The 72,089-nt window shown below is 43.6% G+C and overlaps 1 protein-coding gene across 2 annotated transcripts; it reads right to left on the bottom strand.

Annotated features, from left to right (window-relative positions):
* Positions 1-9,022: 9,022 nt before the first annotated feature.
* KCTD7 (potassium channel tetramerization domain containing 7) lies at positions 9,023-24,684 on the bottom strand. Of its 2 annotated transcripts, none has more exons than XM_066576263.1 (4): positions 24,332-24,684; positions 17,312-17,481; positions 11,203-11,381; positions 9,023-9,954 (listed from the first exon to the last, which is right to left on the bottom strand). In XM_066576263.1, the coding sequence occupies exons 1-4, from the start codon at positions 24,479-24,481 to the stop codon at positions 9,578-9,580; spliced, it is 876 nt and encodes a 291-aa protein (XP_066432360.1). In that variant the 5' UTR covers positions 24,482-24,684; the 3' UTR covers positions 9,023-9,577. The 2 variants fall into 2 exon arrangements, with proteins under 2 accessions (XP_066432360.1, XP_066432368.1); XM_066576271.1 differs by having other exon boundaries at positions 17,312-17,577; positions 24,332-24,460.
* Positions 24,685-72,089: the final 47,405 nt, after the last annotated feature.

Below are 72,089 nucleotides of genomic sequence, written 5' to 3' on the forward strand. Positions count from 1 at the left end.
CATATTCTTCCGACTAAGGATTCCAGTTGCTACCTTCCTCTCTCACTAGCCCTAACCAGAGTAACGTCTTTGGCACAACTAAGACTGGTCTCCCGGATCTGAAGCTTTCTTACAGTATGAAGCGTGGATCCATGTAAGTCTTTCGGCTAGTTTCACAGCTGTGGCAGTAGTCAGAAGCACCTGGTAGGGGCCATCAAATCGGGGCTCAGGAGGGTGCTTCCTGAGGAACTTCTTGACGCACACCCAATCCCCAGGCTGCAAGATATGTGTCCCAGTGTCTGCCTCTGAGTCTGGAAGAGAACACCTGTGCATAGGCTTTGGTTAGTTCTTTAACAACGGAAATCACATACTCAGTCAACACATCAGATTGTAATTGTAACCACTGAGGATAGTAACAACCTAGCCCTGGGGCTAGCCCAAACAATCTCATAGGGAGATAATGTATAATCCCCCCTAGGTTCATATCTAACACTGTATAAGGCTATTGGATGACAGTCTTTCCAAAGTGGCGTCATTTTTAAGTATCTTACTTTTTAGCGTGCCACTAAGTCTCTCCACCTTTCCACTACACTAAAGGTGGTACAGTATGTAAAAGGCCTGGGATACACCCAGAGCAGACATGACATGTTACATTCACCTGTGAAGTTTATACCTCTGTCTGACTCTGAATCACTTCTGGTACCCCATATTCACAGTTTACCTCGTTCATGAGCTTCTTTGCGGTTACCTACTTGTTTGCCTTGGTAACAGGGTCGGCCTCCAACCTGCAAAGACATCAACAACAACAAGCACGTAGTCATACTTCCCAACAAGTGGGAGCTGAACGTAGTCAATTTGCAATCCCTGAAATGGGTAGAGTGGTCCCGGCAAGTGTGGTGTGGCAAATTTACTTCTGCCCTGACTTACCCATGGCATAGATCATGCTAAACCGGACAAATGATGCAGCACCTACAGAGAACCCAGAAGTCGCCCAACCTCTTTCAAGCGTCGTCGTCATTACTGCTTTACTAGGTGGGTCTTTGCGTCCATCAGCTGGGCCATCATGGGATACAGGAACTGTGGTGGGCAAGTGCTGTTGACCGTTCACCACACGCTGTCCTGTTTCTGCTGCTCCCATATTAGTCCATTTATTGTTTTCCTCCTTGCTGGCTTGTAACTGTAAAAGTCTTTTAGCATATCAAAGTCCAAATTTTTGTCAATGTCCAAAGTTTTTTACCACTGACTCATGCTGTCAGTATCTTTCTTCTTTCTTCCACGGCTTGAGGGCCGCTGCCTTTGCTGCGCTGTCAGCGAGGGTGTCGTCTCTCGCCTCTCCAGTGTAGGAATCGGTGCGAACTCTCAACTTTGTCAGGTAGAAGCAGGGCCTCCATGCGACTCTGTACCGTTGCACCATTCTCAATTGGTTGTCCTGCTAAGGTAAAAAACTGTCTGGCCTTCCATATTGGGCCGTAATCATGAGCTATGCCAAATGCATACCAGGAGTCAGTGTAAAGGGTTGCCGGTCTTACCTCTCGCCACTCTACTCGCCTCAGTGAGGGCCTTCAATTCCGCTTATTGTACTGTGACATGCGGAGGCAGAGCTTCTGCTTCTAGGACATCTTGTTGTGTGACCACTGCATATCCAATGTGGAGTCATCAATCCTCACCCTGGTACCATCTGCAAAAAGCTCAACATATGCATTATCAACAGGGGTTCTGGTAACTGTTTGCATATCTGCAGTTTCTTACTGTATTAGTACTAAATAATCGTGCTGATGTTCTATTTCACATGGCTCGGAATCTTGTAGCACAAAATCATTTATTTTTTTTTTTTTCAAACCCAATAGCTGATCTACAACACCTAGATCATCTATGACCCAGATCACCTATGCCTCCCCCCTTTTGAACCGCAATACTCAATGGAAAAAGAGTCATTGCGTTCAAACTAGTAAACCAAGAGGCACAAAAACAAGCACTTTGTAGGTCAAGGTGACATTGTATGCAGCGAAGTCTGAGCGAAAATCTCCTTAAAAAAAAAAATTTTTTTTTTCCTTTCAGGTCGCAGTTAGCATTTTTTAACACAAGGGGGCGCCACACGATTCAAATTTTACGTCACCCAGTGTAATAGTATTTCAGGGTATGGCCAGCGTTTAGCTTTTACTCTCCTGTCGGAATATAATTATAGCTTCAGTGTAAACTGACACTAGAATATACAAAAGACTTAAAGAAAAAACTAAAGAATACGGATGAATTAACATCCTACTCTGGGCAATTCAGTCCCTCTTTCTTCACATAAAAAGTAAAATTACTTCACCAAATTGCATGAAAAAGTTTGCTGGGTGACTATAGTGAAATTATTCCATCTGTAGGAGCCTTCCATAACATCATCTGTCTGAGTATCCATTGGAGAAGCGGGCAGTGGAAAACAGAGCCCCTGGGAACATGAGAGAGCGTCCCCTGTCATGTATTCCCGGCCTCTGCCCCCCATGCATCAACTCCAATCTTCCATACACTATAAACCAGCTTAGTCATCTACTATGTCCCAAGCTGCATCTTCATGAAGGTTTGTTTCCCTGAACTTATCACACATCCAAAGTGGCCACATCTTGGAGCGTAACAAAGTCTGGTCAAACAAAACCTTACTTCAGACAATCATGATGTTAGCACTGGATACAGTGGCATTGGGAAATATAGGCTTCCCAAATGCAGCAAAATGGCCGCCAGAGGCAGAAAGGGGCGGGGCTACAAATCTCCCAAGTGAGGCAAAATGGCTGCCGGAGGAACGGGCGGGGCCAGGGGCAGCAGCACTCCCAGGTGAGGCAAAATGGCTGCTGAGTAGCAGCACTTCCAGGTGAGGCAAGATGGCCGCTGGAGGAGGAAGGGGCGGGGCCTGGTCCTGTCCCGGATGGGGAGGGACCGGAAGTAACATCACACACCCTGAAAGTGAGCACATGGGGGGGGAAGTAACTTCAGGGTGGGGGCAGGCCTCACTACATTTTCTGCAGAGTCACACTATGTTGGATTGTAAACATTGCAAGCGCGGCCGCCATTACAGGGAGGGGCTGTAGTCAACACAAAGACATTACATTGTTCATAAGCAATACACATACCCCCCCTACATGCTTTCCCCTCTTCAATCTCTTAACTACATTATACCTCCTCCTAGCAATCTAAAAACACATTTCTTTCTGCTAGGCTTCCTGCTCATCTTCTGAAAACTTTCTACAATCTATCTTATCTGTCTATAACCTGGCATTTCTTTCTGCAACTTTTCCTGGTCCTTTCCCATTGTTCAGTAACCAAATCACAAGCTCTATGACCTTTGTCCTTGCTCACTTTGCTCAACTCTATTCTATTCGAAGTTTCTGGACACAATAGTGTTTCTCTTGTAAAATCTGCTTTCTTCAAATCCTTCCCATATAACCTCTCTTTCCCACTCAGAAAAGACAAAGGAAACAGAAAGGGTTAATTGAAAAAGCTTTCAGTTCACTCTCTTACCAGCACCCCTCCCCCAATAATAAACACTGCACATTCTTTCTATAATACCAGACAGACGGGATTACTGGAGAATACCCACAACGGCTCAAGGTATATATCTCATCTACCTTTATAACAGCCCACCGTATACTAGTAATCCCCAAGAGCACTCCTTGTACACGATCTAGACAGGACATTTAGCTATACACAGAGACTGACGATTATTTTCAATGACCAAAACCTCAATAATATTCTGGAGAAATCAGCCGTCACAAAGCACGACTATACTTCATACGTATATACCTTTCCACATATGAGAACATAACACGCTCAATCATAAAGTTAAGTATACGTATCATAAATCTTCCTAACCTCACACTAGTTTTACCTAGGAGCACGTGTCACTGGCGTGTTCCCTCAGACTTAAACAGCCGAGTCCGCCCTCCCGACACATTAACCCTCACAGAATTTATCTCTTGGTCTTGCATAAACAATTTTTAACCGTCTCAGACATAACAGACACAACAGCATACAAAATACCCCTAGACAGGTAACAAGGTGATTTTTCGAGTGGACAGACCTGTCTTTCAGTGAAGGTCCAGTCTGGATCAGGAACAGGCAGAAAAGCAGTCAGAACCCAGCTTTGACACAGGTAGATAAAGCAATCTTACCGTGTTCTGTAGATTTTCGGGCCCCTGAGTTCTGCGTGCCATCTGCCGATCTCTGTACGTTCCAGGCTGTGACCTCACAGATCCACTCGCTCACCCAGGGACTCCACTGATCTGGAGTATGGTTTCTCCAGCAGGCTTTTGGGGTATTTTGTCGCTTCCAAATTGAGTATCGTGTGCACACATCATCGAACCAGAATCAGACACCAATGTTGGTCTAAAACTGGGAGAGTCTCTACAATGTGTAGAGGCTCAAGCCTTTTATTATAACACATGACAACCGCCCTTCAATGGGCGTGCAACAGATTACATCAGTAACATATAAGATTCTCATTTGTCGGTTCATATAGAATCCCCCACCTCTCTGCCCACCCCCTCCAAGTGTTGAGGTGGTATGGACTTCGTCCTCTAGCTGAAGTCATCTCCGTGTAGTGATGAATCATTGTTTACCTAGCTTCAGGATGAGGAGTGGAAGGGGGCTAGACAAACACTCAGTATTAAACACAGGATATACACGACACTATGGCCTTTTAACTCTTAGAAACTGGTTGAGCAACTTCTATGTACTTAGAGCAAATACTATGATTAGATTGTGTGTGTGTCCTTTGAACTCCTCAGAGCTGAAAGTCATTACAATAGCAAAATACATTTGGGTTATATACAAATAGCGATAGACATTTTATACTAAATAATTATCATGTCTATCACACTACGTTATTTTTTTAAACGCTTAACCTGCACAATAAATATATGCAAGCGTGAATGGAACAATGAAAGTCAATGTACTTTCATTGAAGCTATTCGCTACGTATTGTGTGCGTACACTGCACGCGGAATATACAATTGAAATACGTTCATGTAAGCCCGGTCTTACACAGCTAGCAGTGGTTTCTTGCAAACTACAAAGTTAGCTGATGTTACATAAAGCTAAACCATAAAATGAACCAAAAATAAAAAGGAAGAAATCAAGGGGTAGGGGGTGTGTTGGTGGTAGAGGATGGGCCAAGTTAGCACTTCAAGTGGCCTCTACTGAAACAACTGCAGGAGGTGAGGCAAGCCCACTACCATTCCTAAGAATTGGTTCTGCCTGTGAATTACATCCTCAGCACACCGAATGGGTCCTAGAGTGGATGACACAGCATGCGTCAAGTACCAACACCTCCTCTTCCTCCGAGTCACACAGCAGTCAGTCAGCACCAGTCAGCCATGAACATCTTCCCCTCTACTTCACACCTTTTACACGGGCCGACAACAGGGTAAACGTCTGCAAAAGCGCTGACGTCCCCGCTAGGGTAGTAAGCACTTGTGTAGCGCGTGTAGACTGATAGACTTCACCACTGAATCACGGGGTTGTCACTCAGATTTTCACCTTCAGAGGATTACAAGTATTTCCCATTGGTTTAAATGGGAAACATCACGGGGGGGGGGGAGAAAAAATTAATAATGTGAATAAGTCCATTCATAACAATGAAGTTCATATTCATGCGTCTCACAGCGCACAAAACTTGCGCCTGTGTGAATAAGACCTGACTGTGTTCACCTGGTAGAATTTCTTCTTGTAAAATGTATGATATTGCTCTTAAGACAAGCACCACACCTGCTGTCTTCCTTGGTGCAATCTTTGATCTAGGAGACCTTTTGTGGGCCGTTGTTTGTTTTCAGCGACACCACTTGTCACGATTTTGACCAATTTCCGGGAGGAGCGCAGTGTTCCCCAGATGTGCAGCTGGATTACCATGCAATTTGAGAGGCTTTGGCCGCCTGCAGACGTCCGGGTCGGATCCGCTGCACTGTGGACCCTCCAAAAGGGCAAATTAGTGAACATGGTTTTTACTCCCATTGACTTGAATGCTTTGGGCAGCTGTTTCCTCATCTCGCCCCTGAATCAGTCTTAGGGTGAAGTCACACGAACGTATATCGGCTAAGTTCCGCGAATTAGCCCCGCCCCACCTCTCCCCATTGCAAATAGTGCAGAGGGGCGGAGAGGAGGCAGAGAGGGGGGCGGGAGCTCAGTTCCTGCACTTGGCTCTTCCATCCTCCCCCCCCCCCCTGCACACAAGGACAACGTATATCGGCTCGGCGTAAAAACCGAGCCGATATACGTTCGTGTGACTTCACCCTTACTTTACAAACCTGGGCAATACCACCAGAAGTAGTGGTGACAGCATAGTCTCAGAAAAAAGGGGTACTACAATTGTATTCAGACGTGCTTGGACAAAGCTCTTACAAGACTTGTTTTCAGGTGTTTTTCACAAAGTGGAATAATAACTTGTCCTTGTGTGTAACATCTATTTTAACTACTAAGTAGAAGGAGTTGATTACTGCCTGTAACTCTCCTGAGTTTACTCCTGTTATTGTAGGAGCTGGAATACATATACCGCTTTTAGAGTTGAGAACACCTTCTTAAACCATACAGCACACACTACTCATTTGTTCACGCATGTCTTCATGGGACATATAATATATTATAGATTTTAAATGTGGCTTATGTTATGGGATGAGAAGTCGGTAAGTTGTCTAAATACCATTTTTTATTTTTAATAACCAATATCATTACATTTTGGCCGCTTCCACACGAGTGGCAGCGATATCGCTGCTACAAAATCGCTGTGATATCGCTGCTATGGACACAAGATTTTGTAGTGTCTGTGATGCTTTTTTTCTTGGGAAAAATGTAGCATTGCCTCACTGCTCGTCCAGTTTTCTCGTGTGATACAATTGTGCGATTTTGTAGCAAGAAAGTTAATAGAATTTTCTAATGTGAAAAAGAAATCACAAATCACGGCTGCATAGGGCATGCCGCAATATCACAGGCTGCAAAACATCGCTTGTGTGGAAGAACCAGTAGGAAAGCATGGGCTCCACATATATCAGGTCAGAAAATCAGCCGATTTCCATCAGATTTTCTGCCTAGACCCATGTTCCGCGTGAAAAACACTCATAGCATGCCCTATTCCTGTTCATTTCACAGATAAAAAATAATGCATGCCAAAGCAGGTCAATGTGCTGTTAGTTGCACCTGAGTCTCGGATTCAACTCCCAGTCAAGCAAGTGTGGACCTAGCCCATGTAGGAAATAATCTTCTTAATAAACTCTGTCAAAGCACCTAGAAGTTGTTGTTTTGCTACAAAACTCGGTATGCAATTACACAGTGTTGCCACTCGAGGTCCTAAAAGTGGTTCCTTGGCCTATGAAAAAACTCAGACTACTTGTGTGGATCTCTTTTTTCACTTGTAGGGGTCTTGTTGACCACTACAGATGCCTCTACAATACAATCGAAGAGGTTTTGCCCAGCTAACAGAGTTTGGAGTGAGAGAGCATAATTGGAATATGAGAAGCTAGATAGTTGCATTCCGTGAATTCCCCACCACCTGGACCATTCTGACCAGACCGTTAGGAGGTGTTGGGACCAGTGGATGCATGAGGGCATGCACCCATTACAATTGGGCTCAGGACACCCTTAGCAGACCACCAGTAGAGAGGATCGTTCAATCATCCAACAAGCACAAGCAGCTCTAATTTTTTGGTTGCTTGCCATCCGGTGACAGGTGGCACCATCATTACCGGCCCCCTTGTCAGAACCATTTTCAGGAACTTGGTTGAAGGACATATTCTCTCTCAACAAAATATTTCTGAGTAAGCTTATGAGGCTCTGTTCACACTGCATGTATATGCCACAAGCTCCTAGTATATCCATCACACTTAAGGTCCTTTCACACTGGCGCCGGGGATTCTGCTTTCCTGATCCGTTCGGTGTGCAGGACAGTGAATATTAATGCTTTTTGCAATCCAGTTTGGAGCAGTTTGTAAAACAGAAATATAATGTGCCTGGAGTGGTCTATTAACCAGTTGATTTGATAAGAATGTATGAATATATTATCCTAATGCTTAAAAGTATGAGTATCGACACATCATAATACACATTCTTCAAAAATGTCGCTACTATGTGCAGCTGTATCAGACGCAAAGGAGAAACTAACAGTTTAGCCCTCTGCTCCATCCTCTGTGTGCAGCAGACAGAAGCTGCTGTGTGTAGGAAGAGATACATGAAAAGAACTGCTTACTCCTTTGTTAGGCTGGGTTCAAACAGAGCGGATTTGCCGCGGAGATTCCGTCCAGAATTTCACTGTGGCAAATCTGCCTGCAGACGCTAATCCCAGGATTAGCCAGCCAAGTGGACGAGAAATCTCGTCCACACGGGATGGTGAATCCATTGCGGCCAAGCCGGCACTGTGGCGTAGATGCAGCATGTCCATTCTTTCTTTTTTTTGTTGCGTCTGCGCTCTCCTTTATGCGAGCGACGGCCACAACTGAAAAGCATGTGCCCAAGCCGCTCCAAAACCCACGGCTAAGCGACACAGGTTTTGAAGCAGCGCTTTCCTGGTGGAAATCTCGCAGTTTTTCGTTGCGGCCAAAACGCAAGATTTCCGCTGGGAATACGCCCTGTGAGAACCCAGCCTTACTATTAACATTTTCAGCTGATCAGAGCAGCCAAAATTTAAAATAAGACGATATGACACTTTGTGAATGCAAGTTAAGAAGGATTTTTTTCATTTTTTATAATTTAAGCACATTGGCAAGATGCTGCGAAAACTCCACTCCCAAGCTAATCTTTATAACACGGATGCTGCACTATAACTTTCAGTCACTAGATGGCAGTAGAGTTCAGTTCTGTAGATTTGTTCAAAAAAGTGAGTGCCTTTTGAAATGCAAACTTGTGCTAATCGATTTTCACCAGTTTTGGAAGTTTGTATACGAAGCTTACCATATATAGAATCTGCCTCTCTTCAAGTGATTATTCTTTAGTTCCCTGACATGTAGTTTGATCCAATCAATCACACAAAAATAAAGAGCACATACCAAGATACAGTATATTTATATTTTACATAAATTACTGCAGACAAAAAAAAAAAATAGTCATAACATTAATATAATGCAATAAATAAATACAACACTATTAAAATGTTACATCATTACTTAAAAGAATTATAAACATAGTTATTAAGAGAGAACTATAAATACACAGCCATTAACTGGAAGAAAAGCAAATATTCTGGGCATTTTTCATATTCTACATTGTATCAGTGTAAATTACTACTTTCTAAAAATATTAAAATTTCCTGTATTACGCAACATAACTATGTGCTGCAATGGATATATAACTATCTTTGGGAGAGGACAATTCAATGCACCCCTTTACCCCATAGAAATGATGGCTCATTCAACGCTCTATCAAAGCAATATCCCAAAGTGTGGGATAGAAGTGCAATCAGCTTAAGGTTTGTCCCTCATAGTGCAGCTACAGAAATGTACTTTATATCTTGTTCCTATGCCATGGATAACAGATGGCAGTAACAGTCTGACCACATCGGCAGAGTTACTTGCTAGCTACTTGGTCGTGCAACCAGATTAGTAATATTTGGTCCTGCGCCTTGGCTGACAGAGTTAATCTCTCACCACCAAGTGATTTTGAATTCATATATAGGACGCTTGCAATAATAGTGGTTAACAAGATGTTTATCACACACTCCAATACATTGGTGCTCCACTGTAATGCCCCTGTCTGAGAGATCACTGACTATGCAATGGAGGAGGTCATACACATCCGCCACCGCTTCCCAGGGCCCGAAAGATACATCCACATCACAGTGATGCTCAAAGTGCTTTGATTCACTCTCACTCCTCTCAAAACGTAATGCGTTGAATTGTGGGCACTCGTAAGGAGTAATGGGCATTTCTTCCTTGAAGACGCACACCTTCAGTTTGGCAAACCTGGCCTTCCTTTGCATAGCTCGAAGTTTTCCAATCTCAATAATACGTTCCAGGTGATCTTTAAGAGAAACATGCTGTAATTACACAACTGTGACAGTATATGAAATAGACACTTCTGTCACATAGCTCAGTGTATGTCAAAAAAGTACACTCTGTTAGCCTGCACCAGTGCCCAGAGCTGTGAAAAGGGCAGTCTACCACACAGGGTGCCAACTCATAACCAGATATGGAGGGTGCAATTATATCTAGAAACATTACAGGGATTTGATGTACATGACAGATCATGGCAAAAACCGCAACAAAACTGTGATTTGCAAGGATCGCCTAAGGGTGCCTTCACACTGGGGAGAAAATCGTGCGAGAATTGAGTGTTGCGAGACGCACAAATCTCGCACAATTATGTGGGTTCCTTCACATTAGCCATGTTTATCTGCATAACACCGCGTTGCAATGCGATGCTGGAAAAAAATAAAATAAATCGCAGCATGTCCTATATTTCTGCAATATCACCCGTTGTTTTCCAAGGGAGGACTCCGCGATCCTCTGCTACAGCAGTAGCAGCCGCGGTGGGGATTCCCTTCATCACCGCAGTGATGCAAGGCTGTTTTCACAAGAAAACGCCTTGCATCCACAGGTTTTTACATGGATGGTAGGGACTATATCGGGCTGTGATTCACTGCCCGATATCACGCTTGCCAGTGTGAAGGAGCCCTAAAGGCACAAGTGTATGCAGGAATAGTAGAAGGATCTGCACAAATAAGGTCATATTGGTGCAGGTGCTGACGCTAGAGGGAGAGGTAGCTGGTTTCCACGAGTATATGGGGTCTGGTCTGGTCTCTATATTAATTTAGGGGCCTAGGTATAGGGCCTGTATGTATAGAGGTTTAGATATAGGGCCTGCATGTATAGATGTTTGGTGTCTCTACTAGTTTCATGATAATCGGGCTACCCTGCTGCCACTCAGACTCCAGAAGAAGCTGTCTGCAGTCACAAGCCGTTCATTTCTCGGCCAATCAAAGGATTCAGTGGTAATTCTTCCATGGCCACCGAAGCCTGTGATTGGCTGAGTGGTTACATTCACAATCAATAGCACGTGACTGCAGTCTGCTTCTTCAGGGTTCCAAGCAGTAAGCACTGGGGGCCGATGGAGTAGGTTAGCATACCTTTTATTTTATTTTTCTGTTTCTTTACACAATACTACGCCTGTCAATTTTTTTTGAAGTCCTGGAATACCGCTTTAAATAGCATATAATGGTTGTAATGGGAGCAGTAAAATGCAGTAGTAAGATCATAAATATTGACCTACCTTTATAATAAGGCATTAGGTCCAGAAATGCTTGCCTCACTTTCTCTCCAGTAAGTGGCTGCATCTTGTCCAAGAGGTCCAGCAGTGGCCCAATCGAGTAGTATTGAGCCTCTTTATATACCATTTTGACACGGTTCTGATGCGGCAGTTCACCACAACGTAGAAAGTTTAGTATGTCTCTAAGAACACAAACATTCAGTTACACCTATGATAGCAATAGCCTCAAAGGGTTAACAGGAGATGGATTTATTATCTGTTCAAAACTAAGTGGATGCAGGGCACGGACGCAGAGCGTCCCTTCTGAAGCATTACCTGCTGCAGCGCAGAGAGCGCCAGAGCAACCGAGACAGTAAATAACAGGGCTGCCACCAGCAAAGCTGCAGATGTGAGCTACTGCGGCAGGTGATACTTCAGGGGTAGGGAGGAGCACCATGAGTCCAGCCCAATCTCAATCAGATGTCATCAATGAGTATAAGTAGCATAAAGGTGGAATCTTCTGCAAAGCCAATGGTGAATTTTGGAATTCATGGTATAGGTAAAATAGCATTAATTCTATGAATCAGTAGGATTACAATACCAAATTTATGTAGTTAGGTTTTTAGTGTTTTTTTTTGTAATAAAACCTGAAACACTTTGTGTCACCACCTTCTGGCCTTCATAACTATTTTGCTGGCAATGGAACTGTATGAGCAGATGCTTTGTGTGTGGCGAGCTGTAGTTTATTCCATTATGGGGTACATACCACTTTTTGATAACTTTTTATTCCATTTTTTTGTGGCGTGGTTGCATAACAAGTAACGTGATAGTTTGATATTTTGAACTTTTACAGAGACTGCACATGGCATGTTTGATTCATCACAGAAATTATTTTAAATTGCGTGTGGACGATCGCAGATTTAAGAGTTTTTCCTGCACAGATGTACAGCGGATCATCCCCGCGGGGGGGTGGGGGGTGGGGAATCAAAAATGCAAGCCCAAATGGTGCCTTTCCCCACCTCCCTGACTGGCCTCCAAGCAAACTGAGACGTATCCGCCTACAAATTCACAATGTAATTGCGGATGCATTGTGGATCGAATGCTTCCATATAGATCAATGGAGCCCATCCGAACGGAATCCACGCTAAAATGGAGCACGCTTATTTTTCGCTTATGGAATCAGTAATTCAAATCCGCATGTGCTTGGAGCTGCGGAAGCTAATGTTTTCCTGTGAGGGACTTTAACAGCAGATCGTCCACACGGGTGTCAATTGTGGATTCTGCTATTCAAATCCGCTCATGTGCAGGGGGCCTTACAGAGACAGCAATATTAATTATCCTAATTATTATTTTTTTTAAATAGTTTTTAATCTTTTGCGTGAAAACTGGGAAAAAGGGGCTTTAATATTCTTTCAAATATTTACAAATCTTTTTATTAAATTACATTTTTTATTGCTTGTACAATAATCCACAATAATTTAGTACTGCAGTATATTGTAATTTTACCAGTAGTCTACGAAGCATCCATGCATGGCTGCCCTGGCGCCTTCACTAGGCTCTGGAGTGCCATGTCAACCCAATGGCACCTAGCAATCACTTTGCGCAGGGTGCAATGCCCCCCTTTCCCCAGGCTAGCGGTTTAGATACTGCCATCAGCATTAACCACGGTATTTCTGCTTTTAAATTGCAGCGATTGGGACTAGCTCCAGCCATGCCCGTTTCCAGCTGCAGCCAGATATGAATGGAGTTCAATCCTCTGACCCGCTTGATACCTCTCAATACGACCAAATATTGCCTGTAATCTGTCAACAGAGCTATGATACAGTGTGAGGGCTTATTCTGACGTGCGTTTATCGGTCAGGTTTTCACGCCCGGCTCATATACGCTGTCTCTCTCTGCAGGGGGAGGAGGCAGTCCGGGAGCAGTGCTCTGAGCTCCCGCCAACTCTCTGCCCCTTTCCACTATTTGCAATGGGAGAGGGTGGGACTCAGCTCCGTCCCGCCCCCTCCCATTGCAAATATTGGCGAGGGGCGGAGAGTGGGCAGGAGCTCAGAGCACTGCTCCCGGCCCGCCTCCTCCTCCTGCAGAGAGAGACAGCGTATATGAGCCGGGCGTGAAAACCTGACCGATATACGCACATTGGAATAATCCTTGAATACGCTACAGCCAGGGCTGTGAAAATGGAAAGCCAAACTGACTCCAGCTCCAACTCCCTCATAAAAGGAACCTATATAATAATTAGGAACTACTGTAACAGTAACATCATCCTTAGTAAATATATATTTATTTTATTTTTATTTATTTTAGGCAAAGTCCGCAGTCAGACCTATTATTACTGATCTTTCAGGCAATCAGGTAAGGGGTGCAGGTTGGGAAAAATGTGTTTTCACCGGAGGGGTTCATCAATTACACTCCAGCTTTCTGCAGTGTGCATAAATAGTATAAGATAACTGAAGAATGAGCTGTTTTCCCTTTCTGGCCATTTATTTATCTTTTGTCTGCTAAAAATGAGCAGGAAGTCTGTGCATAGAAAGTTCCTAAGTCCTGCTCTGTTATTGGAAGTAGCGGAGACAGGTGCTGTGTGCCTGTATAGAATACCCTTGACCCTCAGCAGCACTACATAATGACAGGCCTGCCCCATAGGCTCCGGAGATTAAGAGCAGCTGAACAAATGCCTCCAAGTCCCCACAGGCCTGCTTACTCCTGCAGCTATGTAATGGGTAATGAGCAAGCCAGTGATAGAGAGATGATAGACGGGTCTGGATATACTGCTATACACCTACGGTGGTAAAAGCAAGTAACATACACAGATCGAGCAAGGGTAAATTTGTAGGGCCTTGGCCAGAAAGTGGATTGCCATTAGTGATGTAGTTGTAAAATACTGGATAGCTCTTTGGCAGAAATTTTTTTAAAGAGCATGTCAAAAAAGTGAAACTTACTGGTTTGACATGTATTTTTGGCTGCATCATATATATTTAAATATGGTATACTGTAAAGATTCAGTAAAAGATTGGAGACTAGTCTGGAAAAAAATGCAAAAGATGAAGTGGCAAACAGACACGGCAGGAGAGCCCAACTGGTTTCTTTCACACACTATAGTGTCTAACTGAATTAAAGGGATTGTCCGCTTTTGTTAGATGGGTCACTAGTTTATTACCGGGTGTCCCACTGCTGCGCACCTTAGAAATCAGCTCTAGTCCGCAGGAGAACCAAGAAACAAATGTTCACTTTCACTGCAGCTCCACCAGAGGAGATAAGGAGCTGCACAGTCCCCAGTAAGATCATCTGGCCATCTGTGTAATATACCATGTCCTTCAGGACAAGAAAGCAATCTTGTTTGGAGATAAAGGTCCCAAAATGAGGTACTCTATTAGCTCAATTGTCTAATAAGGTACTCAGAGTTTTCTTTATTTTGACAACCCTAAAGGGGTTATCTAGGACTTAAATCGTCACTAACTTTTCAAACAACTAGATAACTAGCAAAATGCAACTCACATTAGTTACCCCAAATGATGCATTTGTGCTGAAAAATCTCTCTGAAGTACTGGCCACTTAAGGTCTCCCTTCTAATTTGCTGTCCACTGCCTGTTGTCAAGTGATACCTATCTCTACTGACAGTGATACCAAGACAAAACAGGAAGGGAAGGGGGGAAATACTCATGCTGCCAACAGAAGTCTCTAGAGAGCAGGGGGAGGGAGGAGGAGAAGAGAAACAGACGCTGTTAAGGCCCATTGACATGGAACGAATGTCGGGCGAACGATGCCCAGCACTCGTCCCTGCACATACTAGCTCAGGTGCTTGGTTCACAGCAGGGCAGCAGGAGGAGATTTCACCCCTCGCTCTCCCCTACCCCTCTCCATTGACTTAACATAGCGGCCGTTCAAAACTGAATGGCTGCTATTTACACTGTGCGATCAGCGATTAGCTCATCATCCATCGTTTATGCTGAATAAATACTGACAGATGAGCTGAATGATGAGCACTCAGTGTAAATAGCAGCTGTTCAGTACTGAATGGCCGCTATGTTAAGTGAATGAAGAGGGGTGGGGGAGAGCGAGAGGTCAAATTTCCTCCTGCCACCCCGCTGTGAGCCAGCTATACTAGCTCCTGTACAGCAGCACAAGAGCTAGTATGTGCGGGGACGAGTGTCATGCATCATTTGCCTGACATTCGTCCCGTGTAAAATGGGCCTTTAGAGCCACCGGTGAGTTATTTATTCATACTACACTACTCTGTACTTCGCTAGCGTCATATACAATAATTTATCTGTGTGTTGCAGACAGAAAGAACCTGCAGTTCTTTCTGTGTGTAGTGTGTAAAAAGCACAACTGCGGTCTCCTTCCACCAATTCAGAAAGAACTGGAAATCACAGACACAGCATGCAGATGGGAAAATAGTGGGGGGGAAAAGCAGGATACAAGTCATAACAGCCAAAAATAGTGTTATTCCTCACTGTGCACATGCAGCAGTTTATTCTTAAGAGTCATCTGAAAAGTTATATACACTTTAAATATTCATTAGGATAGGTCATCAATATTAGATCAGTGCAGATTGGACTCCAGGAACCCCCACCGATCAGATGTTTGAAGTGGCCGTGACACTTGGGCACTGCTGCAAGCTTTTTGTTGTATTCCAGGCCCAGCTCTGATCATTTTGGAGCAGCTGTGCTTAGTATTGCAGACCAATCCCATTTACTTGCGTGATAGTAAGCTGCAGAAATGTGACAGATAAAGGTGATGCCACAGGCTGAAGAGGCCACAGTGCTTGCCCAAGCACCATAGCCTTGTCAAACCGCTGATCAATAGCGGTGCCGGGAGTTACACTTCCACTGATCTGATATTGATGAACACTGCCGAGAACAGGTTAGCAGTGCTTAAGCCCTGAATAACCCCATTTATGTTACATGCCTACATACGTTTATGCATCTTCAGTTAAAATGTCTTAGGCTTGGTTCACACGGGGCGAAATTGTTGCAGAATTTCCGTGCAGAAAGTCTGCATGCAATTTTAATCCTGGGATTAAGCAGCAAAGTAGATGAGATTTGCAAAAATCTCATCCACACTCTGCAGCCAATCCATTGCGGCCAAGCCGCTTCGAAGCTGACATGCGGCGCGGTTTTAAAGCCACGGCACGTCAATTGTATCACCGTTTCTGCTGCAGGCTCTCTCCTCTCTATGGAGAGAGATGGCCGCAGCAGAATACAGGCAGTGAAGCAGGTTTTGAAGCTGCATCTCCGCTGCAGAAATCTCGCTGAATTTCTGCACGGTCCCGCTGCAGTCATTCAGCGCAAATTCCACCTTGTGTAAATCCAGACTAAGTTCTGAGTTTGTTATAATAGCAAATTCTGATTAAAGTTACAATAGCTTTCATTTTATTTTCTCAATAGGGTTAGAGGGGTTTCCAGAACTAGAATACAAACCATCAGTGTAAGATCAGTGGGGATTCAACTCACAACAATTAGCTAGTTGAAGGAGGACACATCCCTTTCACAGTGCCACAATTTTAGTAGTGGTTGTTCCTGGTATTGCAGCTCACTGCCTTACTGTAATATTAAAGGGCTTAGACCAGAATTAACTTATCACTTATTCTATAGATATATGATAAAAGTCTCACTACCCAGACCCCCACCGATCCTGAGAACAGGAGTTTCATGTCCCCTTCTCTTCCACACAACATCCCTCACAGTGAGATTGAATTGAAAGGCGGTCATGCATGCCTAATGCAACTCTATTAATTTTCGATGGGACTGACCGATTACAATGGCAAGACCAAGCTGGTGCCATGTGGATGATAAAAGGTATGTATGTAATGTCACAGTCACATCAAATAGTGTGCATACAGATGTGTCCTTCCTTACCTTTCCTCTTGGCTGAACTTATATCATAACATGTGCCGCAAGTTGACCAGATTTGAAAAAAATACATGATGTTACTATATAGGAGATGTATGCGTTACATTTTTGGTGCAAGTTGTAATCCATCAAGGATTCGGTTAAAGTATCAGAATATTGTATTGAAATTTGTATAGAAAGAAATTGGAACCCTTTAAAAAAATTTGCAAAAAGTTAAGGGTGGACACATCTGTATATACTGAGGTACTACCTCTCCAAACAGCAAGCTAGTTATTACTTACCCAAAGTATGTCCCATCTCTGTCAATAAAGTATCTGCCCTCGGCATCTGTTGGAATGTGATGGCGCCCACTAAACATGGCAGCCAACATGGTGTCTTCATAGCGCTGAAGTGTAGACAGCCTGGTGGTGAAGCACATCCCTCCCACGCTAATTGGAATGACTTCAGGAAGCTGCAGAAGCATAAAGAACAACGTACTTCTTCCAGCAGCAATGGAATGTGGACTGAGGGTTATATTAAAGCATTTTCAGGAGGACACGTTTTCAACCTAGATAACAATATAATTGTTGGATTGTTAGTTGTGGGTGGCACGGAGCGAGCGTACAGCGCTTGTAACCACTGGCTGCAATAGTCTTCATACTTCCAGAAACAAACAATACACAGAGGAATGTTCCTTTAAAAAAACATGCATACAAGAAGAATTCACAGAGCATGCAACAATACACTGCATTGTCCAACCTCTGCACAGGAGAGAGATGAAATTTGGGACTTTATGAAGGAGTGATGTAAGAATATGGATGGATTTGCAGATTTTAGCAGCAAATCTGTGGCAAGACCTAAGTCAAAAAGTGTGCCATTCATTTGAAATGCCTCAGAAGGCAAACATGGTGTGATATTATATTTGACTTAAAATAGTGAATGTCAAAACAAAGTCACAGATTGGCAGAGTTGGAAGGGACCTCCAAGGCCATCTGGTCCACCCCCCTGCTCAATGCAGGATCACCAAATCACCCCAGTCCAGCCTTTGTTTGAACACTTCCATTGAAGGAGAACTCCCCACCTCCCGTGGCAACCTGTTCCACTCATTGATCCCCCTCACTGTCTAATATCTAATTTGTGTCTCCTCCCTTTCAGTTTCATCCCATTGCTTCTAGTCTTTCCTTGTACAAATGAGAATAGGGCTTTCTTGAAAAAAAAAAAAGACAAAATATTAACACCCTAATAAGTGCAACTCTCCAAAACCCTCTTAGGATACAATTGCCAGAACCAAAGGAATGATGAAAAGGTGCAGCATGCAGATAAATAGCATGCATACCTAGATAAGGCCAGGTTCACATCCACATTACGGCTTATGTTTTTCCTGCTCCGCTATGGGAACAGCAAAACAGAATTCCCTGGTAGAGCTGATGGCACCTAATGGAACCCGTTGACTATAATGGGGTCCGCTTGGTTTCAGTCATGCTGTCCAGCATTTTTCAGACAAAATAGCACAGCATGGCCCACTATTTCATCTGGGAATTTAATGAAAATTAGCAACAGAGTCCCAAATACCGATAGAAACAAGAGTCTAGGAAGTCAGAATACTGGAAGAAATACTACGAGATCTGGTAGCGCAAAATATATGCTGAATCAAAAAATAATAACTGTTCAGATTCATGTCATGAGGTTTCCATCACACACAGGCTCCATCAGAAATGCCAACTAAACGTGCATACTGCGCCATTTCTTTCTAGTAATGTGACAGAAACCAGAGAGAACCCATTAGAGTCAGTGGGTTTCGGCAGGAGCTGCTGGTTTCCATCATTTGACGGAACTGGCAGGCTGGTTTATTTTCGTTCTTCTGTTCCATCATGGAACAGAAATGTAAAACAATATACCACTGGGCCAGATGTGGGAGAGAGCACGGGAACCACCGCACAGATCGCCACCGATTGTGGCTTCCTCTGACCTGCTCAGCCAGGTAAGTGCACATAGCTTTATGTTGTATTCTTTTTTAACCCCTTAAGTACTAGGCTGTTCTGTACCTTAAGGACCAGACACTTTTTAGGGGTTTTACCCATGTGGCGGTTTTACTGCCCTATTTTTTTTTCTTTAGCTATCAAAATTATTTTTGCTGCGTTTTCTTTCCGTGGCATATAGGGCGATTTTTTAAATATCTTTTTCACTTTTTTCCGTTTTTTAGTTTTATTGGGGGTAAAAACCTAAGAATTTTTTTTTTACATTTCTAGTTTGTTTTTTAAAGTAATATTTACGCTAACAAAGTATGGGATCGGGTTACCCATTTTGTTTTTGACATTTTGATATATAATATGTATGGTTTTGGATTACAGGGCGCTTATAGCGACGGTTTGGGGTTATTTTCTGTATATATTGTTTTGTTTTAGTCATGTATGTCATTATTTTTTTTTACTATCTATGTCCCCCATGATGTCATATAAGACCTCTGGGGGACATTCACATGTTTTTTTTATTTGACACTTTCCCACTGTAGCTGGGGCATCCATAGGAACCCCAGTTACAGGGGAAAACATCCCCTGTAGTGACAATAGTCACTGACAGAGTTGGTCACGGTCTAGTACGATCCTGCATTTCTGCAACATTTCCATTTTCACTTTTTAGTACATATCACTCATTGAGCGCTGTGTACTCTGAGAAGGAAAAGGCAGAAAGGGTTAAAAGCCTCTCCTGCCTTCTCCTCCATGTTATCAGCTGTTACTAACAGCTGACAATCGGTCCTCCTCTGATTGATTGCAGAGCCAGGAGGCTTAATATTACATATGGCTAGGCTTTAAACCCTAGGACCCTAAGGACCCTAAACGGGTTAAATGCACTGTGGGATTTCGTCTATGGGTGTCAAAAACGGCATTTGGGAGGGGTATTGTCTCTCCTTAAGGAGAACACCTAGAAAGTGAGTGAGGAGACTTATAAGGCCATGCATGCTCCTCTGGGTAATATGCAGATAAGGAAGATGTAACAATACCTCTGCAGCACCACATATTGGATGGCAGCATTCCTTCAAATCAATGTCCAACCCTTTATACAGGTCTTAACAAGGACAGACAATACCCCTCCCGACTCACGTCACAGGCCTCTCACTAGCCAAGCTAGGATCCTACTGCACACTGATGAGGGGCTAAAACAACGAAACAGCTGTCTGTGTATGGATTCTGGCTTGGATTTCAATTCCCAGTCATTGTTATAAAGACCGGTATAAAAGGTCTGACATTGATTTTAAGGAATGCTGCCATCCACTAGGTGGCGCTACAATAACGGGACTCCTGAATGTAATTCAATGTTATCAGTTAACCAGACCCACATTTTGGTGGCCAGATGACAAAGATTTAATTAGCGTAATCAAACACACTACTGTCTCCTCAAAGTTTAGCAGAGAACGAACCTCTTGTCAAACAGACACCAAGGTAGTGTTTAACTAATAACAGTAAATGGTTCCGTTAAGTTCTGTTCGGTTTCATTCGTGGGTCTGTAATATACTTGCATTAAAAATGCTGTTGCTTTATCACTGTGAAGTTATTACCACTAGGGGTCCCACTTCTGGCTTCTCTGCAATCCACTCTTTTAGGTTCTGTTCAGGTGGCTCCTGTGGACTCATAGGCTTCAGGCTGACAGATCTGCAGACACTGTAATAACGATCTCCACAGTCTCTGCCTCTCCTCTGTTGCAGCGCTGTGTTCACATTATAGTGGGTTTACTACCCATTTGAGAAGAATGTCTCTGAATGCCTGAAACATCCTGTAAAAGCAGAGGGGCAGGTAATCAGATACTGCCTCCCTGCTGATTGGACCAGAGTCAGTGCTAAGCAGCATTGAAGGTAAGGGTAAGGAAGTACAGAACAGTGAACTACTGGCAGCATCCCTGAAAGTAGATTGCAAATAGCAGCAAAATAGAAAAGGCCACCTGAAAATTCAGAACTTACAAACAAGAAGTGAGATGCAAAGAGCAGCAAGCGAGTGGATAAAGAGAACCTAAAGTATTATAGAAAACTTGTTAAAAACTCCGGTATGCTTTAACTCTGAAGACTATCATGTTCTCACAAGTAAGGAAACAGAGCTACAGTTCTAGAAGGTTTTACTATGTAACAAACCACTGAACAAAATCCCTTATCGTTTCCTTAAACATTTTTAGTCTGATTCTGCCCCCCCCCCCCCCCCCCCCTACTTTCTTTACTATGAATTGTATAAAGAAGAAAGTGCTGCAGCGGCATTCCCTACAGTTTCTCTCTAATGTCTCTATCAGAAAAGCAGTCATGAAAAAGTATGTGTCATCCAAGTCATCGGCGGGAGCGGTGGAGCCCAGCATGAGGCCATTGGTATACGGCCAGGGATATTGTTCCAAGCTGTTTTCATTGGAATCTATTCCACAGGCAGAACTTCCAGGACATCCTGAGCGCATGCATCTGGGGGAGCTGGAGGCGAGGGGATGGGGGCGGTGTGTACGCTCATACTAGGGAAGACTAGAACAGCCGAAATAAAGATCATTCACAATAATTGATTTCTAGGAAATTCTGTTCAGAGTATCAGAGTGCACAATAAAAGTGATATTTTTGATAATTAATACTCTCAAGCCTCAGACTGGCAACTATACAGATTTTTATGAAACCCAAATAAAAAGAGTAAAAACTTAGTAAATTAGACTTTCTAGCATTTTTTCTACAGCTAGTTAAAAAATAAAAATTTTTAAAAAAGGACAGTCATACTGCGCATGTTCATGAGATACGTGGTTATGGGCAGTGCACTCGCTGGTATACAAAGACTTTGTGACTTATGTAGATCAGTAAAATGCTGCAGCACTCCTGCAGCATTTTATGGATACGGTCGTGTGAATGAGCCCTAACACTCAATAATTAAGTCTCTGGTGGAACTCAAAAATTTGGTGGTTCTGCCTCCTGCTCATGTCAAGGAGCGAGAGAACTGGGGAGAGGAAGAGACTGCATGCCAGCATGCGAGGAAATACTAAGTAACTGGTAAGGGAGGTACAGTATATGGGCACGCTCACATAAGCATATGTGAAAACATTGCCTTTTACTGCCGGCAAAGCTGTGTTTTTATGCATTTTTGTGCGCGTATGCATGCGTGTTTTTTTTGCGCAGTAACAATGCAGGCAAGCAAGCTGGTGATGTCACCACTCCCCCAGCCACTGTGACAGTCCAACCAGAGGATCCCTGGGAACTGTTGTATTTTGTCTCCACCAGAGGAATAGGTGGAGACAAGCTGCACGCCCACAAGCAACTCCCACAACTTGATTGGCTGAGCCGGATAATTAGCTCTTCCACTCTCCCCTCCACTACATTCTCCCACTGTCAAACTTCCAGGGCGGCAAACCTCTGAAGGCGGCACCGCTGTGGGCTCATAGCTCCACAGTGCCAGGAGACCTTCTCCCCTGCCAGTGTCGACCCTATCATTCCCCACCCCTGCTGTCAGACCCCTGACGCTGTGGGCTTGTAGCTCCGCAGTGGCTGCAGAGCCTCCTCCCTGCTGGCGTTGGCGCCTTTTATTTCCCTTATGTAACCATACCCTGAGGTCGCTTGTACATGGCCAAGAAAAATCACGCAAGACTTGTGCTTAGTAAGATGCACAAATCTCACACAAAGACGAACCCCATTCTTTTGAAAGATCGCAGCATGTCCTATTTTTGGGTGCTCCCACGGAACACCTCGCCCATTGTTTTCAATGGGATCGGAAAAAACACTGTATGGTGTGCGAGGTGCATACGAGTATGAATTGAGTTTTCCCATTGAAAAGCGGCGCTGGAGGATCGCTACTTCCTTAAAGTGTTGTGAGGCGTTTTTGACACAAAGCACATTGCATCTCCGTGGACATCGCAGCTTCCTGAGCGCGATATCAGGCTGAGTTTCATCGCCTGATATCAAACTCGCCCATGAGAAATTAGCCTCAGGGCTCACACACACTTACGTTTTTTTACGAATGTCAATGGGACTAATAATAAAAACGCGTCGCAAGTTTGTGTGATGCATTTTTAACATTAGAAAGTCCCATTGACATTCGCAATAAAAAAAACGCAGCTTAAAAAAAAACAAAACGCAAGGGTGTGGGAGCCCTTAGGCCAATGTCACACGGGTGGATTTGAATATCGGAATCCACGGTCGGCATCTGCACGGAGGCTCCGCAGCAAATGGCATGCATTAAAAAGTATGTACTTTCGCTTTTCCTTTACATTCGCGGAAACGAATGGAGATTTCCACAAGTGGAGGGAGAAAAAAAATTAAAAATCGCAGCATGCTCTATTTTACTGCAGACTCCACTCGGACGGCTTCCATTGAAGTCAATGGAGGCCATCCAACCCGCAGCCCATACGCAATTTACACTGCGGATAGGCCGTGGGTACCTGTGTCATCGCCTAGCATCGGCACGGGAAAAATAAGTATTTAAAAGAAAATAAATCAGTACTGCGCATGATCACGGATTCTGAAGTTGGAATCCGCCCATGTGAGTTGACCTTAGACGACTGAGCAGTGGGGGTCCCCGGCTATAGACCCCCACCAATCTGACATTGACATAGTATGTCTGTAGATGGCGCCACAGCACAAGAATAAACAGACACAAGTGTTTTCTATTGCATTTCATTTGCTAAGTGCCCTAATGTTTCTGGCTGGTGACATCTTCATGGGCACTGCCAGCCCTCCTCTATATTGAGAGATCGGGTGGGTGACATAGGATGCCAAAGCAGATGAGGCAATAATTTGAGGGGGGAAAAAAAATACAAAAAAATGCTTCATCTTTATTGAGAAAACTATAAATTTGGACAACTAATCCTCGCCAACACCGTAAATGTAACAACATTGCCATTATCACCAGCGGGTATGTAGGGTGCAGGTGGGCACCTCTAGGGCACCGGCAGGCTCTCTGTGTGTAGTGTGGGCTCCCCTCTAGGAGGTCTATATGCTCTGGGCATAAGATGGCATCAGTAGGGGTCTGTGTTACATGCCAGAGGCAGCCTGGCAGGATGGTATTGGGCACAGACTCAGCGCCCCACACACCACCAATCTGTGTGCAGATTGGGCATTGCACTGGCATTATAGATAGAAGAGTGGTGCCCAGCTACAAGTGGCACATCACTACACAATGCCCTTCATGAGTCACTGCTGCCCACCCTCTGATGGGCATGGGGAAGCACCAATCCCCGTACGGCCGGGGCTGAGCTAGCCAATCACCAGCGGCCGCGGAGTGGAGAGCGCAGCTTCACCCTTCTCCAGCTAAACATCAGGATGGCAGCGCCTGGCACAAAGCCGGCGGCTGCCCAGGTGTAGCGGGCACAGCGCCTACCTGCAGCGGGGGCAGCTTGCCCTGGAGGGAGAAGGTGGCACTGCTCGGAGTGGGTGTGGCTGGCTCGATCAGCTCATCTTCAGCATCAGAGCTCGACATGGCATCATCCGGGGTCCCTCTGTCTTCAAACTGCCCCGAAACTACCACCATCCCTCTGAGCGTCTGTGCCGGGGGCCTCACTTGTCAGAGCTGGGGGAGGGCAGTGCAGTGATGCGGGCACGGCTAGGTCACAGCTGGCAGACACTCATGTGTGCGGGAGGAGGGGGGCTGGACGGCTGGATGAGGGTGTGTGCCCGGCCAGTGACCCGTCAGTGCTCACCCCACAGCTGTCAGCTGCACACTACTGCCGTGACGTCACGGGGCGGGCGCTGCGGCTCCGGGGGCATCACGTGGTCTTATTTATGTCTCTCCCGCCTCATTGCTGAGGCACAAGTGTCTACGCTGCGAACGGGAGCCGCGAGTGTGGGCGCTATCACCTCCGTGTCCCGCTCCTCTGAGGGAGGCTGGTGCGGGAAGTGATACTTGTCCCCGCTGCCCTCGGCAGAAGCCGTGTATATACGGGGTGACTCCACTATGTAGTATGTGTGGGGAGCCTCTGTAGAAGACACAACATAATGTAACAGTCCAAGACACCATTATACAGTACCACCATTATATAACCATACAGTCCAAGACTGTCCCTATAGCTCTATACAGTACCACCATTATATAACCATGCAGTCCAAGACTGTCCCTACACCTCTATACAGTACCACCATTATATAACCATACAGTCCAAGACTGTCCCTACACCTCTATACAGTACCACCATTATATAACCATACAGTCCAAGACTGTCCCTACACCTCTATACAGTACCAGCATTATATAACCATACAGTCCAAGACTGTCCCTATACCTCTATACAGAACCACCATTATATAACCATACAGTCCAAGACTGTCCCTATACCTCTATACAGTACCACCATTATATAACCATACAGACAAAGACTGTCCCTACACCTCTATACAGTACCACCATTATCTAACCATACAGTCAAAGACAGTCCCTACACCTCTATACAGTACCACCATTATATAACCATACAGTCAAAGACAGTCCCTACACCTCTATACAGTACCACCATTATATAACCATACAGTCAAAGACAGTCCCTACACTTCTATACAGTACCACCATTATATAATCATACAGTCAAAGACTGTCCCTACACTTCTATACAGTACCACCATTATATAACCATACAGTCAAAGACTGTCCCTACACTTCTATACAGTACCACCATAATATAACCATACAGTCAAAGACAGTCCCTACACTTCTATACAGTACCACCATTATATAACCATACAGTCAAAGACTGTCCCTACACTTCTATACAGTACCACCATAATATAACCATACAGTCAAAGACAGTCCCTACACCTCTATACAGTACCACCATTATATAACCATACAGTCCAAGACTGTCCCTATACCTCTATACAGTACCACAATAATATAACCATACAGTCCAAGACTGTCCCTATAGCTCTATACAGAACCACCACTACATAACCATGCAGTCCAAGACTCCCTACACCTCTATACAGTACCACCATTATATAACTATACAGTCCAAGACTGTCCCTACACCTCTATACAGTACCACCATTATATAACCATACAGACAAAGACTGTCCCTACACCTCTATACAGTACCACCATTATATAACCATACAGTCAAAGACAGTCCCTACACCTCAATACAGTACCACCATTATATAACCATACAGACAAAGACTGTCCCTACACCTCTATACAGTACCACCATTATATAACCATACAGTCAAAGACAGTCCCTACACCTCTATACAGTACCACCATTATATAACGATACAGTCAAAGACAGTCCCTACACCTCTATACAGTACCACCATTATATAACGATACAGTCAAAGACAGTCCCTACACTTCTATACAGTACCACCATTATATAACCATACAGTCAAAGACAGTCCCTACACTTCTATACAGTACCACCATTATATAACCATACAGTCAAAGACTGTCCCTACACTTCTATACAGTACCACCATTATATAACCATACAGTCAAAGACTGTCCCTACACTTCTATACAGTACCACCATTATATAACCATACAGTCCAAGACTGTCCCTATACCTCTATACAGTACCACCATAATATAACCATACAGTCCAAGACTGTCCCTATAGCTCTATACAGAACCACCACTACATAACCATGCAGTCCAAGACTCCCTACACCTCTATACAGTACCACCATTATATAACTATACAGTCCAAGACTGTCCCTACACCTCTATACAGTACCACCATTATATAACCATACAGACAAAGACTGTCCCTACACCTCTATACAGTACCACCATTATATAACCATACAGTCAAAGACAGTCCCTACACCTCTATACAGTACCACCATTATATAACCATACAGACAAAGACTGTCCCTACACCTCTATACAGTACCACCATTATATAACCATACAGTCAAAGACAGTCCCTACACTTCTATAAAGTACCACCATTATATAACCATACAGTCAAAGACTGTCCCTACACTTCTATACAGTACCACCATTATATACCCATACAGTCCAAGACTGTCCCTATACCTCTATACAGTACCACCATAATATAACGATACAGTCCAAGACTGTCCCTATAGCTCTATACAGAACCACCACTACATAACCATGCAGTCCAAGACTCCCTACACCTCTATACAGTACCACCATTATATAACTATACAGTCCAAGACTGTCCCTCCACCTCTATACAGTACCACCATTATATAACCATACAGTCCAAGACTGTCCCTACACCTCTATACAGTACCACCATTATATAACCATACAGTCAAAGACTGTCCCTACACCTCTATACAGTACCACCATTATATAACCATACAGTCCAAGACTGTCCCTATAGCTCTATACAGAACCACTACTACATAACCATGCAGTCCAAGACTCCCTCCACCTCTATACAGTACCACCATTATATAACTATACAGTCCAAGACTGTCCCTACACCTCTATACAGTACCACCATTATATAACCATACAGTCCAAGACTGTCCCTACACCTCTATACAGTACCACCATTATATAACCATACAGTCAAAGACTGTCCCTACACCTCTATACAGTACCACCATTATATAACCATACAGTCAAAGACTGTCCCTACACCTCTATACAGTACCACCATTATATAACCATACAGTCAAAGACTGTCCCTACACTTCTATACAGTACCACCATCATATAACCATACAGTCAAAGACTGTGGCTACACTTCTATACAGTACCACCATTATATAACCATACAGTCAAAGACTGTCCCTACACTTCTATACAGTACCACCATTATATAACCATACAGTCAAAGACAGTCCCTACACTTCTATACAGTACCACCATTATATAACCATACAGTCAAAGACTGTCCCTACACTTCTATACAGTACCACCATAATATAACCATACAGTCAAAGACAGTCCCTACACTTCTATACAGTACCACCATTATATAACCATACAGTCAAAGACTGTCCCTACACTTCTATACAGTACCACCATAATATAACCATACAGTCAAAGACAGTCCCTACACCTCTATACAGTACCACCATTATATAACCATACAGTCCAAGACTGTCCCTATACCTCTATACAGTACCACAATAATATAACCATACAGTCCAAGACTGTCCCTATAGCTCTATACAGAACCACCACTACATAACCATGCAGTCCAAGACTCCCTACACCTCTATACAGTACCACCATTATATAACTATACAGTCCAAGACTGTCCCTACACCTCTATACAGTACCACCATTATATAACCATACAGACAAAGACTGTCCCTACACCTCTATACAGTACCACCATTATATAACCATACAGTCAAAGACAGTCCCTACACCTCAATACAGTACCACCATTATATAACCATACAGACAAAGACTGTCCCTACACCTCTATACAGTACCACCATTATATAACCATACAGTCAAAGACAGTCCCTACACCTCTATACAGTACCACCATTATATAACGATACAGTCAAAGACAGTCCCTACACCTCTATACAGTACCACCATTATATAACGATACAGTCAAAGACAGTCCCTACACTTCTATACAGTACCACCATTATATAACCATACAGTCAAAGACTGTCCCTACACTTCTATACAGTACCACCATTATATAACCATACAGTCAAAGACTGTCCCTACACTTCTATACAGTACCACCATTATATAACCATACAGTCAAAGACAGTCCCTACACTTCTATACAGTACCACCATTATATAACCATACAGTCAAAGACAGTCCCTACACCTCTATACAGTACCACCATTATATAACCATACAGTCAAAGACAGTCCCTACACTTCTATACAGTACCACCATTATATAATCATACAGTCAAAGACTGTCCCTACACTTCTATACAGTACCACCATTATATAACCATACAGTCAAAGACTGTCCCTACACTTCTATACAGTACCACCATAATATAACCATACAGTCAAAGACAGTCCCTACACTTCTATACAGTACCACCATTATATAACCATACAGTCAAAGACTGTCCCTACACTTCTATACAGTACCACCATAATATAACCATACAGTCAAAGACAGTCCCTACACCTCTATACAGTACCACCATTATATAACCATACAGTCCAAGACTGTCCCTATACCTCTATACAGTACCACAATAATATAACCATACAGTCCAAGACTGTCCCTATAGCTCTATACAGAACCACCACTACATAACCATGCAGTCCAAGACTCCCTACACCTCTATACAGTACCACCATTATATAACTATACAGTCCAAGACTGTCCCTACACCTCTATACAGTACCACCATTATATAACCATACAGACAAAGACTGTCCCTACACCTCTATACAGTACCACCATTATATAACCATACAGTCAAAGACAGTCCCTACACCTCAATACAGTACCACCATTATATAACCATACAGACAAAGACTGTCCCTACACCTCTATACAGTACCACCATTATATAACCATACAGTCAAAGACAGTCCCTACACCTCTATACAGTACCACCATTATATAACGATACAGTCAAAGACAGTCCCTACACCTCTATACAGTACCACCATTATATAACGATACAGTCAAAGACAGTCCCTACACTTCTATACAGTACCACCATTATATAACCATACAGTCAAAGACAGTCCCTACACTTCTATACAGTACCACCATTATATAACCATACAGTCAAAGACTGTCCCTACACTTCTATACAGTACCACCATTATATAACCATACAGTCAAAGACTGTCCCTACACTTCTATACAGTACCACCATTATATAACCATACAGTCCAAGACTGTCCCTATACCTCTATACAGTACCACCATAATATAACCATACAGTCCAAGACTGTCCCTATAGCTCTATACAGAACCACCACTACATAACCATGCAGTCCAAGACTCCCTACACCTCTATACAGTACCACCATTATATAACTATACAGTCCAAGACTGTCCCTACACCTCTATACAGTACCACCATTATATAACCATACAGACAAAGACTGTCCCTACACCTCTATACAGTACCACCATTATATAACCATACAGTCAAAGACAGTCCCTACACCTCTATACAGTACCACCATTATATAACCATACAGACAAAGACTGTCCCTACACCTCTATACAGTACCACCATTATATAACCATACAGTCAAAGACAGTCCCTACACTTCTATAAAGTACCACCATTATATAACCATACAGTCAAAGACTGTCCCTACACTTCTATACAGTACCACCATTATATACCCATACAGTCCAAGACTGTCCCTATACCTCTATACAGTACCACCATAATATAACGATACAGTCCAAGACTGTCCCTATAGCTCTATACAGAACCACCACTACATAACCATGCAGTCCAAGACTCCCTACACCTCTATACAGTACCACCATTATATAACTATACAGTCCAAGACTGTCCCTCCACCTCTATACAGTACCACCATTATATAACCATACAGTCCAAGACTGTCCCTACACCTCTATACAGTACCACCATTATATAACCATACAGTCAAAGACTGTCCCTACACCTCTATACAGTACCACCATTATATAACCATACAGTCCAAGACTGTCCCTATAGCTCTATACAGAACCACTACTACATAACCATGCAGTCCAAGACTCCCTCCACCTCTATACAGTACCACCATTATATAACTATACAGTCCAAGACTGTCCCTACACCTCTATACAGTACCACCATTATATAACCATACAGTCCAAGACTGTCCCTACACCTCTATACAGTACCACCATTATATAACCATACAGTCAAAGACTGTCCCTACACCTCTATACAGTACCACCATTATATAACCATACAGTCAAAGACTGTCCCTACACCTCTATACAGTACCACCATTATATAACCATACAGTCAAAGACTGTCCCTACACTTCTATACAGTACCACCATCATATAACCATACAGTCAAAGACTGTGGCTACACTTCTATACAGTACCACCATTATATAACCATACAGTCAAAGACTGTCCCTACACTTCTATACAGTACCACCATTATATAACCATACAGTCAAAGACAGTCCCTACACTTCTATACAGTACCACCATTATATAACCATACAGTCAAAGACTGTCCCTACACTTCTATACAGTACCACCATAATATAACCATACAGTCAAAGACAGTCCCTACACTTCTATACAGTACCACCATTATATAACCATACAGTCAAAGACTGTCCCTACACTTCTATACAGTACCACCATAATATAACCATACAGTCAAAGACAGTCCCTACACCTCTATACAGTACCACCATTATATAACCATACAGTCCAAGACTGTCCCTATACCTCTATACAGTACCACAATAATATAACCATACAGTCCAAGACTGTCCCTATAGCTCTATACAGAACCACCACTACATAACCATGCAGTCCAAGACTCCCTACACCTCTATACAGTACCACCATTATATAACTATACAGTCCAAGACTGTCCCTACACCTCTATACAGTACCACCATTATATAACCATACAGACAAAGACTGTCCCTACACCTCTATACAGTACCACCATTATATAACCATACAGTCAAAGACAGTCCCTACACCTCAATACAGTACCACCATTATATAACCATACAGACAAAGACTGTCCCTACACCTCTATACAGTACCACCATTATATAACCATACAGTCAAAGACAGTCCCTACACCTCTATACAGTACCACCATTATATAACGATACAGTCAAAGACAGTCCCTACACCTCTATACAGTACCACCATTATATAACGATACAGTCAAAGACAGTCCCTACACTTCTATACAGTACCACCATTATATAACCATACAGTCAAAGACTGTCCCTACACTTCTATACAGTACCACCATTATATAACCATACAGTCAAAGACTGTCCCTACACTTCTATACAGTACCACCATTATATAACCATACAGTCAAAGACAGTCCCTACACTTCTATACAGTACCACCATTATATAACCATACAGTCAAAGACAGTCCCTACACCTCTATACAGTACCACCATTATATAACCATACAGTCAAAGACAGTCCCTACACTTCTATACAGTACCACCATTATATAATCATACAGTCAAAGACTGTCCCTACACTTCTATACAGTACCACCATTATATAACCATACAGTCAAAGACTGTCCCTACACTTCTATACAGTACCACCATAATATAACCATACAGTCAAAGACAGTCCCTACACTTCTATACAGTACCACCATTATATAACCATACAGTCAAAGACTGTCCTTACACTTCTATACAGTACCACCATAATTTAACCATACAGTCAAAGACAGTCCCTACACCTCTATACAGTACCACCATTATATAACCATACAGTCCAAGACTGTCCCTATACCTCTATACAGTACCACCATAACATAACCATACAGTCCAAGACTGTCCCTATAGCTCTATACAGAACCACCACTACATAACCATGCAGTCCAAGACTCCCTACACCTCTATACAGTACCACCATTATATAACTATACAGTCCAAGACTGTCCCTACACCTCTATACAGTACCACCATTATATAACCATACAGACAAAGACTGTCCCTACACCTCTATACAGTACCACCATTATATAACCATACAGTCAAAGACAGTCCCTACACCTCAATACAGTACCACCATTATATAACCATACAGACAAAGACTGTCCCTACACCTCTATACAGTACCACCATTATATAACCATACAGTCAAAGACAGTCCCTACACCTCTATACAGTACCACCATTATATAACGATACAGTCAAAGACAGTCCCTACACTTCTATACAGTACCACCATTATATAACCATACAGTCAAAGACTGTCCCTACACTTCTATACAGTACCACCATTATATAACCATACAGTCAAAGACTGTCCCTACACTTCTATACAGTACCACCATTATATAACCATACAGTCAAAGACAGTCCCTACACTTCTATACAGTACCACCATTATATAACCATACAGTCAAAGACTGTCCCTACACTTCTATACAGTACCACCATTATATAACCATACAGTCCAAGACTGTCCCTATACCTCTATACAGTACCACCATAATATAACCATACAGTCCAAGACTGTCCCTATAGCTCTATACAGAACCACCACTACATAACCATGCAGTCCAAGACTCCCTACACCTCTATACAGTACCACCATTATATAACTATACAGTCCAAGACTGTCCCTACACCTCTATACAGTACCACCATTATATAACCATACAGACAAAGACTGTCCCTACACCTCTATACAGTACCACCATTATATAACCATACAGTCAAAGACAGTCCCTACACCTCTATACAGTACCACCATTATATAACCATACAGACAAAGACTGTCCCTACACCTCTATACAGTACCACCATTATATAACCATACAGTCAAAGACAGTCCCTACACTTCTATAAAGTACCACCATTATATAACCATACAGTCAAAGACTGTCCCTACACTTCTATACAGTACCACCATTATATACCCATACAGTCCAAGACTGTCCCTATACCTCTATACAGTACCACCATAATATAACGATACAGTCCAAGACTGTCCCTATAGCTCTATACAGAACCACCACTACATAACCATGCAGTCCAAGACTCCCTACACCTCTATACAGTACCACCATTATATAACTATACAGTCCAAGACTGTCCCTCCACCTCTATACAGTACCACCATTATATAACCATACAGTCCAAGACTGTCCCTACACCTCTATACAGTACCACCATTATATAACCATACAGTCAAAGACTGTCCCTACACCTCTATACAGTACCACCATTATATAACCATACAGTCCAAGACTGTCCCTATAGCTCTATACAGAACCACTACTACATAACCATGCAGTCCAAGACTCCCTCCACCTCTATATAGTACCACCATTATATAACCATACAGTCAAAGACTGTCCCTACACTTCTATACAGTACCACCATCATATAACCATACAGTCAAAGACTGTCCCTACACTTCTATACAGTACCACCATTATATAACCATACAGTCAAAGACTGTCCCTACACTTCTATACAGTACCACCATTATATAACCATACAGTCAAAGACAGTCCCTACACTTCTATACAGTACCACCATTATATAACCATACAGTCAAAGACTGTCCCTACACTTCTATACAGTACCACCATTATATAACCATACAGTCCAAGACTGTCCCTATACCTCTATACAGTACCACCATAATATAACCATACAGTCCAAGACTGTCCCTATAGCTCTATACAGAACCACCACTACATAACCATGCAGTCCAAGACTCCCTACACCTCAATACAGTACCACCATTATATAACTATACAGTCCAAGACTGTCCCTACACCTCTATACAGTACCACCATTATATAACCATACAGACAAAGACTGTCCCTACACCTCTATACAGTACCACCATTATATAACCATACAGTCAAAGACAGTCCCTACACCTCTATACAGTACCACCATTATATAACCATACAGACAAAGACTGTCCCTACACCTCTATACAGTACCACCATTATATAACCATACAGGCAAAGACAGTCCCTACACTTCTATAAAGTACCACCATTATATAACCATACAGTCAAAGACTGTCCCTACACTTCTATACAGTACCACCATTATATACCCATACAGTCCAAGACTGTCCCTATACCTCTATACAGTACCACCATAATATAACGATACAGTCCAAGACTGTCCCTATAGCTCTATACAGAACCACCACTACATAACCATGCAGTCCAAGACTCCCTACACCTCTATACAGTACCACCATTATATAACTATACAGTCCAAGACTGTCCCTCCACCTCTATACAGTACCACCATTATATAACCATACAGTCCAAGACTGTCCCTACACCTCTATACAGTACCACCATTATATAACCATACAGTCAAAGACTGTCCCTACACCTCTATACAGTACCACCATTATATAACCATACAGTCCAAGACTGTCCCTATAGCTCTATACAGAACCACTACTACATAACCATGCAGTCCAAGACTCCCTCCACCTCTATACAGTACCACCATTATATAACTATACAGTCCAAGACTGTCCCTACACCTCTATACAGTACCACCATTATATAACCATACAGTCCAAGACTGTCCCTACACCTCTATACAGTACCACCATTATATAACCATACAGTCAAAGACTGTCCCTACACCTCTATACAGTACCACCATTATATAACCATACAGTCAAAGACTGTCCCTACACCTCTATACAGTACCACCATTATATAACCATACAGTCAAAGACTGTCCCTACACTTCTATACAGTACCACCATCATATAACCATACAGTCAAAGACTGTCCCTACACTTCTATACAGTACCACCATTATATAACCATACAGTCAAAGACTGTCCCTACACTTCTATACAGTACCACCATTATATAACCATACAGTCAAAGACAGTCCCTACACTTCTATACAGTACCACCATTATATAACCATACAGTCAAAGACTGTCCCTACACTTCTATACAGTACCACCATAATATAACCATACAGTCAAAGACAGTCCCTACACTTCTATACAGTACCACCATTATATAACCATACAGTCAAAGACTGTCCCTACACTTCTATACAGTACCACCATAATATAACCATACAGTCAAAGACAGTCCCTACACCTCTATACAGTACCACCATTATATAACCATACAGTCCAAGACTGTCCCTATACCTCTATACAGTACCACAATAATATAACCATACAGTCCAAGACTGTCCCTATAGCTCTATACAGAACCACCACTACATAACCATGCAGTCCAAGACTCCCTACACCTCTATACAGTACCACCATTATATAACTATACAGTCCAAGACTGTCCCTACACCTCTATACAGTACCACCATTATATAACCATACAGACAAAGACTGTCCCTACACCTCTATACAGTACCACCATTATATAACCATACAGTCAAAGACAGTCCCTACACCTCAATACAGTACCACCATTATATAACCATACAGACAAAGACTGTCCCTACACCTCTATACAGTACCACCATTATATAACCATACAGTCAAAGACAGTCCCTACACCTCTATACAGTACCACCATTATATAACGATACAGTCAAAGACAGTCCCTACACCTCTATACAGTACCACCATTATATAACGATACAGTCAAAGACAGTCCCTACACTTCTATACAGTACCACCATTATATAACCATACAGTCAAAGACTGTCCCTACACTTCTATACAGTACCACCATTATATAACCATACAGTCAAAGACTGTCCCTACACTTCTATACAGTACCACCATTATATAACCATACAGTCAAAGACAGTCCCTACACTTCTATACAGTACCACCATTATATAACCATACAGTCAAAGACAGTCCCTACACCTCTATACAGTACCACCATTATATAACCATACAGTCAAAGACAGTCCCTACACTTCTATACAGTACCACCATTATATAATCATGCAGTCAAAGACTGTCCCTACACTTCTATACAGTACCACCATTATATAACCATACAGTCAAAGACTGTCCCTACACTTCTATACAGTACCACCATAATATAACCATACAGTCAAAGACAGTCCCTACACTTCTATACAGTACCACCATTATATAACCATACAGTCAAAGACTGTCCCTACACTTCTATACAGTACCACCATAATTTAACCATACAGTCAAAGACAGTCCCTACACCTCTATACAGTACCACCATTATATAACCATACAGTCCAAGACTGTCCCTATACCTCTATACAGTACCACCATAACATAACCATACAGTCCAAGACTGTCCCTATAGCTCTATACAGAACCACCACTACATAACCATGCAGTCCAAGACTCCCTACACCTCTATACAGTACCACCATTATATAACTATACAGTCCAAGACTGTCCCTACACCTCTATACAGTACCACCATTATATAACCATACAGACAAAGACTGTCCCTACACCTCTATACAGTACCACCATTATATAACCATACAGTCAAAGACAGTCCCTACACCTCAATACAGTACCACCATTATATAACCATACAGACAAAGACTGTCCCTACACCTCTATACAGTACCACCATTATATAACCATACAGTCAAAGACAGTCCCTACACCTCTATACAGTACCACCATTATATAACGATACAGTCAAAGACAGTCCCTACACTTCTATACAGTACCACCATTATATAACCATACAGTCAAAGAGTGTCCCTACACTTCTATACAGTACCACCATTATATAACCATACAGTCAAAGACTGTCCCTACACTTCTATACAGTACCACCATTATATAACCATACAGTCAAAGACAGTCCCTACACTTCTATACAGTACCACCATTATATAACCATACAGTCAAAGACTGTCCCTACACTTCTATACAGTACCACCATAATATAACCATACAGTCAAAGACAGTCCCTACACTTCTATACAGTACCACCATTATATAACCATACAGTCAAAGACTGTCCCTACACTTCTATACAGTACCACCATAATATAACCATACAGTCAAAGACAGTCCCTACACCTCTATACAGTACCACCATTATATAACCATACAGTCCAAGACTGTCCCTATACCTCTATACAGTACCACAATAATATAACCATACAGTCCAAGACTGTCCCTATAGCTCTATACAGAACCACCACTACATAACCATGCAGTCCAAGACTCCCTACACCTCTATACAGTACCACCATTATATAACTATACAGTCCAAGACTGTCCCTACACCTCTATACAGTACCACCATTATATAACCATACAGACAAAGACTGTCCCTACACCTCTATACAGTACCACCATTATATAACCATACAGTCAAAGACAGTCCCTACACCTCAATACAGTACCACCATTATATAACCATACAGACAAAGACTGTCCCTACACCTCTATACAGTACCACCATTATATAACCATACAGTCAAAGACAGTCCCTACACCTCTATACAGTACCACCATTATATAACGATACAGTCAAAGACAGTCCCTACACCTCTATACAGTACCACCATTATATAACGATACAGTCAAAGACAGTCCCTACACTTCTATACAGTACCACCATTATATAACCATACAGTCAAAGACTGTCCCTACACTTCTATACAGTACCACCATTATATAACCATACAGTCAAAGACTGTCCCTACACTTCTATACAGTACCACCATTATATAACCATACAGTCAAAGACAGTCCCTACACTTCTATACAGTACCACCATTATATAACCATACAGTCAAAGACAGTCCCTACACCTCTATACAGTACCACCATTATATAACCATACAGTCAAAGACAGTCCCTACACTTCTATACAGTACCACCATTATATAATCATGCAGTCAAAGACTGTCCCTACACTTCTATACAGTACCACCATTATATAACCATACAGTCAAAGACTGTCCCTACACTTCTATACAGTACCACCATAATATAACCATACAGTCAAAGACAGTCCCTACACTTCTATACAGTACCACCATTATATAACCATACAGTCAAAGACTGTCCCTACACTTCTATACAGTACCACCATAATTTAACCATACAGTCAAAGACAGTCCCTACACCTCTATACAGTACCACCATTATATAACCATACAGTCCAAGACTGTCCCTATACCTCTATACAGTACCACCATAACATAACCATACAGTCCAAGACTGTCCCTATAGCTCTATACAGAACCACCACTACATAACCATGCAGTCCAAGACTCCCTACACCTCTATACAGTACCACCATTATATAACTATACAGTCCAAGACTGTCCCTACACCTCTATACAGTACCACCATTATATAACCATACAGACAAAGACTGTCCCTACACCTCTATACAGTACCACCATTATATAACCATACAGTCAAAGACAGTCCCTACACCTCAATACAGTACCACCATTATATAACCATACAGACAAAGACTGTCCCTACACCTCTATACAGTACCACCATTATATAACCATACAGTCAAAGACAGTCCCTACACCTCTATACAGTACCACCATTATATAACGATACAGTCAAAGACAGTCCCTACACTTCTATACAGTACCACCATTATATAACCATACAGTCAAAGACTGTCCCTACACCTCTATACAGTACCAGCATTATATAACCATACAGTCCAAGACTGTCCCTATACCTCTATACAGAACCACCATTATATAACCATACAGTCCAAGACTGTCCCTATACCTCTATACAGTACCACCATTATATAACCATACAGACAAAGACTGTCCCTACACCTCTATACAGTACCACCATTATCTAACCATACAGTCAAAGACAGTCCCTACACCTCTATACAGTACCACCATTATATAACCATACAGTCAAAGACAGTCCCTACACCTCTATACAGTACCACCATTATATAACCATACAGTCAAAGACAGTCCCTACACTTCTATACAGTACCACCATTATATAATCATACAGTCAAAGACTGTCCCTACACTTCTATACAGTACCACCATTATATAACCATACAGTCAAAGACTGTCCCTACACTTCTATACAGTACCACCATAATATAACCATACAGTCAAAGACAGTCCCTACACTTCTATACAGTACCACCATTATATAACCATACAGTCAAAGACTGTCCCTACACTTCTATACAGTACCACCATAATATAACCATACAGTCAAAGACAGTCCCTACACCTCTATACAGTACCACCATTATATAACCATACAGTCCAAGACTGTCCCTATACCTCTATACAGTACCACAATAATATAACCATACAGTCCAAGACTGTCCCTATAGCTCTATACAGAACCACCACTACATAACCATGCAGTCCAAGACTCCCTACACCTCTATACAGTACCACCATTATATAACTATACAGTCCAAGACTGTCCCTACACCTCTATACAGTACCACCATTATATAACCATACAGACAAAGACTGTCCCTACACCTCTATACAGTACCACCATTATATAACCATACAGTCAAAGACAGTCCCTACACCTCAATACAGTACCACCATTATATAACCATACAGACAAAGACTGTCCCTACACCTCTATACAGTACCACCATTATATAACCATACAGTCAAAGACAGTCCCTACACCTCTATACAGTACCACCATTATATAACGATACAGTCAAAGACAGTCCCTACACCTCTATACAGTACCACCATTATATAACGATACAGTCAAAGACAGTCCCTACACTTCTATACAGTACCACCATTATATAACCATACAGTCAAAGACAGTCCCTACACTTCTATACAGTACCACCATTATATAACCATACAGTCAAAGACTGTCCCTACACTTCTATACAGTACCACCATTATATAACCATACAGTCAAAGACTGTCCCTACACTTCTATACAGTACCACCATTATATAACCATACAGTCCAAGACTGTCCCTATACCTCTATACAGTACCACCATAATATAACCATACAGTCCAAGACTGTCCCTATAGCTCTATACAGAACCACCACTACATAACCATGCAGTCCAAGACTCCCTACACCTCTATACAGTACCACCATTATATAACTATACAGTCCAAGACTGTCCCTACACCTCTATACAGTACCACCATTATATAACCATACAGACAAAGACTGTCCCTACACCTCTATACAGTACCACCATTATATAACCATACAGTCAAAGACAGTCCCTACACCTCTATACAGTACCACCATTATATAACCATACAGACAAAGACTGTCCCTACACCTCTATACAGTACCACCATTATATAACCATACAGTCAAAGACAGTCCCTACACTTCTATAAAGTACCACCATTATATAACCATACAGTCAAAGACTGTCCCTACACTTCTATACAGTACCACCATTATATACCCATACAGTCCAAGACTGTCCCTATACCTCTATACAGTACCACCATAATATAACGATACAGTCCAAGACTGTCCCTATAGCTCTATACAGAACCACCACTACATAACCATGCAGTCCAAGACTCCCTACACCTCTATACAGTACCACCATTATATAACTATACAGTCCAAGACTGTCCCTCCACCTCTATACAGTACCACCATTATATAACCATACAGTCCAAGACTGTCCCTACACCTCTATACAGTACCACCATTATATAACCATACAGTCAAAGACTGTCCCTACACCTCTATACAGTACCACCATTATATAACCATACAGTCCAAGACTGTCCCTATAGCTCTATACAGAACCACTACTACATAACCATGCAGTCCAAGACTCCCTCCACCTCTATACAGTACCACCATTATATAACTATACAGTCCAAGACTGTCCCTACACCTCTATACAGTACCACCATTATATAACCATACAGTCCAAGACTGTCCCTACACCTCTATACAGTACCACCATTATATAACCATACAGTCAAAGACTGTCCCTACACCTCTATACAGTACCACCATTATATAACCATACAGTCAAAGACTGTCCCTACACCTCTATACAGTACCACCATTATATAACCATACAGTCAAAGACTGTCCCTACACTTCTATACAGTACCACCATCATATAACCATACAGTCAAAGACTGTGGCTACACTTCTATACAGTACCACCATTATATAACCATACAGTCAAAGACTGTCCCTACACTTCTATACAGTACCACCATTATATAACCATACAGTCAAAGACAGTCCCTACACTTCTATACAGTACCACCATTATATAACCATACAGTCAAAGACTGTCCCTACACTTCTATACAGTACCACCATAATATAACCATACAGTCAAAGACAGTCCCTACACTTCTATACAGTACCACCATTATATAACCATACAGTCAAAGACTGTCCCTACACTTCTATACAGTACCACCATAATATAACCATACAGTCAAAGACAGTCCCTACACCTCTATACAGTACCACCATTATATAACCATACAGTCCAAGACTGTCCCTATACCTCTATACAGTACCACAATAATATAACCATACAGTCCAAGACTGTCCCTATAGCTCTATACAGAACCACCACTACATAACCATGCAGTCCAAGACTCCCTACACCTCTATACAGTACCACCATTATATAACTATACAGTCCAAGACTGTCCCTACACCTCTATACAGTACCACCATTATATAACCATACAGACAAAGACTGTCCCTACACCTCTATACAGTACCACCATTATATAACCATACAGTCAAAGACAGTCCCTACACCTCAATACAGTACCACCATTATATAACCATACAGACAAAGACTGTCCCTACACCTCTATACAGTACCACCATTATATAACCATACAGTCAAAGACAGTCCCTACACCTCTATACAGTACCACCATTATATAACGATACAGTCAAAGACAGTCCCTACACCTCTATACAGTACCACCATTATATAACGATACAGTCAAAGACAGTCCCTACACTTCTATACAGTACCACCATTATATAACCATACAGTCAAAGACTGTCCCTACACTTCTATACAGTACCACCATTATATAACCATACAGTCAAAGACTGTCCCTACACTTCTATACAGTACCACCATTATATAACCATACAGTCAAAGACAGTCCCTACACTTCTATACAGTACCACCATTATATAACCATACAGTCAAAGACAGTCCCTACACCTCTATACAGTACCACCATTATATAACCATACAGTCAAAGACAGTCCCTACACTTCTATACAGTACCACCATTATATAATCATACAGTCAAAGACTGTCCCTACACTTCTATACAGTACCACCATTATATAACCATACAGTCAAAGACTGTCCCTACACTTCTATACAGTACCACCATAATATAACCATACAGTCAAAGACAGTCCCTACACTTCTATACAGTACCACCATTATATAACCATACAGTCAAAGACTGTCCTTACACTTCTATACAGTACCACCATAATTTAACCATACAGTCAAAGACAGTCCCTACACCTCTATACAGTACCACCATTATATAACCATACAGTCCAAGACTGTCCCTATACCTCTATACAGTACCACCATAACATAACCATACAGTCCAAGACTGTCCCTATAGCTCTATACAGAACCACCACTACATAACCATGCAGTCCAAGACTCCCTACACCTCTATACAGTACCACCATTATATAACTATACAGTCCAAGACTGTCCCTACACCTCTATACAGTACCACCATTATATAACCATACAGACAAAGACTGTCCCTACACCTCTATACAGTACCACCATTATATAACCATACAGTCAAAGACAGTCCCTACACCTCAATACAGTACCACCATTATATAACCATACAGACAAAGACTGTCCCTACACCTCTATACAGTACCACCATTATATAACCATACAGTCAAAGACAGTCCCTACACCTCTATACAGTACCACCATTATATAACGATACAGTCAAAGACAGTCCCTACACTTCTATACAGTACCACCATTATATAACCATACAGTCAAAGACTGTCCCTACACTTCTATACAGTACCACCATTATATAACCATACAGTCAAAGACTGTCCCTACACTTCTATACAGTACCACCATTATATAACCATACAGTCAAAGACAGTCCCTACACTTCTATACAGTACCACCATTATATAACCATACAGTCAAAGACTGTCCCTACACTTCTATACAGTACCACCATTATATAACCATACAGTCCAAGACTGTCCCTATACCTCTATACAGTACCACCATAATATAACCATACAGTCCAAGACTGTCCCTATAGCTCTATACAGAACCACCACTACATAACCATGCAGTCCAAGACTCCCTACACCTCTATACAGTACCACCATTATATAACTATACAGTCCAAGACTGTCCCTACACCTCTATACAGTACCACCATTATATAACCATACAGACAAAGACTGTCCCTACACCTCTATACAGTACCACCATTATATAACCATACAGTCAAAGACAGTCCCTACACCTCTATACAGTACCACCATTATATAACCATACAGACAAAGACTGTCCCTACACCTCTATACAGTACCACCATTATATAACCATACAGTCAAAGACAGTCCCTACACTTCTATAAAGTACCACCATTATATAACCATACAGTCAAAGACTGTCCCTACACTTCTATACAGTACCACCATTATATACCCATACAGTCCAAGACTGTCCCTATACCTCTATACAGTACCACCATAATATAACGATACAGTCCAAGACTGTCCCTATAGCTCTATACAGAACCACCACTACATAACCATGCAGTCCAAGACTCCCTACACCTCTATACAGTACCACCATTATATAACTATACAGTCCAAGACTGTCCCTCCACCTCTATACAGTACCACCATTATATAACCATACAGTCCAAGACTGTCCCTACACCTCTATACAGTACCACCATTATATAACCATACAGTCAAAGACTGTCCCTACACCTCTATACAGTACCACCATTATATAACCATACAGTCCAAGACTGTCCCTATAGCTCTATACAGAACCACTACTACATAACCATGCAGTCCAAGACTCCCTCCACCTCTATATAGTACCACCATTATATAACCATACAGTCAAAGACTGTCCCTACACTTCTATACAGTACCACCATCATATAACCATACAGTCAAAGACTGTCCCTACACTTCTATACAGTACCACCATTATATAACCATACAGTCAAAGACTGTCCCTACACTTCTATACAGTACCACCATTATATAACCATACAGTCAAAGACAGTCCCTACACTTCTATACAGTACCACCATTATATAACCATACAGTCAAAGACTGTCCCTACACTTCTATACAGTACCACCATTATATAACCATACAGTCCAAGACTGTCCCTATACCTCTATACAGTACCACCATAATATAACCATACAGTCCAAGACTGTCCCTATAGCTCTATACAGAACCACCACTACATAACCATGCAGTCCAAGACTCCCTACACCTCAATACAGTACCACCATTATATAACTATACAGTCCAAGACTGTCCCTACACCTCTATACAGTACCACCATTATATAACCATACAGACAAAGACTGTCCCTACACCTCTATACAGTACCACCATTATATAACCATACAGTCAAAGACAGTCCCTACACCTCTATACAGTACCACCATTATATAACCATACAGACAAAGACTGTCCCTACACCTCTATACAGTACCACCATTATATAACCATACAGGCAAAGACAGTCCCTACACTTCTATAAAGTACCACCATTATATAACCATACAGTCAAAGACTGTCCCTACACTTCTATACAGTACCACCATTATATACCCATACAGTCCAAGACTGTCCCTATACCTCTATACAGTACCACCATAATATAACGATACAGTCCAAGACTGTCCCTATAGCTCTATACAGAACCACCACTACATAACCATGCAGTCCAAGACTCCCTACACCTCTATACAGTACCACCATTATATAACTATACAGTCCAAGACTGTCCCTCCACCTCTATACAGTACCACCATTATATAACCATACAGTCCAAGACTGTCCCTACACCTCTATACAGTACCACCATTATATAACCATACAGTCAAAGACTGTCCCTACACCTCTATACAGTACCACCATTATATAACCATACAGTCCAAGACTGTCCCTATAGCTCTATACAGAACCACTACTACATAACCATGCAGTCCAAGACTCCCTCCACCTCTATACAGTACCACCATTATATAACTATACAGTCCAAGACTGTCCCTACACCTCTATACAGTACCACCATTATATAACCATACAGTCCAAGACTGTCCCTACACCTCTATACAGTACCACCATTATATAACCATACAGTCAAAGACTGTCCCTACACCTCTATACAGTACCACCATTATATAACCATACAGTCAAAGACTGTCCCTACACCTCTATACAGTACCACCATTATATAACCATACAGTCAAAGACTGTCCCTACACTTCTATACAGTACCACCATCATATAACCATACAGTCAAAGACTGTCCCTACACTTCTATACAGTACCACCATTATATAACCATACAGTCAAAGACTGTCCCTACACTTCTATACAGTACCACCATTATATAACCATACAGTCAAAGACAGTCCCTACACTTCTATACAGTACCACCATTATATAACCATACAGTCAAAGACTGTCCCTACACTTCTATACAGTACCACCATAATATAACCATACAGTCAAAGACAGTCCCTACACTTCTATACAGTACCACCATTATATAACCATACAGTCAAAGACTGTCCCTACACTTCTATACAGTACCACCATAATATAACCATACAGTCAAAGACAGTCCCTACACCTCTATACAGTACCACCATTATATAACCATACAGTCCAAGACTGTCCCTATACCTCTATACAGTACCACAATAATATAACCATACAGTCCAAGACTGTCCCTATAGCTCTATACAGAACCACCACTACATAACCATGCAGTCCAAGACTCCCTACACCTCTATACAGTACCACCATTATATAACTATACAGTCCAAGACTGTCCCTACACCTCTATACAGTACCACCATTATATAACCATACAGACAAAGACTGTCCCTACACCTCTATACAGTACCACCATTATATAACCATACAGTCAAAGACAGTCCCTACACCTCAATACAGTACCACCATTATATAACCATACAGACAAAGACTGTCCCTACACCTCTATACAGTACCACCATTATATAACCATACAGTCAAAGACAGTCCCTACACCTCTATACAGTACCACCATTATATAACGATACAGTCAAAGACAGTCCCTACACCTCTATACAGTACCACCATTATATAACGATACAGTCAAAGACAGTCCCTACACTTCTATACAGTACCACCATTATATAACCATACAGTCAAAGACTGTCCCTACACTTCTATACAGTACCACCATTATATAACCATACAGTCAAAGACTGTCCCTACACTTCTATACAGTACCACCATTATATAACCATACAGTCAAAGACAGTCCCTACACTTCTATACAGTACCACCATTATATAACCATACAGTCAAAGACAGTCCCTACACCTCTATACAGTACCACCATTATATAACCATACAGTCAAAGACAGTCCCTACACTTCTATACAGTACCACCATTATATAATCATGCAGTCAAAGACTGTCCCTACACTTCTATACAGTACCACCATTATATAACCATACAGTCAAAGACTGTCCCTACACTTCTATACAGTACCACCATAATATAACCATACAGTCAAAGACAGTCCCTACACTTCTATACAGTACCACCATTATATAACCATACAGTCAAAGACTGTCCCTACACTTCTATACAGTACCACCATAATTTAACCATACAGTCAAAGACAGTCCCTACACCTCTATACAGTACCACCATTATATAACCATACAGTCCAAGACTGTCCCTATACCTCTATACAGTACCACCATAACATAACCATACAGTCCAAGACTGTCCCTATAGCTCTATACAGAACCACCACTACATAACCATGCAGTCCAAGACTCCCTACACCTCTATACAGTACCACCATTATATAACTATACAGTCCAAGACTGTCCCTACACCTCTATACAGTACCACCATTATATAACCATACAGACAAAGACTGTCCCTACACCTCTATACAGTACCACCATTATATAACCATACAGTCAAAGACAGTCCCTACACCTCAATACAGTACCACCATTATATAACCATACAGACAAAGACTGTCCCTACACCTCTATACAGTACCACCATTATATAACCATACAGTCAAAGACAGTCCCTACACCTCTATACAGTACCACCATTATATAACGATACAGTCAAAGACAGTCCCTACACTTCTATACAGTACCACCATTATATAACCATACAGTCAAAGAGTGTCCCTACACTTCTATACAGTACCACCATTATATAACCATACAGTCAAAGACTGTCCCTACACTTCTATACAGTACCACCATTATATAACCATACAGTCAAAGACAGTCCCTACACTTCTATACAGTACCACCATTATATAACCATACAGTCAAAGACTGTCCCTACACTTCTATACAGTACCACCATAATATAACCATACAGTCAAAGACAGTCCCTACACTTCTATACAGTACCACCATTATATAACCATACAGTCAAAGACTGTCCCTACACTTCTATACAGTACCACCATAATATAACCATACAGTCAAAGACAGTCCCTACACCTCTATACAGTACCACCATTATATAACCATACAGTCCAAGACTGTCCCTATACCTCTATACAGTACCACAATAATATAACCATACAGTCCAAGACTGTCCCTATAGCTCTATACAGAACCACCACTACATAACCATGCAGTCCAAGACTCCCTACACCTCTATACAGTACCACCATTATATAACTATACAGTCCAAGACTGTCCCTACACCTCTATACAGTACCACCATTATATAACCATACAGACAAAGACTGTCCCTACACCTCTATACAGTACCACCATTATATAACCATACAGTCAAAGACAGTCCCTACACCTCAATACAGTACCACCATTATATAACCATACAGACAAAGACTGTCCCTACACCTCTATACAGTACCACCATTATATAACCATACAGTCAAAGACAGTCCCTACACCTCTATACAGTACCACCATTATATAACGATACAGTCAAAGACAGTCCCTACACCTCTATACAGTACCACCATTATATAACGATACAGTCAAAGACAGTCCCTACACTTCTATACAGTACCACCATTATATAACCATACAGTCAAAGACTGTCCCTACACTTCTATACAGTACCACCATTATATAACCATACAGTCAAAGACTGTCCCTACACTTCTATACAGTACCACCATTATATAACCATACAGTCAAAGACAGTCCCTACACTTCTATACAGTACCACCATTATATAACCATACAGTCAAAGACAGTCCCTACACCTCTATACAGTACCACCATTATATAACCATACAGTCAAAGACAGTCCCTACACTTCTATACAGTACCACCATTATATAATCATGCAGTCAAAGACTGTCCCTACACTTCTATACAGTACCACCATTATATAACCATACAGTCAAAGACTGTCCCTACACTTCTATACAGTACCACCATAATATAACCATACAGTCAAAGACAGTCCCTACACTTCTATACAGTACCACCATTATATAACCATACAGTCAAAGACTGTCCCTACACTTCTATACAGTACCACCATAATTTAACCATACAGTCAAAGACAGTCCCTACACCTCTATACAGTACCACCATTATATAACCATACAGTCCAAGACTGTCCCTATACCTCTATACAGTACCACCATAACATAACCATACAGTCCAAGACTGTCCCTATAGCTCTATACAGAACCACCACTACATAACCATGCAGTCCAAGACTCCCTACACCTCTATACAGTACCACCATTATATAACTATACAGTCCAAGACTGTCCCTACACCTCTATACAGTACCACCATTATATAACCATACAGACAAAGACTGTCCCTACACCTCTATACAGTACCACCATTATATAACCATACAGTCAAAGACAGTCCCTACACCTCAATACAGTACCACCATTATATAACCATACAGACAAAGACTGTCCCTACACCTCTATACAGTACCACCATTATATAACCATACAGTCAAAGACAGTCCCTACACCTCTATACAGTACCACCATTATATAACGATACAGTCAAAGACAGTCCCTACACTTCTATACAGTACCACCATTATATAACCATACAGTCAAAGACTGTCCCTACACTTCTATACAGTACCACCATTATATAACCATACAGTCAAAGACTGTCCCTACACTTCTATACAGTACCACCATTATATAACCATACAGTCAAAGACAGTCCCTACACTTCTATACAGTACCACCATTATATAACCATACAGTCAAAGACTGTCCCTACACTTCTATACAGTACCACCATTATATAACCATACAGTCCAAGACTGTCCCTATACCTCTATACAGTACCACCATAATATAACCATACAGTCCAAGACTGTCCCTATAGCTCTATACAGAACCACCACTACATAACCATGCAGTCCAAGACTCCCTACACCTCTATACAGTACCACCATTATATAACTATACAGTCCAAGACTGTCCCTACACCTCTATACAGTACCACCATTATATAACCATACAGACAAAGACTGTCCCTACACCTCTATACAGTACCACCATTATATAACCATACAGTCAAAGACAGTCCCTACACCTCTATACAGTACCACCATTATATAACCATACAGACAAAGACTGTCCCTACACCTCTATACAGTACCACCATTATATAACCATACAGTCAAAGACAGTCCCTACACTTCTATAAAGTACCACCATTATATAACCATACAGTCAAAGACTGTCCCTACACTTCTATACAGTACCACCATTATATACCCATACAGTCCAAGACTGTCCCTATACCTCTATACAGTACCACCATAATATAACGATACAGTCCAAGACTGTCCCTATAGCTCTATACAGAACCACCACTACATAACCATGCAGTCCAAGACTCCCTACACCTCTATACAGTACCACCATTATATAACTATACAGTCCAAGACTGTCCCTCCACCTCTATACAGTACCACCATTATATAACCATACAGTCCAAGACTGTCCCTACACCTCTATACAGTACCACCATTATATAACCATACAGTCAAAGACTGTCCCTACACCTCTATACAGTACCACCATTATATAACCATACAGTCCAAGACTGTCCCTATAGCTCTATACAGAACCACTACTACATAACCATGCAGTCCAAGACTCCCTCCACCTCTATATAGTACCACCATTATATAACCATACAGTCAAAGACTGTCCCTACACTTCTATACAGTACCACCATCATATAACCATACAGTCAAAGACTGTCCCTACACTTCTATACAGTACCACCATTATATAACCATACAGTCAAAGACTGTCCCTACACTTCTATACAGTACCACCATTATATAACCATACAGTCAAAGACAGTCCCTACACTTCTATACAGTACCACCATTATATAACCATACAGTCAAAGACGGTCCCTACACTTCTATACAGTACCACCATTATATAACCATACAGTCCAAGACTGTCCCTATACCTCTATACAGTACCACCATAATATAACCATACAGTCCAAGACTGTCCCTATAGCTCTATACAGAACCACCACTACATAACCATGCAGTCCAAGACTCCCTACACCTCTATACAGTACCACCATTATATAACTATACAGTCCAAGACTGTCCCTACACCTCTATACAGTACCACCATTATATAACCATACAGTCCAAGACTGTCCCTACACCTCTATACAGTACCACCATTATATAACCATACAGTCAAAAACTGTCCCTACACCTCTATACAGTACCACCATTATATAACCATACAGTCAAAGACTGTCCCTACACCTCTATACAGTACCACCATTATATAACCATACAGTCAAAGACTGTCCCTACACTTCTATACAGTACCACCATTATATAACCATACAGTCCAAGACTGTCCCTATACCTCTATACAGTACCACCATAATATAACCATACAGTCCAAGACTGTCCCTATAGCTCTATACAGAACCACCACTACATAACCATGCAGTCCAAGACTCCCTACACCTATATACAGAACTGCCATTATATAACCATACAGCCCAAGACTGTCCCAACACCTCTATACAGTACCACTATTATATAACTATTAGAGATGAGCGAACGTACTCGTCCGAGCTTTATACTCGTTCGAGTATTAGCGTGTTCGAGATGCTCGTTACTCGTAACGAGTACCACGCGATGTTCGAGTTACTTTCACTTTCATCTCTGAGACGTTAGCGCGCTTTTCTGGCCAATTGAAAGACAGAGAAGGCATTACAACTTCCCCCTGCGACGTTCAAGCCCTATACCACCCCCCTGCTGTGAGTGGCTGGGGAGATCAGGTGTCACCCGAGTATAAAAATCGGCCCCTCCCGCGGCTCGCCTCAGATGCGTTGTGAGATAGCTGAGGGACAGTGCTATAGTCTTGGGGCTGCTGTAGGGAGAGCGTTAGGAGTTAGTGTAGGCTTCAAGAACCCCAACGGTCCTTCTTAGGGCCACATCTAACAGTGTGCAGTAGTGTGGAGGCTGCTTTTAGCAGTGTTGCACTTTTTTTTTTTTTTGGTATATCGGCCGTGCAGAGCATTGCGCCCTGCAGTAATACTACAGGGATAGAATTGTGTAGGGAGGGCCAGAAGATATATATTATTGATTGAATATACGCAGTGGTCCTTTAGAAAAAAATATTTGAAAAAAAACTATTTGGCCTGCCTGTCACTCTGCTCAGTGTTCTGGGTCTGTGTCTGCTGGGGGTAGTAGTTCTCAAAATAAATACGCAGCCAGCTAAGTGTTACAGCAGGCTTGCGCCAAATTATTTCCTGGCTCTGAAATCACCGCTCTGTTGCACTTAATAACAGTGCAACATTGCAGTTCCGTCACACACATCAGGGACAGAATTGTGTAGGCAGGGCCAGAAGACATATATAGATTGAATATACGCAGTGGTCCTTTTGAAAAAAATATTTGAAAAAAAACTATTTGGCCTGCCTGTCACTCTGCTCAGTGTTCTGGGTCTGTGTCTGCTGGGGGTAGTAGTTCTCCAAATAAATACGCAGCCAGCTAAGTGTTACAGCAGGCTTGCGCAAAATTATTTCCTGGCGTTCCGTAAGCGAACTCAGCCTACAACCACAGGCCAATAAGCGGCACATTAAATTACAGTGTTGTGTTTCTGCATTCCTAGTAATACAGCATGCTGAGGGGTAGGGGTAGGCCTAGAGGACGTGGGCGCGGCCCGAGGACGCGGAGGCCCTAGTCCGGTTGTGGGCACAGGCCGAGCTCCTGATCCAGGTGTATCGCAGCCGACTGCTGCGGGATTAGGAGAGAGGCACGTTTCTGGCGTCCCCACATTCATAGCACATTTAATGGGTCCACGCGGTAGACCCTTATTAGAAAATGAGCAGTGTGAGCAGGTCCTGTCATGGATGGCAGAAAGTGCTTCCAGCAACCTATCGTCCACCCAGAGTTCTGCGCCGTCCACTGCTGCAACTCAGAATCCTCTGGCTGCTGCTCCTCCTTCCTCCCAGCCTCCTCACTCCATGAAAATGAGACATTCTGAGGAGCGGGCAGACTCCCAGGAACTGTTCTCGGGCCCCTGCTCAGATTGGGCAGCAATGGTTCCTCTCCCACCAGAGGAGTTTATCGTGACTGATGCCCAACCATTGCAAAGTTCCCGGGGTCCGGGGGATGAGGCAGGGGACTTCCGGCAACTGACTCAAGACCTTTCAGTGGGTGAGGAGGCCGATGACGATGAGACACAGTTGTCTATCAGTGAGGTAGTAGTAAGGGCATTAAGTCCGAGGGAGGAGCGCACCGAGGATTCTGAGAAAGAGCAACAGAACGATGAGGTGACTGACCCCACCTGGTTTGCTATGCCTACTGAGGACAGGTCTTCAGAGGGGGAGGCAAGGGCAGCAGCAGGGCAGGTTGCAAGAGGCAGTGCGGTGGCCAGGGGTAGAGGCAGGGCCAGACCGAATAATCCAACAACTGTTTCCCAAAGCGCCCCCTCGCGCCATGCCACCCTGCAGAGGCCGAGGTGCTCAAAGGTCTGGCAGTTTTTCACTGAGAGTGCAGACGACCGACGAACAGTGGTGTGCAACCTTTGTCGCGCCAAGATCAGCCGGGGAGCCACCACCAGCATGCGCAGACATATGATGGCCAAGCACCCCACAAGGTGGGACGAAGGTCGTTCACCGCCTCCGGTTTGCACCGCTGCCTCTTCCCCTGTGCCCCAACCTGCCACTGAGATCCAACCCCGCTCTGAGGACACAGGCACTACCGTCTCCTGGCCTGCACCCACACCCTCACCTCCGCTGTCCTCGGCCCCATCCACCAATGTCTCTCAGCGCACCGTCCAGCCGTCGCTAGCGCAAGTGTTTGAGCGCAAGCGCAAGTACGCCGCCACGCACCCGCACGCTCAAGCGTTAAACGTGCACATAGCAAAATTTATCAGCCTGGAGATGCTGCCGTATAGGGTTGTGGAAACGGAGTTCTTCAAAAGCATGATGGCGGCGGCGGCCCCGCGCTACTCAGTTCCCAGTCGCCACTACTTTTCCCGATGTGGCGTCCCAGCCCTGCACGACCACGTCTCCCGCAGCATTGTACGCGCCCTCACCAACGCGGTTACTGCCAAGGTCCACTTAACAACGGACACGTGGACAAGCACAGGCAGGCAGGGCCACTATATCTCCCTGATGGCACATTGGGTGAATTTAGTGGAGGCTGGGACAGAGTCAGAGCCTGGGACCGCTCACGTCCTACCCACCCCCAGAATTGCGGGCCACAGCTCGGTGGTGGTATCTGCGGCAGTGTATGCTTCCTCCACTAAACCACCCTCCTCCTCCGCAACCTCTGTCTCGCAATCAAGATGTGTCAGCAGCAGCACGTCGCCAGCAGTCGGTGTCGCGCGGCGTGGCAGCACAGCGGTGGGCAAGCGTCAGCAGGCTGTGCTGAAACTACTCAGCTTAGGAGATAAGAGGCACACGGCCCACGACTGCTGCAGGGTCTGACAGAGCAGACCGACCGCTGGCTTGCGCCGCTGAGCCTCCAACCGGGCATGGTCGTGTGTGACAACGGCTGTAACCTGGTGGCGGCTCTGCAGCTCGGCAGCCTCACGCACGTGCCAGGCCTGGCCCACATCTTTAATTTGGTGGTTCAGCGCTTTCTGAAAAGCTACCCTCGCTTGTCAGACCTGCTCGGAAAGGCGCGCCGGCTCTGCACACATTTCCGCAAGTCCCACACGGACGCTGCCACCCTGCGCACCCTGCAACATCGGTTTAATCTGCCAGTGCACCGACTGCTGTGCGACGTGCCCACACGGTGGAACTCTACGCTCCACATGTTGGCCAGGCTCTATGAGCAGCGTAGAGCTATAGTGGAATACCAACTCCAACATGGGCGGCGCAGTGGGAGTCAGCCTCCTCAATTATTTTCAGAAGAGTGGGCCTGGTTGGCAGACATCTGCCAGGTCCTTGGAAACTTTGAGGAGTCTACCCAGGTGGTGAGTGGCGATGCTGCAATCATTAGCGTCACCATTCCTCTGCTATGCCTCTTGAGAAGTTCCCTGCAAAGCATAAAGGCAGACGCTTTGCACTCGGAAACAGAGCCGGGGGAAGACAGTATGTCGCTGGATAGTCAGAGCACCCTCCTGTCTATATCTCAGCGCGGTGAGGAGGAGGAGGAAGATGAGGAGGAGGGGGAAGACACAGCTTGGCCCACTGGTGAGGGTAGACATGCTGCTGGCCTGTCATCCTTTCAGCGTGTATGGCCTGAGGAGGATGAGGAGGAGGAGGAGGATCCTGAAAGTGATCTTCCTAGTGAGGACAGCCATGTGTTGCGTACAGGTACCCTGGCACACATGGCTGACTTCATGTTAGGATGCCTTTCTCGTGACCCTCGCGTTACACGCATTCTGGCCACTACGGATTACTGGGTGTACACACTGTTCGACCCACGGTATAAGGAGAACCTTTCCACTCTCATACCCGAAGAGGAAAGGGGTTCGAGAGTGTTGCTATACCACAGGACCCTGGCAGACAAACTGATGGTGAAATTCCCATAAGACAGCGGTAGTGGCCGAAGGCGCAGTTCCGAGGGCCAGGTAGCAGGGGAGGCGCAGAGATCAGGCAGGATGTACAGCACAGGCAGGCCAACACTCTTAAAGGCCCTTGACAGCTTTATGGCTCCCCAGCAAGACTGTGTCACCGCTCCCCAGTCACGGCTGAGTCGGCGGGAGCACTGTAAAAGGATGGTGAGCGAGTACGTAGCCGATCGCACGACCGTCCTCCGTGACGCCTCTGCCCCCTACAACTACTGGGTGTCGAAGCTGGACACGTGGCCTGAACTCGCGCTGTATGCCCTGGAGGTGCTTGCTTGTCCTGCGGCTAGCGTCTTGTCAGAGAGGGTGTTTAGTGCGGCTGGGGGAATCATCACGGATAAGCGTACCCGCCTGTCAACCGACAGTGCCGACAGGCTTACACTCATCAAGATGAACAAAGCCTGGATTTCACCAGACTTCTCTTCTCCACCAGCGGACAGCAGCGATACCTAAACAATACGTAGGCTGCACCCGCGGATGGAAGCATCGTTCTGTATCCCCATCAAAAACGGGGACCTTTTCGCTTCATCAATCTGTGTATAATATTCCTCCTCCTCCTCCTGCTCCTCCTCCTGAAACCTCACATAATCACGCCGAACGGGCAATTTTTCTTAGGCCCACAAGGCTCAGTCATATAATTTTTCTAAACAATTTTTATACGTTTTAATGCTCATTAAAGCGTTGAAACTTTCACCTCCAACAATTTTTATTTTAACTGGGCTACCTCCTGGCCTAGTTACCAATTAAGCCACATTAACCAAAGCGATTAATGGGTTTCACCTGCCCTCTTGGTTGGCCATGGCCAATTTTTCTGATGTACATTAGTACTGTTGATACAGCAATTTTTGTGGGCCCTCGCCTACAGTGTAATCAAATGAATTTTTAGCCCACCTGCATTACAGCTGACGTTACATCCGCTGTGTTGGGCAATGCAATGGGATATTTTTATGTACCGCCGGTGGCTTCCTGGCACCCACCCATGCTGTGGGTCCACAGGGAGTTCTAAATGCATCTGTTTCCACTTCTAAAGAACCCCAGTCTGACTGGGGCATGCAGTGTGGTCCGAAGCCCACCTGCATTAAGCACGACATTACTACCTCAGCTGTGATGGGCACTGCAATGGGATACATTTATGTACAGCGGGTGGGTTCCAGGGAGCCACCCATGCTGTGGGTGCACACGGAATTCCCATTGCGGAGTTGTACCTGCCTGTGACTATTTATAAAAAAACGCGGTCTGACTGGGGCGTGCAGACACCTTGACAGAATGAATAGTGTGTGGCACATAGGTTCCCCATTGCTATGCCCACGTGTGCAGCTCCAGATGGAGGTGGCACAGGATTGGATTTCTCATTGCTTCTGTACAGCATTGTGGGCTATCGCCCCGCCCCTTTTAAAGAGGGTCGCTGCCTAGCTGTGCCAACCCTCTGCAGTGTGTGCCTGCTTTTCCTGTGGCAGACGCACTTATAAATAGACATGAGGGTGGCGTGGCATGAGGGCAGCTGAAGGCTGGGCAGGGACAGTTTGGTGTGCGCTGTGGACACTGGGTCGTGGGGGGGGGGGGGGAATTGGCAGCATGTAACCCAGGAGAAGTGGCAGTGGAGTGTCATGCAGGCAGTGATTGTGCTTTGTTGGAGGTAGTGTGGTGCTTAGCTAAGGTATGCATTGCTAATGAGGGCTTTTCAGAAGTAAAAATTGTTGGGAGGGGGGGGGGCACTCTTGCCGCTATTGTGGCTTAATAGTGGGACCTGGGAACTTGAGATGCAGCCCAACATGTAGTCCCTCGCCTGCCCTATCCGTTTCTGTGTCGTTCCCATCACTTTCTTGAATTGCCCCGATTTTCACAAATGAAAACCTTAGCGAGCATTGGCGATATACAAAAATGCTCGAGTCGCCCATTGACTTCAATGGGGTTCGTTACTCGAAACAAACCCTCGAGCATTGCGAAAAATTCGTCTCGAGTAACGAGCACCCGAGCATTTTGGTGCTCGCTCATCTCTAATAACTATATAGTCCAAGACTCCCTAAACCTCTATAAAATACTGACATTATATAACCATACAGCTCAAGACTGTCCCTACACCTCTATACAGTACCACCATTATATATCTATACAGTTCAAGACTCCCTACACCTCAATACAGTACCGCCATTATTTAGCTATATAGCCAAAGACTGTCCCTACACCTCTATACAGTACCACCATTATATAGCTATACAGTTCAAGACTCCCTACACCTCTATACATTACTGCCATTATATAACCATACAGCCCAAGACTCTCCCAACACCTCTATACAGTACCACCATTATATAACCATACAGTCCAAGACTGTCCCTACACCTCTATACAGTACCGCCATTATATAACCATACAGTCCAAGACTGTCCCTACACCTCTATACAGTATCACCATTATATAACCCCACAGCCCAAGACTGTCCCTACACTTCTATACAGTACCACTATTATATAAACACACAGTTCAAGCCTGTCCATGCACCTCTATACAGTACCACCATTCTATAACCATACAGTCAACGACTATCCTTACACCTCTATTCAGTACCGTCATAACATAACCACACAGTCCAAGACTGTCCCTACACCTCTATACAGTACCGCCACTATATAACCACAGAGTCCAAGACTGTCCCTACACATCTATGGAGTACCATTATTATATAGCCATACAGTCCAAGGCTGTCCCAACACCTCTATACAGTACCACCATTATATAACCATACAGTCCAAGACTGTCCCTACACCTCTATACAGTACCGCCATTATATAACCATACAGTCCAAGACTGTCCCTACACCTCTATACAGAACCACCATTATATAACCATACAGTCCAAGACTCCCTACACCTCTATACAGTATCGTCATTTTATAACCACACAGTCCAAGACTGTCCCGGTATTAGTGTACCTTGACGCCACCAGAAACTAGGGGTTTGACAGGGAGAACGCCCCTCTCACACCCCTAGCTCCCAATTAGCTCAAGGCTACAAGGTCCTAGCAGCACACTGTGTTTAGTTTTCTGCATGCAGTGCTGCCTTAGGGTGAGGATTGCTTTTCCACTTAGCCTTACTTTCTAAGCACTAAAGAAAGTAATGCCAACCAGAAAAGTAACCCTCACTGTAAGGCAGGACGGCGGGTCGAAAAACCATGCACACGCAGCAGTAAGGAGTCCCAGAACCAGCCTGTCGGTTTCCTCCTTGCTGCCTGCAGAGTGGATGCCAGCGCCTGTCAAACCGCATTTTCCCGCTGCAGTGTCCCATTCCTCCTCTGCTGCTGGACACTGCGACGGCCACCTCCCACACTGTCCCCCGACACTTCCCCCCGACGCTGTGGCCTCCGTACTGCCGCCCAATATCTTACAGTGACATCGGGGAAGAGGGGGCCCGCCTTGTGTGCCAGCACTGGGGAACAGTCTTGCACCTGGGGCTGCGTGCCTACTACCGATGTATCATGCTCACAGTAAGCCTTGAATTTTCCTATTTTGGTAAGTGGGCTGCCAGGACCTGCAGCCCACGCCGCTGTGCAGCCAATCAGCGTCAGGGGGCATCACCCCCTGTCAATCTTGACTCCACCAGAACTTCCTGGTGGCGTCAAGATACACTAATTCCGACCATACAGTCCAAGACTGTGCTTACACCTCTACACAGTACTGCCATTATATGACCATACAGTCCAAGACTGTCCCTACACCTCTACACAGTACCGCCAATATATAACTATACAGTCTAAGACTGCCCCTACACATCTATACAGTACCACTATTATATAGCCATACAGTCCAAGACTGTCCCTACACCTCTATACAGTACCGCCATTATATAATTATACAGTTCAAGACTGTCCCTAGACATCTATACAGAACCACAATTTTATTGCCACAAAGTTGAAGACTGTCCCTACACCTCTATACAATATCGCCATTATATAACCACACAGTCCAAGACTGTCCCTACACCTCTATACAGTATCACCATTATATAACCCCACAGCCCAAGACTGTCCCTACACTTCTATACAGTACCACTATTATATAAACACACAGTTCAAGCCTGTCCCTGCACCTCTATACAGTACCACCATTCTATAACCATACAGTCAACGACTATCCTTACACCTCTATTCAGTACCGTCATAATATAACCACACAGTCCAAGACTGTCCCTACACCTCTATATAGTACCGCCACTATATAATCACAGAGTCCAAGACTGTCCCTACACATCTATGGAGTACCATTATTATAAAGCCACACAGTCCAAGACTGTCCCTACACCTCTATACAGTACCGCCATTATATAACTATACAGTCCAAGACTGTCCCTACACCTCTATACAGTACCACCATTTTATAACTATACAGTCCAAGACTGTCCCTACACCTCTATACAGAACCACCATTATATAACCATACAGTCCAAGACTCCCTACACCTCTATACAGTAGTTACATTATATAACCATACAGCCCAAGACTGTCCCTACACCCCCATACAGAACCACCATTATATAACTATACAGTCCAAGACTCCCTAAACCTCTATAAAATACTGCCATTATATAACCATACAGCTCAAGACTGTCCCTACACCTCTATACAGTACCACCATTATATAGCTATACAGTCCAAGACTCCCTTCACCTCTATACAGTACTGCCATTATATAGCTATATAGCCAAAGACTGTCCCTACACCTCTATACAGAACCACCATTATATAGCTATACAGTCCAAGACTCCCTACACCTCTATTCAGTACTGCCATTATATAACCATACAGTCCAAGAATGTCCCTACACCTCTCTACAGTATTGCCATTTTATAACCACACAGTCCAAGACTGTCCCAGTATAAGTGTACCTTGACGCCACCAGAAACTAGGGGTTTGAAAGGGAGAACGCCCCTCTCACACCCCTAGCTCCCAATTAGCTCAAGGCTACAAGGTCCTAGCAGCACACTGTGCTTAGTTTTTGGCATGCCTTGCTGCCTTAGGGCTAGGATTGCTTTTCCACTTAGCCTTACTTTCTGAGCACTGAAGAAAGTAATGCCAACAAGAAAAGTAACCCTCACTGTAAGGCAGGATGGCGGGTGGAAAAACCATGCACACGCAGCAGTATGGAGTCTCACTGCTGTATTCTGCGGCACTTCAAAGGGATGCTTCACTGCCGCCCACTGGATGAGCCCTTAGTCCCGTGCCGAGACTGCGTGCTCAGTGAACAACGCCACCTGTCACACCGGAGGGGTCCTGGCCGAGCGCTGCATGAGCCATCTGTCCCGGAACGAGCCTGTAAGTTTCCTCCTTGCTACCTGCAGAGTGGATGCCAGCGCCTGTCAGACCTCATTTCCCCGATGCAATGTCCCATTCCTCCTCTGCTGCTGGACACTGCAACGGCCACCTACCACACTGTACTCCGACACTTCCCCCCGACACTGTGGCCTCTGTGCTGCCGCCCAATATCTTACAGTGACATCGGGGAAGAGGGGGCCCACCTTGTGTGCCGGCACTGGGGAACAGTCTTGAATTTTCCTATTTTGGTAAGTAGGCTGCCAGGACCTGCAGCCCACGCCGCTGTGCAGCCAATCAGAGTCAGGGGGCGTCACCCCCTTTCAATCTTGACTCCACCTGGACTTCCTGGTGGCATCAAGATACAGTAATACCAACCATACAGTCCAAGACTGTCCTTACACCTCTATACAGTACCGCCATTATATAACTATACAGTCTAAGACTGTCCCTACACATATATACAGAACCACTATTATATAGCCATACAGTCCAAGACTGTCCCTACACCTCTATACAGTACCGCCATTATATAACAATACAGTTCAAGACTGTCCCTACACATCTATACAGAACCACAGTTTTATTGCCACAAAGTTGCAGACTGTCCCTACACCTCTATACAATATCGCCATTATATAAACACACAGTCCAAGACTGTCCCTACACCTCTGTACAGTATCACCATTATATAACCACACAGTCCAAGACTGTCCCTACACCTCTATACAGTATCACCATTATATAACCACACAGTCCAAGACTATCCTTACACCTCTATTCAGTACCGCCATAACATAACCACACAGTCCAGGACTGTCCCTACACTTCTATACAGTACCGCCACTATATAACCACACAGTCCAAGACTGTCCCTACACATCTATGCAATACCACTATTATATAGCCATACAGTCCAAGACTGTCCCTACACCTCTATGCAGTACCACCATTATATAACTATACAGTCCAAGACTGTCCCTACACCTCTATACAGTACCTCTTTTACATAACCATACAGTCCAAGACTGTCCCTACACCTCTATACAGTACCACCATTATATAACCATACAGTCCAAGACTGTCCCTACACCTCTATACAGTACCACTATTATATAACTATACAGTCCAAGACTGTCCCTACACCTCTATACAGTACCACCATTATATAACCATACAGTCCAAGACTGTCCCTACACCTCTATACAGTACCACCATTATATAACTATACAGTCCAAGACTGTCCCTACACCTCTATACAGTACCACCATTATATAACTATACAGTCCAAGACTGTCCCTACACCTTTATACAGAACCACCATTATATAACCATATAGTCCAAGACTCCCTACACCTCTATACAGTACTTACATTATATAACCATACAGCGCAAGACTGTCACTACACCCCAATACAGAACCACCATTATATAACTATACAGTCCAAGACTGTCCCTACACCTCTATACAGTACCACCATTACATAACCATACAGTCCAAGACTGTCCCTACACCTCTATACAGTACCACTATTATATAACTATACAGTCCAAGACTGTCCCTACACCTCTATACAGTACCACCATTATATAACTATACAGTCCAAGACTGTCCCTACACCTTTATACAGAACCACCATTATATAACCATATAGTCCAAGACTCCCTACACCTCTATACAGTACTTACATTATAAAACCATACAGCCCAAGACTGTCACTACACCCATATACAGAACCACCATTATATAACTATACAGTCCAAGACTCCCTACACCTCTATAAAATACTGCCATTATATAACCATACAGCCCAAGACTGTCCCTACACCTCTATACAGTACCACCATTATATAGGTATACAGTCCAAGACTCCCTTCACCTCTATACAGTACTGCCATTATATAGCTATATAGCCAATGACTGTCCCTACACCTCTATACAGAACCACCATTATATAGCTATACAGTCCAAGACTCCCTACACCTCTATACATTACTGCCATTATATAACCATACAGCCCAAGACTGTCCCCACACCTATATACAGTACCACCATTATATAGCTATACAGTCCAAGACTCCCTACACCTCTATTCAGTACTGCCATTATATAACCATACAGTCCAAGAATGTCCCTACACCTCTCTACAGTATTGCCATTTTATAACCACACAGTCCAAGACTGTCCCGGTATTAGTTTACCTTGATGCCACCAGAAACTAGGGGTTTGAAAGGGAGAACGCCTCTCTCACACCCCTAGCTCCCAATTAGCTCAAGGCTACAAGGTCCTAGCAGCACACTGTGCTTAGTTTTTTGCATGCCTTGCTGCCTTAGGGTGAGGATTGCTTTTCCACTTAGCCTTACTTTCTGAGCACTGAAGAAAGTAATGCCAACAAGAAAAGTAACCCTCACTGTAAGGCAGGACGGCGGGTGGAAAAACCATGCACACGCAGCAGTATGGAGTCTCACTGCTGTGTTCTGCGGCACTTCAGAGGGATGCTTCACTGCCGCCCACTGGATGAGCCCTTAGTCCCGTGCCGAGACTGCGTGCTCAGTGAACAACTCCACCTGTTACACCGGATGGGTCCCGGCCAAGCGCTGCATGAGCCATCTGTCCCGGAACCAGCCTGTAAGTTTCCTCCTTGCTGCCTGCAGAGTGGATGCCAGCGCCTGTCAGACCTCCTTTCCCCGCTGCAGTGTCCCACTCCTCCTCTGCTGCTGGAAACTGCGACGGCCACCTCCCACACTGTACTCCGACACTTCCCCCCGACACTGTGGCCTCTGTGCTGCCGCCCAATATCTTACAGTGACATTGGGGAAGAGGGGGCCCGCCTTGTGTGCCGACACTGGGCAACAGTCTTGAATTTTCCTATTTTGGTAAGTGGGCTGCCAGGACCTGCAGCCCACGCCGCTGTGCAGCCAGGACCTGCAGCCCACGTCGCTGTGCAGCCCATCAGAGTCAGGGGGCGTCACCCCCTGTCAATCTTGACTCCACCTGGACTTCCTGGTGGCGTCAAGATGCAGTAATACCGACCATACAGTCCAAGACTGTCCTTACACCTCTATACAGTACCGCCATTATATAACTATACAGTCTAAGACTGTCCCTACACATCTATACAGAACCACTATTATATAGCCATACAGTCCAAGACTGTCCCTACATCTCTATAGAGTACCGCCATTATATAACTATATAGTTCAAGACTGTCCCTACACATCTATACAGAACCACAATTTTATTGCCACAAAGTTGCAGACTTTCCCTACACCTCTATACAATATTGCCATTATATAACCACACAGTCCAAGACTGTCCCTACACCTCTATACAGTATCACCATTATATAACCACACAGTCCAAGACTGTCCCTACACCTCTATACAGTACCACTATTATATAAGCACACAGTTCAAGCCTGTCCCTGCACCTCTATACAGTACCACCATTATATGACCATACAGTCAAAGACTATCCTTACACCTCTATTCAGTACCGCCATGACATAACCACACAGTCCAAGACTGGCCCTACGCCTCTATACAGTACTGCCACTATATAACCACACAGTCCAAGACTGTCCCTACACATCTATGCAATACCACTATTATATAGCCATACAGTCCAAGACTGTCCCTACACCGCTATGCAGTACCACCATTATATAACTATACAGTCCAAAACTGTCCCTACGCCTCTATACAGTACCTCTTTTACATAACCATACAGTCCAAAACTGTCCCTACACCTCTATACAGTACCACCATTATATAACCATACAGTCCAAGACTGTCCCTACACCTCTATACAGTACAACTATTATATAACTATACAGTCCAAGACTGTCCCTACACCTCTATACAGTACCACCATTATATAACTATACAGTCCAAGACTGTCCCTACACCTCTATACAGTACCTCTTTTATATAGCCATACAGTCCAAGGCTGTCCCTACACCTCTATACAGTACCACCATTATATAACCATACAGTCCAAGACTGTCCCTACACCTCTATATAGTACCGCCATTATATAACTATACAGTTCAAGACTGTCCCTACACATCTATACAGAACCACAATTTTATTGCCACAAAGTTGCAGACTGCCCCTACACATCTATGCAATACCACTATTATATAGCCACACAGTCAAAGACTGTCCCTACACCTCTATACAGTACCGCCACTATATGACCACACTGTCCAAGACTGTCCCTACACATCTATGCAATACCACTATTATACAGCCATACAGTCCAAAACTGTCCCTAAACCTCTATACAGTACCACCATTATATAACTATACAGTCCAAGACTGTCCCTACACCTCTATACAGTACCTCTTTTATATAACCATACAGTCCAAGACTGTCCCTACACCTCTATACAGTACCACCATTATATAACTATACAGTCCAAGACTGTCCCTACACCTCTATACAGTACCACTATTATATAACTATACAGTCCAAGACTGTCCCTACACCTCTGTACAGTACCACCATTATATAACTATACAGTCCAAGACTGTCCCTACACCTCTATACAGTACCTCCATTATATAACCATACAGTCCAAGACTGTCCCTACACCTCTATACAGTACCGCCATTATATAACTATACAGTCCAAGACTGTCCCTACACCTCTATACAGTACAACCATTATATAACCATACAGTAAAAGACTGTCCCTATACCTCTATACAGTACCACCATTATATAACCATACAGTCCAAGACTGTCCCTATACCTCTATACAGTACCACCATTATATAGCCGTAGAATCCAAGACTGTCCCTATACCTCTATACAGTACCACCATTATATAACCATATAGTCCAAGACTGTCCCTATACCTCTACACAGTACCACCATTATATAACCATACAGTCCAAGACTGTCCCTATACCTCTATACAGAACCACCACTATATAACCATACAGTCCAAGACTGTCCCTACACCTCTATACAGTACCACTATTATATAACCATACAGTCCAAGACAGTCCCTACACCTCTATACAATACAACCATTATATAACCATACAGTCAAAGACTGTCCCTATACCTCTATACAGTACCACCATTATAGAACCATACAGTCCAAGACTGTCCCTATACCTCTATACAGAACCACCACTATATAACTCTACAGTCCAAGACAGTCCCCACACCTATATACAGTACCTCTATTATATAACAATACAGTGGTGCTAATGTAATACCAGCATAGTCACAGTGCCAACACAGCGCCATGACGGCACATAATACACATATAGCTACATGTTCACATCTGCCGCAGAGGATTCTATAAGAACTGCTCCATGCAGCAGTTTTTCCCCATGTATAACCCCTTATACTACTGTGTTAACCGGCCTATCGCCACATATGGCAGCCATTTTGAACTGTGCATGACAGTGTATCTCACGCTCGCTGTCATGCGCAGCCTTCCTTGTTTTTTTATTTTTTATTTCCAGCTCTAGTTTAGCAGCGTTGGGTATAAATGCTGCACATACACAATGTAATTGCGTATGTACAGTGTTTATTACGCGCCCAGCCGTCATTGAATGACAGCTGAGTGCTGCCTGTGATTGGTCACAGCGCTCAGCCAAACAGAGCAGTGCTTTCTGGAGGCAGGGATTTTTCAATCCCTGGCCTCCAGAAAACGGAAGATGACTGCTGAGGCTGGGGAGAAGAGCTCTTCTAGGTGAGTAAATTTTTTCTTTACTTTTTCTTACAGTTTGGGATGATTTCAAGCCCTTCCCCGAAAAATCATTTTCCCAGGACATACCTGCATCCCATTGCTTTCAATGGGGCGGTAGCAGAACCGGCCCAATTGAAAGCAATGGGAAAGCATCGTGTACCTCTGCCACAGCTGTGATAGGAAAGTGCAATGTACTCCCGATGTTTTCAATGGGGCTGGCGCCGCTGCCGCCGACCCCATTGTAAACAATGGGCGATATCACAGATTTTTCTTAGCGCTGCGAGCCTTGATTGAAGACATCACAAATTAGAATGAAACCATTGAAAATCATTGGTTTTATAATCATGTGTTTTCACTCACTCTCGCTCGCAAGAAAGCCTTTCACCAGTGTGAACCCGCCCTAAAGAGCCCTCACAAAGGAGGAAAAAAGAAATCTCAAAGAGGTCCAGATATAAAGTAACCTCAATAGGGTCCACGATGAAATAGAACATGCTGCGTTCTTTTTTACGCATGTCTTATATGCAAGTGGGAATGAAAATGATATGTACTTTCATTGACTCCATTCACCACTTACCCTTAGGTGCTGTTCACATCACATTTTAGCCATCCGTCAACCATATATGTTTGGGGGGGATTAAGTAAAAGGGGGTGTAACAAAATTTAAAGTTAGATTCTTTTCACCGATGGGACCCACACCGATCCTGAGAATGGAGGTCATAACGATCCCTGTATGAATGGAGTGAAGGATGCACATGTGGCACCGCCTATCCATTCACCGGACATTAAAAAAATGGATAAAAAAGTTTAAAGTAAAGAAACATTGAATACATTTCCCTGTCCAGCACTGAAGCCCCAGTGCCTGCCGCATGGAACCTGGAAGAAGCAGCAGGCGGTCATGTGGCGCACATTTCACACGGGACCACTCAGCCACTCACAGGGTTCAGTGGTCTGCTGAAGTGGCTGTTCATTATAAACCCTTTACATTTTTTTTAATATCGCAGAAAACCCCTTTAAATGACAATGCTAGAAACGGTACGAGTACGAGCAGTTGGCAATCTCTGGCGCTATCATTGTAATGAATGGAGCTGCAGCTCCAGGTAAAAATGTTTGTTTCTCCAGTTTTTAGGATAATTTCCTCTCCCTCTTGCACTGATCACCAGGGCGAAGCTAAAGGCTAATGGGCCCAGGTGCAACCGCATCCTCTGCATCCAGTGCTGACCACTGAGGGGGCCCATTCAGGTGCAAAAACATTGTATCTTTTTGTAAGGAATAGCAGAATCTTAACTTTCTGCACAACTATGTGGGTTCTCTAATATATGGTGCTATTATGCATGCCCTTAATTATTGACATTAGGTGATGGGGCCCTATGAATTCTAGTTAAGCCCCTGGCTAAAATCTTTGTAGCCAAGACAAGGGCCAGCTCTTGGTTTATATTTTCACAATGGGCCCCCTTATGGTGTGTCATTACACACACAACTACAAAACTGCAGCAGTGTATTCTACTGTTGGTTTTTATATCTTCATTTACCATGCAGTTAATATTACGTTAGCTTTCTTATATGGGCCCTTACAATTACGGCGCTGCTATATATGTGGGTATCACTGAAATAATGCATTGGCATACTTAATATACCTACAGGACCAGAGAACACTTAGCATTTGCTTAATAAAGGAGCCCTGAATAGCTCCAAATGTGTTGCAAACTACATCACTTGGATTTCTGTACCTTGTTTTGGAATATTAAATACCTTTTTAAACCTTCAATACAAAGATTCCTCTTTTCCTTGAGAATTTTCCTCCGGGGGTCTCCAGGAGAGAGACCTCCCATATCAGTAAGTGCTTTATCTCTTACACCTGCCTGCACCTTACCCAATGAGCACCGGATCACTTTTCTCAAAAAGCTTACTAATATACTAAAGAATTATTGGTAACTAGAGTTGAGCGAACATACTCTGTCGAGCTTGATGCTTGTTTGAGTATTAGTGTACTCGATAGTGCTCGTTACTCGAATGAGCATCAAGTTGTGTTCGAACCCGCCCCAGTTTTTGGCTCCTCCCCGCTGTGACGTGCCTGTTTTGGCCCCTCCCTGCCACGACGCAACGCGTGTCATTGGCAAATTTTTTGTCTGGTAGGAGAGAGAGAGAGTGTGAGTGAGTGAGAGAGAGAGGGAGAGAGAGAGAGAGAACACGAACCAAAGAAGAAGAAAAAAAAAGCTCGGGACCCGTCGTCCCACATACAAAAATGCTCGAGTCTCCCATTGTAGTCAAAGGGGTTCTTTACTCGAGTACAGCTCTCAAATCTTACGAAAATCTCGACTCGAATAACGCGGACCCGAGCATTTGGGTGCTCGCTCATCTCTATTGGTAACCTATTGGCACCTCATGCTTGCATTCAGAGGCTGCCAGTGGGTGACAGAGGGAGCCCACTCTATCTTACCACCCAGAAGGCTGTCAGTCACCACTGGGCTCCTGCTGTGATGTAAACGTACCCAAATGAGAACTAACTATCACCTGTGAACATTTTTTAGCCCGCAGGCACAGCTACTCCTGTATGATAATTTGCACTGTGCCCTCTGAAATTAATCACAATAATGATACACACTGTGTCCCCTGAAATTATTAATAATACATACTGTTCCCTCTGAAATTATTATGAATAATTATATAATTCATTATCACAATATTATTATCATAATACTACACACTGTGCTACTGGTAGTAATTCACTGATGACTAGTGGACTGTCTCTACATCACTGCCAGGAGCTGGCTGGTGCAGAAGGGAAGGGCAGATAGAGGCGAAGCCTCTGGGACAGATGGATAGTGCTGGATTCATTTAGTGAAAAGGAAATGATAGAATTTAAAAGGGGCGAACTGGTCGGCCCGCTGAGTGGCCTACTAGAGCATGTACCAGGAATGTGTCCAGTTAGGCAGATTGTAATTCTGGTCCTGTCAGCCTCCCAGATACAGTGGGCCGTGGCACTTGCCAAGGTTTGCCAGGTGTTGACTTGGACCCTGGACAAAATAAACTAAAAGCCCAATGACAGATCAGAAAACAAGCTGCCACTAAGTCTCTGGTGTGAGGAGAGTGGAGGAGGAAGAGGAGCAAAGGGAGAGAGAAGCAGACACATACAGATGCTACTGTTATCAGTGAGTTTTCTATCTCACCCTAAATGCTTTATTCATATCAATACGCTTTGCACTTCTCTATATTGTCCCCTATGGTTCTGCTGCCTCTGAGACAGTCAGAAAGTGGGATCTCTTTTTTTTCTCAATGTGCTGTGTAAGGCCGTTTTCACACGATCAAGAAAATTGCGGGAGATTTGTGCATTGAGGGATGCACAAATCTCCCACGAATATGATTGGATGGGTCATACAGATGAGCGATTTTTTTTCCGCATTGCAACAACAAATCGCGGCACGTCCTATCTTTGGCCGTGCGTTAGCATTGCATTTCCCAGCGGCCACATTGCACCATGTGCTGGGGGCACACGGTGTGATGCAAGTTCTCCCCTATGAAAATAATGACACTGCACAATCAGACTCGGCGGAGTATCGCTACTTCCCTAAAGTGATGCGAGGCGGATATGAAGTAAAAACGCCTATCATCTGCAGGGAAATAATATGTTGGTGAACGTAATATTGTGTTGTGATTCCTGGCCCGATAGCGCCGTGCAGTTAGCCTAAGGGAGCCATCATAGGTCCGAGCTTCCTTCAGGACCAACTAAGGCAGCACTCAGCTGTCATTCAATGATGGCTGGTCGCTGCCTCTAATTGGCCACAGCGCTCAGCCAGTCAGAGGCAGTGTTTTCTGGAGGCAGGGATTTTTCAAGCTGCGGGCTCCAGACCACAGAAGACGACTGTCGTGGCCAGAGAGAAGAGTTAATCTTTTTTTTTTTAGATAGCCATGATTTTCATGAAAGGGCTTATATTTCAAGCCCTTCCCCGAAAATCATTGCCACGGTAGTAGCCTTCATTCCATTGTCAGCGCTGCTGCAGCCTCATTGAAAGCAATGGGATAGCATCGCAGACCTCTGCCACAGCTGTGACAGGGCATTCCTTCATCCCCGCGGTCCCTGCGGAGATGAAGGAATCCCCTGCCATAGCTGTCACAGCTGTGTCAGGGGAGCGCAATGTACTCCCTATGTTTTCAATGGGGCTAGCACTGCTGCCGCTGGCCCCATTGAAGACAATGGACGATATACAGATTCCTCTTTGCGATGCAAAGTTATAGTGAAAACATCGCTAATGAGACTGAAACCATTGAAAATCATGGCTTTCATTATCATGCGTTTTCACTCACTCTCACATCGCAAAGATATCGTATCGCCAGTGGGAGTTCACCCTATGGCTGTCGCTGACCATTTGAATTGCTACTTTTGTTCAGTATTTTCAGAAACTGTTTTTCAGAGTGTTAATGTTATGGCTCGGTGCCATTGCTCACTTGCTGCATGGTGTGTGGTCAGTCCCCTCTCTTATGGTGTGCACTTCTGTTCTTGGTCCCAGGCTGCTGCCCCATCTTTTAAAGGGCTAACACTGGCTCCGTAATCCTTATTCAGCCAACCACCTGCACTTCTCTGGTATATCAGGCTTTCTTCCCCCTGTCCATCCCCATGGAGGAAGCCCAAACAATCAGTTTCATACAATTTTGGGTTAGCCCCTATTCATATGTTCCTGACCTGCAGGTACTGCTCCCAGGACCAGTGCAGAATCAGGTACCACACAATTGGAAATATCTGTACGTGTAATGGCCTGTGAACCCCACAGCAAAGCCAGTATCCTACTTGAAGGGGTCAAACACCTCAGTTATCCCAAAGCCAAACTAGTGTGTGACAATGCGGATCCACAGATAATATGATTTGGCCTGGTATTATTTCTAGTGACTCCATTGCTTTTTGAGGTTAAAGTTGCAGGTGACCATGCGCATGTAATGTTGAATAAGGCGATGGGTCCAGATGGCATCCACCCATATGACCAGTAGAAGGAGGGATGTTGTGATCCTGCTGTATAGATATCTGGAATACTTTGTTCTGTTCTGGAGACCTCACCTACAGAAAACATTTATAAAACAAGTCCAAAGATGAGCTACAAGAATGGTTGAAGGTTTCAAGAACAAAACTTATCAGGCAAAACTTACCCCTTTAGTGACCAAGCCTGTTTGTGCCATAATGGCCAACTAATATTTAATTTTTTTTATCATTGCATT

Source organism: Eleutherodactylus coqui, chromosome 1 (assembly GCF_035609145.1).
Source record: "Eleutherodactylus coqui strain aEleCoq1 chromosome 1, aEleCoq1.hap1, whole genome shotgun sequence".
NCBI lineage: Eukaryota > Metazoa > Chordata > Amphibia > Anura > Eleutherodactylidae > Eleutherodactylus > Eleutherodactylus coqui.

Excerpts from the sequence above, each read along its gene's own strand:
- KCTD7 (XM_066576263.1), bottom strand. The coding sequence starts at position 24,481 with ATGGTGGTAGTTTCGGGGCAGTTTGAAGACAGAGGGACCCCGGATGAT. Across the intron at positions 17,482-24,331 it reads GCAAGCTGCCCCCGCTGCAG|CTTCCTGAAGTCATTCCAAT; the intron begins GTAGGCGCTGTG and ends ATGCTTCTGCAG. Across the intron at positions 11,382-17,311 it reads AGAGATGGGACATACTTTGG|AGACATACTAAACTTTCTAC; the intron begins GTAAGTAATAAC and ends TTGTGTTCTTAG.